Here is a 72,089-nt window from a genome sequence, read left to right as displayed (position 1 = left end):
TTTGTGGGGTCTAAAACTTTTTTAACCCAGGATAACTTAAGTGATTTTATAAATGATTCAATATGTGGCATTTTTACCCCACCATCCTCGTAATTTGAGATAAGTATATTTCTTTTAATTTTGTCCCCTTTACCATCCCACACAAATCTGTATAGCATAGCTTGTAACTGCTTTAATATATCTGGGGATGGATCTGGTAAAACAGTAAAACATTGAATTAGAATTGGTAGGGCGAGAGTTTTCACAACTACAATTTTCCCATATATAGTAATATTTCTGAATGACCAATCACTTAAAAGATTTTTTACTTTTTGAATTTTTTCTAAATAATTATCAACACATATATCAACTTTTGACAAACAATATTGAATGCCTAGGAGTTTGAAATTTCCTGAATGGTTCCATATTATTGTTTTATTTGTGTTTAGCTCCTCACCACAGCCCCTTTTTGCCCCAATCCATATAACTTGGGTTTTTTCAAAATTAGCCTTCAAACCAGAGCATGAGTAAAACAAGTCTATCTTATTTAGAGCACTGTTGAGAGATTCTTCACTATCATCCAGGATCAAAGTCGAATCATCAGCATACTGACTGAGTAAAAATTCAGAATTTTTAATCTTTATACCATTGATGTTGTTGTCATATTTTATAGATGCACTAAGCAGTTCCAAACATAAAATAAAAAGATAGGGAGACAGCGGATCCCCTTGTCGTACCCCCCTCTCTATTACAAAAAAATCAGATAGATAGCCATTATTTTGAATGCAACTTTTTGAGTTGTAGTAAAGAGTTGTGAACCATTTCACTATTGTGTCACCAAAACCTAGAAATTTCAAGGTTTCGCATATAAAGTTCCACTCAAGAGAGTCGAAAGCTTTTTCAAAGTCCAACAAAACAAGCAAGCCAGGAATATCTTCCTCATCTACTTTTTTCAAGAGGTCATATATAAGTCTTGTACACTCACCAATATATCTGCCTTTCATAAAGCCAGTTTGAGTTTCACTAATCAGGTGATCTAGGACTTTTTTAATTCTATTTGCAATACATGTTGATACTATTTTATAGTCTACATTAAGTAGTGAAATAGGTCGCCAATTTTTTAGAAAATGTTTTGGTTTACCATCTTTGGGTAGACAGGTAATAACACCTTGTGTTTGTGAAATTGATAATTTACCTCCTTGAAATGCTTCTTTGAAAGAACGCAGTAGGAAAGGATTAATGTCGTGCCAAAAAAATTTATAAAACTCAGTTGTAAAACCATCCAGACCGGGAGATTTTCCATTTTTCATATTTTTTAATGCATTATGAATTTCTGAGCTTTTTAGTTCCCCCTCTAAATTAATATTTTGTTCATCAGAGAGAATTTTGATAAATGGGTTTTCCAGAGAAAAGAAATTAGCTCTGTGTGTATTATTTATAATTGTTTTCTTAGATGAATATAGATTTTCATAATATAACTTTTGTTCCGCACGAATTTTTGCTTGATCAGTGATAGTTTCACCATTATCTAGAGTTAATTTTTGAATTACTTTTTCAATATAATTTCTTTTCTCTAGATTACAGAAATATTTTGTACTTCTCTCTCCTTCAATTTGCCATTTTGCTTTTGCTCTCATTATTGCCCCTTTTATTCTAGATTCTCTTAAAGACCTTAACTGAAGTTCAATACGTGTAATTTCTTCCCTTTTATCATTGATATTTTCATTATTGTTCAAATTGTTCAATTGACTTTCTAGTTCTTCTTCTTCCCTACTGCGTTCTTTCTTTTTAAAAGATGAATAAGATATTGTTTTTCCTCGTATCATCAGTTTTAATGTTTCCCAAAACAGTTGGTCTGAAATGGAAAATTCTATTTCTTCCCTATTTTCAGAATCAACTATTTTATATTGATCAATACAATCAGCAATACAAGTTTTAGTATTAGCAATAAATTCTTTGTCGTATAATAAAGCATTGTTAAATTTCCACGTCCCTTTGCCTTTTTCATTTGTATTAAATTGAATGGACAGAGATACAGGTGAGTGATCAGACCTATATGCAACACCAATATCACACGAGGTTATCAGTGGTTGAAAATCAGATGAGACAAGGAAGTAGTCCAGTCTTGCCTGCTTCTTGTTAGGTCCTCTCCAGGAAAACCTCTTTTTCTCTGGGTATAATTCCCTATAAACATCAACCAAATCTATTTCTGACATCATTTCATTAACCTTTTTTTGGGCTTTAGGATTATTTTTGTGCAAATAGTTTAAAGTATCCATATCATAATTTTGTGGTAAATTCCAATCACCCCCCACTATTACTGAAGTATTACCAAAATTTTCAATATCTCTTTGGAGTATTTCATAAAAAACTGGTTTGTCCTCGTTGGGTCCATATACTACTGCTATTGTCATTCTATGATTGAAAATTTTTATATCTAGAATTGCATAGTTCCCGTCTTGATCCACTTTCTGTCCAAAGATTTCAAAAGAAAAAGTGCTTCTAAATAAGATAGCCACGCCCCTACTGCTCGTGGTATGCGACCCAAATATTATTTTATACCCCCATTCTGCTTGCCAATACTTTTCAAGTTCTTTTTTACAGTGAGTATCTACCAAGAAAACCATATCATAGTTTTCTCTACATTTACTAAATATATCTCTTCTTTTAATTTTATCAGAAGACAGGCCTCTACAATTTATGCAACCAATTTTCAAACTACCCATATTTTATATCACTTACAATTGTAACGGATGAATGATCTAAAATTATACAGTCAATAAACATATTCAGAGCAATACAAAAAAATGAAGTACAAATAAATAGAGAGAAATGAAAGTGACATAAAAATGCTTTTTTCCAACCATTTAAACAATAACTACCAAAAAGCTCCCGTTTCATGGTATTGCAGCAAATACAATTTAAATCAAATAAATTAAGTAACTAAGATACAGTGGGTTTCCTTCTTCCCCAGCCATTTATGTAAACAAAATATAGTGTTGTCTAAATCTTTTTTATTATTATTATTTTTTTTTTTTTTGGCTCTTTTCTTCATGCCTCTAAAAGAACAGTTTTTTAACCTTAAATATGGTGTAAAATCTATTTCCCAGTTAATTTTAATAGTGTTTGATTAAGGTTCGGAAGTTTGAATGAAGTATTTGTTATTTTTGACAGGGGTGCCCCCTTTTTTTGTGGAAAGCAGATAACTATTTGTTTGTAACTTGTCTCTCAGGTAGACATGTTTTTTTTAAAGATACTAGGGTTTTATAAATATTCTTTAGTGACATGTTACTTATATGTAGGGCTCTTTGAAATAGAGAAAAAGTGCAACATGTGGTGATATGTATCTTGACATGTGGATTTTATGATCTACCGCCGGTGACCACGCTTAAAACTTATAAAACTATTTTCACCAATAGGACAAGTTCAAACATGTTACGTAACTGGATTACCTTTTGCCTAATTACTCTCAAAAGGCACATATTGTGTATTTATTTAGTTTAGAGTAGGCAATATTACTGTAATGAATCTATTAGTGTTTATGTCTGATTAGCTTGCACGAGTCAAAACATCCGGTTTTGTTTGCGCATGTCTACCTGGGATACCTAATATGCAAATTAGCCATGTGCAGATTGACCGGGACACTCAATTAACAACATAGAAAAAAAACCCGAATTTAGAGAGAGTTTCAAAATACACAATGGCAAAAAAACATCAAAAAACAAAGTTATAACATACAATAATACTAAAAAGATATACTATGAGTGTTCAAATGAGTTTTTGTTACAATTCTTGGTTTAATTCAGTTAAAAGTTGTCATTGGTTTTTTTTTCACGAGTAGGTAAGCTAAAAAGTCTATGATGATCTCTTTTTTTTCAGCATAACAAACGGATAATCTTTAATGTACACTAGATGGACGTTCCTCTGTTCAGATGAGGACAGTGCACGTCTTTCATTCAGAAGGTTAAATCTAAGTTTTGCAACAGACGGCGGCACATCGGGAACGACACTGTAACCACTTCCACGTTTTAATTTCATTCCTGCAGCCAGAACATCATCTCGATCTATTAGGCTATTAAACCGTACAATGATCTTTCTCTTCTCCTTGTCGCTCTCTTTTCCTGGTAGCCTATGCATGGCCTGGAATAGCATTTTTTCTATGCGCTCCTTTGGTATCTCTAGAGTTTTTTCAAAGAAGGCCCGGACATAAACATCAGTCGCTTTAGGCATCTCGGTCAAGGGGGATCCCCTCACGCCACTTATAACCAGGTTCCATTTTCGGCCCCAATACTCCAGCTTTAGACGTTCCTTTTCTTCTGTTGATATTTTTTCCTCAATATCAGGGAGGAGTGTGTTATGGACATCTTTTATACTATCCTCCATGAGTTTAGCGTGAGATTCAAGGTTTTCTACATTGTCCCTTAGTACCTTGACCTCCGTTCTCAGAGTTTCAACATCCCCCTCTAATTTAAGGTGCAAACTTGCAAAACATTCGGACACAGACTTTGATTCGTACATTTGTTTTAGTGTCTCATACCTTTCTTGTTCCCTGGGGTCCATTGTATCAGCTGTTTCAGTATAATACCGTCAAAATGTATTTCAGGTATTGGTTTCTATTCCGACCAGTGGCCTCTGTTTACACGAGTACTGGAATTCGGTCCACTCGAATGATCTTATAACTGTAATGTTTGTGGCAATTAAAGAGTTTTTATCAGATAAATGTCATTAAAACAGACAGAGTTGTTTCTGGATCATCTATTGTTTTTATTTTAAGACCTAGCTCATAACTCACATAACTTATTAACTGTGTTTTCAATAAAAACGGCGGAGAGTAGAAAAACACCACTTCATGCAATCGCCATGTTACCGGAAGTTCGGGTAGACAGATACTATATATCCTCGAATTTGCACTTAGTACCATCAAAACCAAGGAAGCCACATGGAGAGTAGTATCTGGGTAGACAGATACTACTCTCCATGTGGCTTCCTTGGTTTTGATGGTACTAAGTGCAAATTCGAGGATATATAGTATGAAATTCATAACAGTGTAGCTATGGCCATTCATTGACTGGGGAAAATTAGGTGAACGTTCGTCTGTAATGCCCACTGCTCACGACGTACTTATCATATAAATTTAAACTGTGAGGTCACCAAAGGTTCTAAACGCCTAAATAAAATAATTAAAAATACTAATCAGGAATAACCTTTGTAATTTGAAAATAAATAAAAATGGCCTTCAACACGGAGTCTTGGTTCACACTGAACAAGCAAGCTATAAAGGTTGAATACTTAAAATTCTTAACTTGATTTTTTGTTATGGTTTGACCATCAATTTTCCTAATATGATATCGCACGTTCTTTCAGATTTTTTTTTTTACTTAATTTGCTTTAAAAGTTACAATGCATGATGTCGTCTGTTTATGTAGTTCATATGTGTTTTTCGTTTCTCGTTGGTTTTCCCGTTTGAATGGTTTTATACTAGTAGTTTTGGGGCCCTCTATAACTTGCTGTTCGGTGTCACAGGCGCTTGGGTGTATGATACAGATTTTTTTTTGGGATTTTTTTTTTGCTGATTAAAATATTCAATTTTCTATATTTATAATACATATCTATCACTTCTGTGCATGTTTCACCTAGTTTCGAGTGTTTTAAACGACCCAGAGAAAATACCCAATTTTACTATCCATACTAGTTTTAGTATGGATAGTAAAATTGGGTATTTTCTCTGGGTCGTTTAAAACACTCGAAACTAGGTGAAACATGCACAGAAGTGATAGATATGTATTATAAATATAGAAAATTGAATATTTTAATCAGCAAAAAAAAAATCTAAAAAAAAAAATCTGTATCATACACCCAAGCGCCTGTGACACCGAACAGCACCCAAGCGCCTGTGTTCGGTGTGAGCCAAGGCTCCGTGTTGCAGGTCGTACCTTGACCTATAATGGTTTACTTTTATGAATTATTACTTGGGAGGAGAGTTGTCTCATTGGCACTCATACCACAGCTTCCTATATCTATCTATATCTATACATTTTTTTTTCAACAAAAGAATACATCACAAGAATATAAGTTTTGTAAGAAACGTGAGAAATTGTGTTGGACTTGAAGATAAGGCAAAGTGACAAATATCTGAAAGAATGAATCGTTTTATGGTATTAAACAAAGAAATCAAATGATTTTTTAATTATCCAGAACTCTTCACAAACAAAACCCACATGTATACGCATTGAATAAATAGTAGGCCATTCTTAAATGATCACACCGTAGAAGTAGTTGTGCTCTTAATCAATGAGATATTTTGTTAATTAACCCCATCAACTTAATAGTTTTTTTTACAATGGATAAACCTATTTTTTTTATTATTATTAAATAATATCATCTCTGAACATTATTATTCTTATAAATGACACGGTTGTATGTGATGATTATAATAAATATTTAAAACAAATTCCTTTCAAGCTTTGTAAAAAGAAAGTTTCATTTTATGTATCGGAATGTGTAACAAGTGAATATTTCAATCCCCACTGGAAGGCCTCTGACAGACTGGGTGAACATAAAATCATAGCCGTTGACAAACAAGTTACAACCTACAAACGTTTTACTGTCGACCACACTGTTATGCAATTAGTTCTAAAATGGTTCTAACAGTTTTACTCACATTCTAGGAATTAAAATTTCAATCATACAGATCTAGCTCTTCAATTTACAGAGGCCTTTTATACTCTCGAGAATAATATGACTATTACGTGTTTTTGTGAAACATGCGGTTTATTTACCGAAATTAAGTAAAACTATTTAACCTTTGGAAAACGGCAATGACAACTCATTTTATCGTACCATACAACAAGTTAAAGAAATAGATCACAGGAACATTGACAACATACTAGTACTTGCATACGGTGATATGACGTACATTTAATTTTGTCAACCAACATTATATATCTTAGAATAGTACATACCATTTTGATATGATAATCACGCAGATTTCACAAGTGTTTTCAAAATATTCAATGTAAATGTTAAAACAAAGCAATTCTTTTATGTTATCTTTTTTTCTTTCACAGAAGGCCGTTCATGTCCCATACGAGACCCCAGAGAATGCAACAGCTGAGAGGCCCTATAGTATTTATATTGCACAAGATTAATGGATATAAACAGAGGCCACTTTCCTTAATATCAAATGGTGTTTGTATCATTTAGAAATTCTAAAAGTTGAACATGTTTATCCTCCAAGTAATTCTTGATATAAATTAGGCACTGCCATTGCCTTAAACTTAATGTTAGTTTTTTTTGTGTTTTCTGGGAGCATTTATATGAGTGGCCGTTCGTGTCATTTGCGCGATATTCTAACGCGTTATTTTGTTAAACTAACGCGTTATTTTGATAAAATAACGCGTTATTTCTTCATTTTAACGCGTTATTATACAAAACTATCGCGATATTTCATTTTTGCTTTTACTTTAAAATATTATCAAACTAACGCGTTAGTTTTCACTATTAACGCGATATTTATGAAAACTATCGCGATAATACGGAAATAAGCATCATCCAATGAGAGATTTTGTTACTTCTATGTTTTGGAATTAATGCAAAATGTTATAAACAAGAGTTCCCTCAACCAACATACATAGCTAAACTCAAGACTTTACACCGTTTTTCTTTATTTCTGATTGCCTAAGGTATTAATTCTTTTAAAATAACGGTGTTTCGGAATTTTTTAGATTGGCTCACTCTATAAGTGGCCTACCTTGGGTTCCTTTTTTAAAGTCTCCCAACTAATGCCGGGTTTCGGCAAAATATTCTTTAAGATTTCTGCTGCGTTTATACGCAATGATAGGCACTTTTTTTTTTAAATTGTCTGCATACTTCATCTGACTGTAAAATATTCCAGGACTTTCTTATTAATGCTCTACCCAGCCCTTTAAGGGCATACTATACAGTTACAGTGGAGGTAATGACGTTTCTAACATAAATTGTTATTTTCGAGACGTGAAACGGTGACTTATCGGGAAAAGATGCAGTTTTCGGCTGATTTTTATAATTCAAACTGATTTAACTTGAAAACGAGTTCATGGACCCCTCTTTTTTAAAATGGCATTTGGTTTGATTACGCAAGAAGATTATGTGTACCAATTTTCATGAAAACGTAAATAGTGCATTTTTTTAAAATTTGAATAATATACAGCAAAAAATGACAATTTTTTCCTACATTCATGAACATTTGATAAATTTGAGTTATTTGTAAAAACAAAATGTACAAATTTATGCAATATTTATATAACACATAAATTACAAATAATTTAACAAAAAACAGATCGTGTTTTTCTTTTAAAACAAAAAAGTTATGTATTTCTATCGAAAGGAAAAATACGTCCAAAAATCCGTATTTTGGGGAAATATCTGAAAGTTGAACTCAATTAACTCAAAGAGTAGCACATGAAGGTATATTTTTTATTACATATTTGATTTAATCAGGTAAAAAATAGCCTACATGCAAATTTTCATCAAAACTTAAATACGGGATCAAAACTGTATCGTATGCCCTTAACTGCTGGGTTATATTTAGTTATGAGAGTCAACGGTATATTTTTCTTAATGGTCTTTCTAGTTAATGTATTGCAACGTTTAACTTTGTTGCAAGTATCTGAAATCAGATCTCTAGTAATTGGTTTATTATATCCTCTATCTACTAATTTTAGTTCAAGGTTAATTAGGTGCTTGTTCAAATCGATTTCATTATTATTGTTTCTAATGTGCCGTATAGTTTCTCCCACAGTGATACTTTTAAAGGTACTCTGTGGATGAAAGCTATTGGGTTGCAAATTGATAAGTTTCTGTCTTTTTAATGTGAGATTTGACATCCAAGATTCCATTTATATGAAATCTATTACCTTTATAAACCTCTAAATCTAGGTAGGTCATTAACTCTTCAGATACTTCACAAGTAAATTTTAACAGATTGTCGATCTTATTAGCAATGCTAAAAAATTCCTCTATTTGTAACATATTACCAGTGAAGACCATAAAGCCGTCATCTCTATATTGACAGTGTAATTTAATGTGTGTTCTGTACTGGAATTTATCTAATATCATCTTTAGTATAGAGGCCAGATGTAAATCTGTGCACGTAGGCGATAAAATCCCTCCCATGGGGGCGCCTATTATCTGTTTATAGATGTGTCCATTAAATTCAAATTCATTGTTTTCTAATACTATTTTAATTAGCTCAGCTAAATCTGCTAAATTGGGGATTTGAAAATTATATGATAGCTTGTCAATTTTTTCTAAATTGTTGACTAATGTTTCTTGCAAATCTTTTATTTGCATGTTTGTATACATCGAAGTAACATCATAGGCAATCAGAAAATCTTTTCTTTCTCTAATTTTACAATGAAATCTTTAGAGTCTTGCATGAAGAATGGATCTTTCCTCAATAAAGGTTTAAAAATTAGATCTAAGAATTTTTCAATTCTACAGGTTGGGGAATTGCTTTTGTTGACAATGGGTCTATATGCAACCTCAATATCTGAATGGTTAAAACCTTGTTAAATGATATTTTTAACTACCTCTGGGTTAATTTTGTGGATTGTAGGTAGAAAATACATGTGCCCATATGTTTTCATATTTCTTTTTGAGAAAACAATTTCCTAATTATCTCTTCTATCTTTTTACTAATAGATGAAGTATTAATTAGGTTGTTCAAGTTCTACGTAGTATGTCTTGAGTTTAGCTATGTATGTTGGTTGAGGGAACTCTTGTTTATAAAGTCTTGAGTTTAGCTATGTATGTTGGTTGAGGGAACTCTTGTTTATAAAGTCTTGAGTTTAGCTATGTATGTTGGTTGAGGGAACTCTTGTTTATAATTTTTTATTGTTAATGTTATCTCCGTTGTCTCTTCAGATTCCATCTAGAACCGCGCTTGTGATTGGTTAACATCATTGTACAAAAATCAAAAATTAACGCGTTAATTCCAATAAAATATCGCGATAGATTACATTTGTACAATATACAAAAGTATCGCGATAGTTTTGTATAATAACGCGTTAAAATGAAGAAATAACGCGTTAGTTTAGCAAAATAACGCGTTAGTTTTTACTAACGCGTTAGAATATCGCGCAAATGACACGAACGGCCACTCATACATTTATACGCCGATTAGATTAGTAATCACACGATTTCAGCAAACTGTGTTCATCATTCAAAAACTTCTCGATAAAAATTAGACACTGCTGTTGCCTTAAACTTGGATACAGCTTTTGTTTATACTACAAGCATTTGTATTTTGACTTAATTGATAATATTTTTTTATTGATGTCAGGTTATATAAAGCCGGTGGTCAAAGCAATGGTAGACTATGATAATCAGCATATGACTTAAGGCAAATTATAGATATAGTTTGATAAATATTAACTTTTTTTCTAAAAAAAAAAAAAAAAAAAAATGTTAAAAAATGATTCACTACATCTGTGCCATATTTTGAACTGGTAAATACATTTCCTAACGGGTATTCAACAGTTTGTTTAAAAGTACTGTTATTGTATATTTCATGATTTTGTTTTTATTAATACTAACTAGCAAATTCGAAAATGTTATTTATCCGTACAAAATGTCAAAACACCCCGGCCATCTCCTTATTGAATAGAAATTTTACTTCGTTTTAAAATTGATTTGTATAGTTTAAAATTTCGCAATGAGAAGAAAGACTGTTTTTCACCACCACTGTGACAACGGTATGCTTAAATAATTTTTTTTGATAAATTAAAATATCAATATATACGTTTAACTATGAATCATTCTATAAAAACTTTCAATTTAGGAGTATCCTTCTACACACTGCATGTATATACACATTCTAATCAATAAAAAAGGAAACTGTTGTTCAGTATTAATCTCATATCCGAAAGAATTCGGAAATCGTTCAAAAGTGGTATGATGTTTGTCCTGTTTCACTCCCCTTTTCTAACATTAAAGGTACGTATCTTTATCATCATCATCATTTGATTTATCAACATTTACATTATACATGTAAGGATATAACCGTAAAGTAGGACAACATTTAGTAACAAGTAATAGCTTTCTAAAAAGCTTTTTAGTTTTAAAGATGATGATGTTGAAAATAGTTGTTTTGATTTGTAGTCTCATTCTTTAGGAATATTCCTCTGTATATAAATTGTATTAGGATTATAAAAAAGGTTGAACATTGAAAAGGTTAATATAGAATTTAAAGGTTACAATTTCGTTTTGCGTGTGGTGTTTATAGCCCATGGAAATACTTAAATTTCGAAGTCACTTGTGTTTGTGCCATTACTAATTTTGGTTAACCTTTTGATCAATAAAGTTTTCAGCAGATGTCATCTATTTACTCTCGTTTGTATTGGTTTGTGTTTAAGAAAAGTGTGATCTATATCTATATTAATTTTTCCGAATGATTAAACTCACAAACGTTATAGGACCCACTGAATCTGTATTATACAGGAACAAATTGTCCCTTTATCATTCTCGATGAGCAGGTTCAAATAGTGTATAAGTGCATGATAAATCATTTTAAGTCTATTCTTTATGATGTCCGCTACTGTGTCCCAAAACAACAATATTTCTAATATATTGTTGTAAATTGATAGTATTTAAATAAAGGATTTACATTACAGAAATAAAATCAAGGGTATGTGTGCTTAAACATGTATACTAGAACATACCAATAGGTCCGTTTATGAATTAAAGTACCTTAGGGCTGATGATACCATCAGGGAATTAAAAACTCCACCAGAAGTGGCATCTGACCCAGTGATTGTAAATAAACTCATCATAGATACCAGGATTAAATTTTGTATTTACACCAGACGCGCGTTTCATCTACAAACGACTCATCAGTGACACTCGAATCCAAAAACAGTTAAAAAGGCCAAATAAAGTACAAAAAGTTTAAAAGCATTGAGGACCAAAATTTCTAAAAGTTTTGCCAAATACAGCTGAAGTTTTTTAAACAGTTAATTTATAAATATGACCATATCAATGTAATTCACGTCAGCACAAAAGTGTTGACTACTGGGCTGGTGATACCCTCGGGGAATCAAGCATGTTATATTTGCCGCTAAAAATTAAAATAGTTATCTTTCAGTCGTAACCTAAATTATCGAGCGTTAGTCAAATCACTGTCTTGTAAATAAATTTTATAATATGTACCTATGAAACTATAGAATACTATATAACAGTTTGTGTTTTTGTTAGATGTATTTCTATTTGTATCCATTTGATAAGTTCAGCCTTTTTCAATAGATTTTTATAGTTCGTTCTTATGTTGTACTGTTTCACAACTGTTCCATGTTAGGGAATGGTTGGGATCCCGCTTACATGTTTAACCCCGCCACATTATGTATGTATGTGCCTTTCCTAAGTCAGGAGCCTGTAATTCAGTGGTTGTTAGTTTATTTGTTACATATTTGTTTTTTGTTCATTTTTTTTCCATATATTTATTATACGTTAAAAATGATAAAAGCATCACATCACATCACCCGAGTACAGTCTTGATGTTTTAAAGATAACATGATTTATATGTCTTGTAGTATTTTTATCATATCGATATTAAGCTGTGTATCCCTCTTTTGTTTTAAATTTGAATATTGTTAATGAAGTGATGCAAAATATGACATAATTGATTCAAAAGCTTTTTTTTGTTATCAAATGGTCATGCCAATATTAGGTGATAAATTAAATATCACGGTTTGAAGTAAAAGAAAAATAAATATAAAACTTCAAGTTGAATGAACGAGTGTGTGGGTTTGCTAAGATTTTCCAAATGTAAAGTCACAAGATGAAATTCACTAATTTGTTAAATAGCAGTGATACGTATATACAGTAAAACCACATTGCATAAAAAGGTTCGCCAGTGAAGTATACATATATTATTACTTTTACTAGGTTAAAATTGATAATGGGGCCAGTCTTGAAATTCACTGGATTGTTGTTTTCAAACATAGCTCCAAAGAACAATGTCGCATATTTTAAAGTAAAAGTAAGTTTTACCCGCTTAAAAACACGAATGCACACATTTTACTGTGAAAAAGACATCATATCATCATGATTTGTCCCTTTGAAAAATGCTATCTTAAATTTGGAAATGTTTGATCTATACAAACTCTGAATAAATAGGAGGAAACAAGGTTTGTCTAAACGGAAAATTTGACTTTGACGTATTTAAAACAAAATGTTACAATGTAATATAAAAACAACAAGTAGACCAAGTTTTGATTTTTATTTGTTATATTTACATTTCCATGTATACAATGATCCTGTCACATGACAAGTGCATCGTCTGTGGTCTATTACACCATCATGACCATTATCCACACATTTCCCGTACGAATCTTTACACTCTGTCAAGAAAAAGAAAATAATCGTAGGAATATCAAAACAATGAATGAATGTTTACCAAAACGTCACTTTATTAATAGAGTTCACTGCCATTCAAATATGTTCTTATATTCATCTCTTAGTAAAATTATATGTTCTAAAAAAAATCTTTTTTGTGAGAAAAATAATCAATTGAAAGTGTAGAAAAATTGCAAAATATATATACGTGTATTTCTTGACTGACTATTTATTATAAATAATGATTATATACGATTTATCCTTTGAAGTGATCCGTCCATCTAAAAGAGGGATTTGTACATACATGCAAAATAATTCAACCGCAATGCGATCTTACGTAGACGAAACGCGCGTCTGGTGTACTAAATTATAATCCTGGTACCTTTGATAACTATTTACGTTTATCAAATATTTTGTATGTTGATTCTAACTTTTACACTCATCGCACAATAAATAAAACCAAAAACATACAAAAACAAGTATGACTGGAAAGAGTAATCTTCTTTGAGAATCGACTCGCAAACTGTGTTACCTTAATCATAATCTAGAACTATATAAAAAAAAATATAGGAATATTAAAGTATTTCAGAAATTTTCATAATTCAGTACAATTTAATTATAAGCAAAAAATAACTAAAGACTATTAAGCAGAAGTGTTTCTCTCAACATAAATAACATTTAACGTACTATTAAGAGAATTTTACATACACGTATGACAATTAAGGAATAGGGTCAACTTCCTCTGAATTAACTTCACGCTTGAGTCATATAACAAAATTTTAAACGCCTGAAGATTGCGTTTAATTACAGTTTTGTAGATTGGATAGAAAAGCGTAATAATCGCAAAAAAGAATAAGAAAGACATTCATATTCAAAAACAAATTCAATTGGGAGAAAATTGTAACTTGACTTGACAAGTACACATTTATCATTTTTTTAAAAGTACCAAAGCAGGATACATTATTACTATATTTTATCAAAAGAGTCAACAACAAAATAAAGACCTCTCAGCAAGTTTACAACGTTAAGATCTTGATTCTGCGAATGGAAAGAAAATGTTCATTCTTTTAAAAGTTAGTTTTATTGCGTCTTAAAATTATGAAAACGTACGAGTTTTGACTGGTACAGATCTTCTGAATATTTGATAACCATTATTTTGATACATGTAACCATAATTTTGACATTGTAAAGTCCAACACTCGTTTTTCCACTGTTGATTGGCTAAATAACATACTCCATTAACATAGCAGCCAGAACAACCATCTTTAGCCGGAACATCCGAAGCGTATAATGCATGAGTGCTTTGTCCAGAAACTTTAATCAAAATATATTTAAACATATTAAAAAAATGTAGGTTCCAATTTTATTGAGTTTTACAATCAAATAATACTATAGGATATTATCCCATACATTATACATGTATCTATCTATTTTGAAACTTATACCTTTATGAGAACTTGTTTTCTCTATTGGCTCCAAGAAGTTAAAAATAGCACAATGTACGTAAATATCTCAAAATATAAGACCTGCAATACAATCTGATAATACACATACGGTTGGATATATTCAGAGTAATACTTTTTATCGCTATTTTGTGCATTTTTCTTTTGATCCTTTTTTGTGATAATTTTCATATCATGCTTCTCGCTTGAGATGGAAAAAATATCGCTAGAAACTAAGGAGGCCACGTGGCGTTGCTAACGAAATTGACATGAAATTAACAACGTCGTCATAGGTAAAATAGCGATAAACAGATTATCATTGGTCATCTCAACTCGGTTGCTTTTCTCACTTTCGCTGTACCAGCTCAAGCGAGAAAATCAATCTCGTTGAGATGACCAACGATAATCTATAATTATCAACGCATGTACTTTGACCTATAATGGTATGTTACAAATTGTGCCTTGGATAGAGAAGTCTCGTTGGCACTCATACCACATATTCTTATGTCTATGTACAAATGTAAATATTTTAGAAAGGTCCATATTGTTTGAACTTTTTTTGTCATATCAAATTGAATTTCTTTTCTATATGGCATTTTTTTTAAAAAGCACATGTGTTCTTCGGCAAGCGGAATAAACTTTTACAAAGACAGTAAAACAAAGGAGATCTACTTAATATGAAGTTTCATTGTAATAACCACACACGTGTACTATATGTGAAATAGTAAACAATCATGCAGTCTTTGAGTTAAATACATTGTGTATATGAAGTTTGTTAGAAACAAATCAGAAAATCATACAAAAAGACTTTCGAAACACTGTGATTAATAAAAATATGAATTATATGATTGCCATTGCGACCACTTAGTCTATCTACCAGAGATTGTGGCACGAAACTGTAACATGTATAAGATAAATTAAGCTATATCTTATTTACTCATCTTAAAAAAAACACAGTTAATACTCACATGATCCGCCTGTCTCGATGACTACCATTGCCAGAAGAAAGAGAATAGCAAACAAGCTCATCTATAACATAATAAAGCGGTTTTAAAAGGAGTCCATATTCAAGAAAATACTTCGTCAAGACAAACATATTTTGTTAAACAGTAATGATGCTTACAACAGATAACATGTATATATGTACACTTTGCATCAAGTAAATGTGTCCAGCTTCTATTGGCATTAAATAAAGGCATGGCCATTATTTTCAAAAAAAAAGTATCACAATTACAAAATTAAAAGCACATGTATATACTAGTAATAACTATTGTTCCCCTGAAAATAATCATGCATCACATTCACAAGTGTTATTCGCTATTTTTAGTTTTAAAAGAGCAGTCTTGTGAATTAAACTCCGATATTGTTCCCCTGAAAATAATGCATCACATTCACAAGTGTTATTCACTATTTTTAGTTTTAAAAGAGCAGTCTTGTGAATTAAACTCCTATAAAGAACAATTGAATGATCATTCATAAAAGACAGTTATATCTGTGAGACCAAATGCGAAAATGGCACATTCGATTTCGCCGTGCTCTTCTTAACCTTGCAAAGCTGTAGGAATTATACAGGAACGTCCTGAGAAGAATGTTAAATTTAATAAGCTGTAACTATTACCAGTATGCGATATGCGATATGGAATTATTAACATTAAATTTTAAGCATTCTGAAAAGCCATCGTGCGGGCAAAGGTTCTCCTTTCATAACTTCTATCTTCGGAATATATATAGCTTTTACAAACAAATAAACAAACAAAAACAAAAGATACCAACGGGACAATAAAAAATCAGAAGTTGAAGAAATATTTAAAATACCTTGTTGAAAAACGCTAAAAAACAACAGTCTTTAAATGAAGCAGTTATCCTTTGTGTAGTAAATTTAACACAAATGGACATAAAACAAAGATGTCAAACAATTTTACTAAATTTCCGAGAACTTAAATTGCATATCAAGACGTTCTATTAAAAATGCTTTTGACTACCAAGTGTTTTTTTTTTTTTAAATTTTAATTTAATTTTAAATTAAGGGAAACAATAATATGAATCAAATTTTGAAAAACGGCAATGCATGCATGCATGCATTTTTATACAACACATTATATCGTACATCAGTCAGGGTAACAGACCGCATGACCCTTGACGAAAAGTTAACATGCGGTTAGATCGCACACTTCTATTTTTTTTCACAAACATTAATACATACCATCTCAATATGATAAAGTAGCAGATTTCAGAAGTGTTTTCAGAACAATTAATGCTAGTATAGAAAAGCGAATCTTTTATGTTAAATTTGTTACCTTCAGAGAAGGCCATTGATGTTCTACACAAGTTCCCGGAGAATGCAACAGCTGAGTGACCCTAAACTATTAAAATGACATGAGATTCATGAAAATAAACATTAACAGAGGTTATTTTTCTTTCAGGGCTTTAATACCAAATGGTGTCTGTATCTCCACAGGGAGGTTTCATTTGAGGAATTCTAACAGTTTAATTGTTGATCCTTGTTATATAAATCACACGATTTCTGAAAACAGCATTATCTCCTAGTACTTCTCGATATAACTACTAGGCACTGCTGTTACCTTTAACATGGTTACAGCTTTAATGAATTCTTTGCGAAATGATAATTGTGAAAAGTATATGACTTACGGCAGTTACAAAATATACAGTGTTTTTATGTTCAAAACATACTTTGGATTCATTTATTTTCGTGGGTATCAATTTTCGTGGATTGAATTGCATTTTCGTGAATATTTGATTTCGTGGTTTTGCCCATCTCTGCATACAAAGCATATAGAAAATCTACAATTAGTTGAACTTTTAAATTCGTGGTTAACCTGTACCCACGTAATCAACGAAAATTGGTATTCAACGAATATTAATGAATCTACAGTAACAACATATTAGAAGTTTTGATTAACTATAAATATCTGTTTGTATCCGTGTCAGCAATATTTTCTTTTAAATCAAATGTTATATAAGCTAGTAAGCTTTCCTATCGGATTTGTTTGTTTGGAAAATAATCCCCAAGGGTGACTGGGGTATAGAAATATGGTCACTTGGTCTTCTCCCGACCGGCAGTAAACTGAAGTGGGGCGTCCGTTTGGCTGTGCGGGATGTATTAAGTTCGCAGTCACGTCCGTCAGAAGGTGACGTTAAATCCGATGCCTTTTGTAAAGAGAGTGTCACGCTCTTTGCACGTTAAGAACCCTTGCAACAACTCTTTGAGGGGTCCGTAGGTGGCCTGTTGCAAGGCAAAATTTCTGTCCCTATCCAATATACCCTCATTTTCCAGTGGCAGTCTTAATTTCCCCGACCATCATCCTAGATGGCCTCTATTACAGCAACCTACCTATTGTATTTATTGTTCTCGTCCTGAATATGCATGAAATATTTGCCACTGGACGTTAAGCAACCAACAATCAACCAACAATCATGTTTGGAAAATATTGTTTTTTTGTATATTTTATGGATTTGTTTCAATATCAAACACAAACAAGCAAATTTGAAAGTTTTATTAATATTCGAACTGATAAAATATCCGTACACCCGGTCATCTTTGTTTTACGAAAAAAAGTTACCAATTCATAATAAGAAGAAAGAACGAAGAAATGTCGTGGTTTCATTACAACGAAATTGCTTTAAATTTATATTTTTTATTACATAAATTAGGCCGCTATTTTTCTCGTATGAATTGTTTTACATTAATTTTGTAATCTTCTTCACCTGTAATTTTGTTTTAGGAAGTGATCGAGAAAACTTTTTTCATGAATTCTAAATTATAAAATGGCCGGATATGTAACACCAAAACAAGCAGAAGCTTACTGTAAGAAATATAACAAAGACAGTAATGATGTTCTTACAATAGAAGAGGTGAAGCAATGCCTCCATTTCGTGGCCATTAATAGCTGACTGTGCGATATGGGATTTGCTCATTGTTGAAGGCCGTACGGTGACATTTGGTCTCTTGTGGAGAGCTGACTAGTTGGCAATCATACCACATCTCCTTTTTTATATTCATAATTCATAAAACATATTTTTTGAATCAAATCAAATATGAATATATTCGTTTATAAAGTGTAAGTCAATCCGTGTGAACCATTCAATTTAAAATATACCCTGCCCTCCACGTCACTAAAATATCGAATCTCATCAACAGCAAACGAAAAGAAATCGTTGTTCTGTTTTATTTACTATTCGAAAGAATGCGGACATCGGTCAAGAGCGGTTTAAAGATGGAAAAATATGCAGATTATCAATGCAAACAATTGGACAAGATTTTGTAAGGGTCATGTCCTCGGGGAAAGTAAGTTTATAAAGTGTTCAGGTATGTCGTGTTCCACTCCAATTTTCTCATATTATTAAAGGTACATATTTTTATCATCATGTAATAACAAAAATATTATGTATACATGTAAAGGTGTAAGCGAGTATGACAATATAGTAAAACATTCCATAGATTTCTGATCCGTGACACCGCCTTCATGTACATATAAACATCTTTACCTGTAATTTAGAAATAGGAAGTGATTGAGAAATATTGTTTCGTGAAGTAGAAATTATAAAATGGCCGGATCTGTAACACCAAAACAAGCAGAAGCTTATTGGAAGAAATATAACAAAGATGGCAATGATGTTCTTACAATAGAGGAGGTGAAGCAATGCCTCCAGGATGTATACGAAACGGTGGATGATTTCGACATAAATGTTAGTATTTAACGAAAATTACACCAGACAGGGCTTTTCGTGTTGTTTTTAAAAGTATAAAACAAATGAAAATTGATCAATAGTTATCAAAGGTACCAGAAAAATTTAAAGCAAAAATGAACTAATTTATAGGTACTGCATTGTCAATTTCGTATTTCTTGAACATTCTTTATCAAATATCTTATTTTTAAAACCATTGTAGATCAAATACTATTTATCATGTCTAGTTAACCTGATTACAACTTATTTGTAATATCAATATTTATTTGTATATACTGACATATTTGATTCATTTCTAAAGGAATGTCAAAATGATTTTATTTGTAGGATTAACGATAGGAGATATGTGGGACTGTTTAGAATATATACAATCATGTACATGTATTAAAATGAATTTTTGATTTTTGGAGTTTTAATGCCACTTTTAATCACCGCTTTTGGGCTATGTCGTGATGGCCAGTATTTTATTGGTGGAGGAAGCCGGAGTGACCTGAGAAAATTACCGACCTTCGATAGGAAAACTGACAACTGTAGTCAATTAAGATTGGAGTTGAGCGTACCCACACGAGCGGGGTTCGAACTCGCAACCTCAGTGTTGACTGGCTAGTGATTACAGTAGTAACTACTTAAACTGGTCCGCCGTTCCATCTATAGCTTCGCACCAGTGTAGCGATAAGAGAACACAACAGAGGTCCAGTTTAAGTAACTATTTAGACCACTCGACCATCGAGACCCTGTATCAAAATAAAAGGATGGATACAAATAGAAATGCATCTAACAAAAACACGACGGGTATTTATTCATTAACACAACAGCTAGACACTAAGTACATTTGTACATACATGTATATCAGAGTACTAGCAGTTACTAACAGCTTGTTCAAAGCCAATGACAACTTCATTGTAATAACTGATGATAATATTTCACATTGTCAATGTACATTTCAGGAAAAGTTTATTTTCTTCGGACAAAAGGAAGCAAAGAATTTAACAAAAGAGGAATTTATGACAGGCATGCTTAGAACTCAAAAATGGTAAATTTAAAGTATAGAATAAGATAAAACTTTTATACATGTACCATGTGTACGTAGAGACTAAATAGTTAATGAACACCAGGATGATAGGACTCACCGTTATTTATATTTGTTCGCCTAACGTCTAGTTGCAAATATTTCTGACAGATACTGACGAAATTACACAGTTTAATTGTAAGACCGGGAAGATTGTTTAATATCACTAGAAAATGATAGTCTGTTATATAAAAAGATGAATTTTGCATATGCAGAAAAAAACGAGAGAAAGCATTTAGCGATCATTGGTCTTTCGAAAATAGTGTTGGACATGTGGTCAATTAAACGAAACCAGTATGAGCATAAAAACTAACTTGCTTCAAAAACTAAATGATCGAATTTAACTAAAGACAAACGTCTTATATTATTTATGATTTTTTTTTTACCAGAAGACCCATTTGATTGTGAAAATATAAAATACTGACTGATATACTTTGCATGATCTACAAACATTATTCAATTGCAGTGATGAATTAAAGAAAGCATTTGAAGAAATGGACAAAGACGGAAGCGGAAGTTTGACTAAAGAGGAACTTGAAGCAGGTCTATCAAGTCATGGATTCGAAGGCGAACAAGCTAAATGTATTGTAGAAGAACTGGATTATGATAGTGATGGCAAATATAACTTGAAAGAATTCCTAGAATCAGTTTCATTTAGTGAAATGTTTGCAAAGGCGTACAAGTTTTAGACCTTAATAATGTTTGAATGCCGATCCTTTGAGCTTTGCTTTCAAGTTGCAAGTTAAGATTTGACAAAGGATCTGTATTTTATTCTTTTTACACTTTTGTTATACTAAATCGACAATGTTGTGTTCTTGGCATGTTTAAATTGCAATTAAGATCTTAATAAATTATTCTTTTTTTTTTTATTTTACGTCTGAGCTGAGATTAACAGGTTAACACTGGTCGGAAAAGATACCTTTGTTACAACTAGATTTTAGATATTGGACCAAACTACCTAGTAATATAACCATGAAACGTGTGTAAAAAAAGGAAGACTTGGTTTTATTGCCAATTAGACAACTATCCATCACAGACTAAATGATGTAACAATATGCAAATGGTCATGTACAACAAAACAATGAGCAACATCCATACAGCACAGCTAACTACTAAAGAATAAACAAACAATGAGCAACATCCATACAGCACAGCTAACTACTAAAGAATAAACAAACAATGAACAACATCCATACAGCACAGCTAACTACTAAAGAATAAACAAACAATGAGCAACATCCATACAGCACAGCTAACTACTAAAGAATAAACAATCAATGAGCAACATCCATACAGCACAGCTAACTACTAAAGAATACACAAACAATGAGCAACATCCATACAGCACAGCTAACTACTAAAGAATAAACAAACAAAATCATGATATACACCAACAAACGACAAACACTGGATCATAAGCGACTGACTTGGAACAGGATCATACAGGAGCGCTCATTGACTTTAACAGGCAATATATTTCGCATGGTGACATCCCGTTTGTCGGACAACTATTATTCCTACATGTAATTATTCCGACAGCTCATTTCTCTGGCATCCCATTATTCCTACAATGCATCTGTCAAAATAGTATGGATAAATTTTCTAAAAAAAAAAAAACGAACTTCGTTCTCGATAATATTTGTGGATATCCGTTTAGACTCTGATTATTCTTCTCATGCGGTTTATTTGTCTCGGTGCCTTGGAGATGATACACATGCTCATTTTTTATCATTGCCCCTTTTTTTTCGTTTTACGGGTAGGCTATGATTCGTTTTTTATGTTCCGGTCTTTGTGTGTACAGTTGTCTTTCTGTGCCTTTTTAGTTCCCGGTTTTGTGTTGTGTCTTGATTTGTCTTCTATTCGGTGTTCACCCTTTCGTACCAGTTCTGACATTGGACTCGAACTTTTAAACGGAGTTTTATACTGTATGTATTGATGTGTATGTTTTTTCAACATTGGGTAGAGGTATAGGAGGAGGGTTGAAATATCACTAAGCAAGCAAGCCCCCCCCCCCCCCTCATTTATGCGCCTGTCCCAAGTTAGGAGCATCTGGCCATTGTTAGTCTTGATTAGGTGCCATTCGAACCCGTCTCCGGGCGCGAGATTTTCTCTTTGTTGAAGATCCATTTGTGGCCTTCGGCTGTTTTACGGTCTTTGGTCGGGTAATTGTCTCTTTGCAACATTCCCTTTTTCCAATCTCAATTTTAACTTTATATACAAATTGTGATTACGTACATATATTTCGAATTAAGCACACTAACATATAAATACATGAGGATTAAGTATGATTGCCAAACAGACAGCAATCCATCAGAGAACAAATAATGTAGATGTAAGTAACTATAAGTCACCATACGGCCTTCAACAATGAACAAAACCCATTCCACACCGAAATAACTTTATGCAAAACAATTCAAACAAGAAACCCAACGACCTAATTAAAATAGCCTACAATTTGCGAAAAACAAGTATGATAGACAGAGACCAACGACAATCACTATATTACAGGATCATGACATGATTGAACAGAATGTGGCATGCCTAACATGTCACCGAACGCCAACTTTCCTTCTAACCTACGACAGATGGGTAACAGCATAACATAAGAACAAACAATACAAATTCGTTGAAAAAATGCTTGGAATGATCAGTTCGATAAAAAATAAAAACTCAAAGGAAGAAACACACTTTGGGTAGCAACCCACGGACACAAAACTTCAAAAGACTAGAGTTCAACATACTGGCTTCAACACAATAGACTTGTTTAAACAGCATGCCAAGCTCTTAACTTTTGAAAATGTGCTTAGAGAAATCCTGTATTTCATGCTTAGTAATTGATATTAAACTATAAAAAATAAATGGGACCGATAGAGAAAACATTCAAAGATCACGTTGCCAGTGTACGGAAGCCGATAAGGGCCATTCAAAAAAAATAATTTATGTCGTAATTACGACATAGCATGTCGTAATTTTGACATAACATGTCGTTATAACGACATCGCTATGTCGTAATTTCGACATAATATGTCGTTATAACGACATCGCTTTGTCGTAATTTCGACATAACTTGTCGTAATAACGACATAGCTATGTCGTAATAACGACAACACTATATATATTAAAGAATATGTATTATGATTGCCAAGACACTAAATGACACAGAAATTAACAACTATAGGTCATATCATAATGCCCCCAATAACTAGAAAAGCCCCCGCATAATCAGCTATAAAAGAATGACGAAAGATACCAGAGGGGGAGCCCCCGAAATGCTGTGTGGCAGACAGTGTTATTAATTAATTATTAGCTCCCTTGGTAAAACTCCAAATTTTATATTTAATGTATTTCATTGTTAAATAATTTACATGAAGCTGAATAAGTATATATCTGTTAATTGCATAGCTTTTGCTATTTGAATTCATTGATTAAAGATATTTATGTTTTTACAGCTCTTGATCATATACTAAGTAATATCTAGTACATTTGATGATTATATTAGCAAAGCTATGTGAAAATAAAACGGATGTCCAACGCTACATTTATTAAAAACTGTTTTAAATCTTATGTATAGTGATCCTATTTCTTATTCTCTGATCTTCTTGATACTTGGCAGGAACAACAACAGGTGTCGGTTCTTTGTGGCGTTAAAGGCGTTATTTTTGCCAAATTTTATTTGACTCGGTGGCTTTATATTAAGCAGGAATAAGAAAAATGTCCAACGACGTTTTTCGTTATCTCAACGACTGAAAGTGAATTTTGTAAGTAGCAGAAAATGAATAAAAATAGTAAGACAATAATAATATCTAACAAAAGTACAAATATTTGCCTCATTGTTCGTGAGTTCAAATATTGCTGATTCAATAAAATCTTCTCTACACAGTTGTTTTTCAAACGGTAGCCATTTTGTCCAAGTTGATATTTCATTTTTCGAAGCAGTTAACGCGTATTTTTTATAATTAATCAAAACAAACGTTAGATACACGAAGAGTAAAAAATGACAAGATTCTTTTCTTATTAACTACATGTTTGGGTCTTAAAGGAATAAAATGCTTCCACACATTACAAAACAGTAGCCAATTTGTCCAAACGTCGAAAGTTCGAAAGACGCTAATTTCCGTCGTTACATGTGCTAAAGTTTCAATTAAATGTTCATGATAATTAAAACAAATCGTGTTGTGAAATTTAAAAAAAACAGGTTGATGATTGCTGCCGAAAAAAAAAGAATAGCGCATGTTGCTATAGACTCCACCCGGGGACATAGGTTCGACACAGGTTAAATTTTGCAATTTTTATTAATCGTTTATAGCTTTTAACGATTTATTTAAAAGAATGGGGAAATGGGGAAAAACATATGAACTTCGTCCAACTTTTGCAAAGACAAATTTTAGACACCAAGACAATCCTCTAAATGTAAAATTCGAATTGAAATTTATATTGTGGAAGTACTCCATAGATCATTTAAATTCGTCATTTCAGTAAGGTGCAATCACCAATATTAAAAGACTTATACCAGTTCACGGAGTGTTTAACTTCGCGATTTGTCCTGCTATTCATGTTATAACTGTCGTGATGAAATTAATTCCTGTACTAGCGAAGCCGGAACTTTTCGTCAATATAAACTTGTGCATGAAATGGAGGTACTAGTAATTGAAAGACAAATCCCAAACAGCGACGAAAACCGTTTCATCGAATTTTAAAAACACGGGATTATTTAAGCCGTTTTCGCGGACGATCCAGGAGTAGATTACTATATTTTAAAATGTATATCAGAAATTAAACACTATAGATGACTTGCGGAAATAATTCTCAAGCCAAGGTTCAAGTAATTGAAGGCGTGTATTTCGACAACTTATGTACCAGGGAAAATACAATTCTATTCAAATTTAACCAAGGGTAAAAATGTTCGATTTACTTGCAGAGTGTCAGATATATTTGTATTGGGGTTGAGTTAAGATTTAGAAATGACAGATGATATGCACCTTGAAAGTTAAACATCATATGATAAAAGTTTCGTACATCTAAAAAAAATATCTTTTTTACGGAAAACTGTACCACATCTGCCTATATCTACTTCTGTCCCATCTTTCTTTCCCACATTACTTGCGACAGTAATGCATTTTTAGTTAAAATAACTTAAAGGGTAAACATTATTAAATAAATTTCCACAACTTGAGGTAATTTATGATAAAATGACATCACAAAACGAACAGAACCAGAATCAGAAATTTTAAAAATTTTGTAATATAATAAATAAATCAACCAACATATAAAAAAACGAATAAAACTTGCAAAAATTAATCAAAAACCCTCTTCGACGCCGCTTTTTATGTGTAACGTCGTGACAGTAAATACATGTAGCAATCGATACGTCCATTCACCCTCATTACCACAAACCACGGAGTTGTGCGCTTCTTTAAAGAAAGGTGTTAAGCTTTGCTTGCCTTGATAGGATTTTAGGTCAGTCGGCTTAGTCCCCAGTCAGTTTCTTATTACTTTCAATCAGGATCTATAAAATATATAAGTTTCTCACAGAAGGTAACCAAAGAAGGTGACCAAAGATTTTGCGACGATACAAATATTAAACTTTACAATAAGAATAAATATCTTAAACAAATGAATTCAAATAGCAAAAGCTATGCAATTAACAAATATATACTTATTAAGCATCATGTAAATTAATCAACAATGAAATACTTTAAATATGAAATTTGGAGTTTTACCAAGGGAGCTAATAATTAATTAATGTTAACACTGTCTGCCACACAGCATTTCGGGGCCTCTCCCTCTGGTATCTTTCGTCCCTCTTTTATAGCTGACTATGCGGCGGCTTTTCTAATTATTGGGGGCATTATGATAACATATAGTTGTTAATTTCTGTGTCATTTAGTCTCTTGGCAATGATAATACATATTCTTTAATATATATTAGACGTCGCGTACGGTGTTGGTGTTAGTTTTGGTAACGTTATTTTGACGTTATTTTTCATACATTGTATAAATAACGTCGTACTTTTTTTTATTTCGTGCAGCTCAATCATACAGCATATTTATATGAGCGGTTTGCTTGACTTGCTACGTATAGAACCGAAATGCAAAAGGGGCACATATTTTTTTTAAGTACAGTTAAATTAAAACGAAAAAATAATATTCATTTACATTAGTATCCCCTTGGAGCAAAGATATTTTCTCTTTCTTTTGATTGAAACAGGATATTTAAAAAAAAGTTTAAACCACTGTCTTTTCTGCTGCTTTTTCTTTTAGTTTAAACATATTTATTTATAGTGGATTGGGAAACAAGTTATTACAACTTATATAAATCCGTTTCCACTTTGAGGGTGCGAGTGCTTCCTTGTAGCCTTAGCCTGCTCTTTTCGAAATCTAAAAGGGTGACTTTTATGTGCAAGCGATATTGCTCTCTTAATAAAACACGGGTCGGTCAGTCATTTATCGCCCCCTTTCGACGGACTATCATTGTTTCACAAGATCATCATACTCGCAAATGGTGTCAAGGGCTTATTCTTTTATCCGCTTTTGATAATTTCCGAATAAATTTTGTATTAGTTGAATCGTTTGTTTCATCGCCTGTATTAAATGTTAAAAGAATCAACAGTTGAAAGCAAATTCAAAATTAACCACAATAAAATTAATTTAATAAATTTGCCAATTTCATAAACAAAAAGAAATTTAATCTCATCTATGAACAAGAAAACAAATGGGCGCAGATAATTTTAGCGCAAAACTACAAGGGGACATTTTAGCGAAGACATTAGCGCCCATTTTAGCGCAGGATTAATCCGTTTAGCTGTATTTTCGATAGCCCATTTTAGCGAAAACTTTCCTAGTTGAATAATACTAATACCACGAACATTAATTTATGCTGGTTTAATATTAAAGTTGTATGTATATATATATGTTCACTTTGGTTCATCATGGAAATAAAAGTAATTCCATAGTGGTCACTCAGCTATTTACGTTTTTCTTGATACTATCATCAAATTGCAAACAACAACATATATAAAGATACAATGTATAGGCGAATGTGCACCACAATCTAGACAAGATAAAGAGAAAAATCAGTTCCTACTGCAACTTTATCAACAGTATTGTACTGATTGTGCATGGGTTTTCCCTTCCAGATCTCGCGCATGGGTCTTTGTTTTTTAATAAAAAAGAGTGCAAACAAAATAAATATTGAAACAAATATATAAAGAAAAATGCAAGGATGAACTTAAGGATGTTTCATTAATCCTTGTATGTGCCCATCGAAATTGATAAAGAAGCATGACAGCATTTTTCAGAAACATTAAACCTGTTAAGAAAGTTTTGAATAAGCATTCCATATGTGTCGCTGGACGTCAGATAAACAATAAATCAATACACAAAAAAATGCGCCAATTTGGGTTACGCAATGTTTTAACCAATCTCATTATTATAATTAAATCATACTATTGGTAGAGAAATTCACAATTTGTTATATCAAATTGACAATTTGTTATTTCTAATTGATAATTTGTTATATCAAATTGATAATCTGTTATATCAAATTGATAATTTGTTATATTAAATTCATAATCTGTTATATCAAATTCATAATTCGTTATATCAAATTGGAAAAAGTTAATTAAAGGCTTCCACAATTTTCGACGTTAGGCACTACATGTCAAGTTTTACAGAACGTAACGTCAAAACAAGTAAAAAAGCATGGTGTGACATTATGACTAGACAAAAGTAGTCGCTGACTGTGTCGTTAATACTTCCGACATTTGATCGAAAATGGGTTCAAAAAAATCCCTGAACAGTAGATTTTAATGTTATATAGTATTTTTTGTGCTATTATAATTTCAAATTTCCCCCCTCCAAAACTGTATAATATGACTTATCATACTTGTAACAAAAATGTAAAAAACGGCGTTTTGTGACATTTTGACTAGACAAAAACAAAAAGATCGCGTTTATTTTTTTTTTCAATATTTTCTCTTAAAACTTCGACACAATTTGTTTTCATACACTTAAAAAAAAGTTTTCACGTTTAAATAAAATTTCATATCGTAGAAAAGACTGCAACTGCCTATTACTTTTCATAAGACACTTTACAAATACGCCAAAACGTCAGAAAACGGCGAGTGTGACATTTCAACGGATTTAATAAAATGAACAATTTAGGACATAATTTAAACAATACTTACTAATTGAAGACATAGAAAGTTGTATATTTATTGTATAATTTTGACACAGGAAGGGTGTATATTTAAATTGTGGTTTGGATCTGCAGCATACGTTCGAATTATGAAGAGCTCCAAAAAATATGCGAGATTTGGGTTTTGTGACAGAAATACAAATTTCAAAAAATCATTAATTCTGCCACGATCTTTTGAAATGTTGTAACACAACTTTTTATTTTTATTCCTTATTATATACGGAATAAAAAGATATATCATTTTCGGAATAATCTATTTGAATTACCTTTAAAAATCACTCTTAACTTCACCCCTATCCATATTTTGTTTCTATTTTCGGCTTGACCACAAAACAAAGTGAACTTTTCGTCCTGGTCAGACGCGTCCAGTTAACGATGGCGTCATAAATAAAACATACACCATTAACACCAAAGACTACTCTTGCTAGGAGTACAACTTTTTTTTAATAAGTTTAAAAAATGACAAGAATAACTTCAAAGCAACGCTGATCATATGTCGCGGTGTTACTTGTCTACACTCTCAAAATCAGTGTTATTAGGGATCACTCGAGTAACAAAATGAATAAAAGTATTGATTTTAAGGCATATTCCATTTCTACTTTTAATTACGCACATTTTGATATATACATTTATATAGTTATCAATTCCGAAATTTCTAACAAATGCAATAACGACGAACTGGAAAACAAAACCCGTATTATCACCAACATCGTACGCGACGTCATATTATATATATAGTGATGTCGTTATTACGACATAGCTATGTCGTTAAAACGACATAGTGATGTCGTTATTACGACATGTTATGTCGAAATAACGACATAGCGATGTCGTTATAACGACATGTTATGTCGAAATTACGACATAGCGATGTCGTAATAACGACATGTTATGTCGAAATTACGACATGCTATGTCGTAATTACGACATAATTTTTTTTTTTGAATGGCCCTTATCGGCTTCCGTACCAGTGCCCTTTAAGACACAAAAACAATTATGTACCAAAAATTTGACGTCTTCCGATATCATTGCCTAAACTTTTTCCCCTGAGAACTTTTATTACCAATATCATTACCACTTAAAAAAAAACGAACACAACACGTTATAAATTTCATGTGTCTCAAACTTCGTCTATAAAAAAAATGTGTTCCCAAGTCATATAACAATCAAGCTTACTACAAGCAATCTGAAAATTACAACAAAGACTAGCAATTCGATGATTTATTTCTTTATTCAATGATTCTCAGTGCTATATTGTAAAGCAGTTTGTCATAAATTTCACACTTCCACTTTTATTTCCCATAACAGGCCAATGACCAATGTGTTCCTGTAACCTTACAATAACACCGATGTGAAACCTGTTGTCCGTGGTCAAAGCATCTACCATATCTATCTGGGCATTCTACAACACAAAACAAACAATTATTATTGTGAAAAATGGAAAAATCGAAAATTATATAATGAGTTTCCGTTACAATTAAAAAAGTACAATCAAAGAAAGAAAAAATGCATATACAAATGACTGTTACCAAAACATCTTTCGAAGAGGAGGGTGGCTGGCTGTTTAATGCCCAGTGGTAAATAAAATGCAAGCTCATTGCGATATGATTATTAAACATGCGTTGTACTAGACCAACTTTTAACGATCTATTTAATTATGTAACAGTCCACAGGGAAAATGTCACCCTACTAAAACAAATAATTCTGACTCACAGTCGACCAGTCTGTCAGTGCTTTTTTACACTTAATGTCGCGCGATTTGCGGAGCGTTCATTGAGGGTAGGTAATTACAATTTTCAGTCATATGATTGACTCGGTCGATATATAGAAATTAACCACTTTCCTTTTTTAAATGTTATAATCATTTAATGTTCTTTTTGTTTTCCGTTTTAATAAATTTGAGTTTACTTCAAGAAAATGATTTGCCATTTTTATTTGCTCTATGTTTTTAATATTGCCTACTAACTATTTTTCTCGGCACCAATATTTAGATATAAGCCTCAACATTATCCCAAGAAATATTTTGATTAAACTATATGTATCAAAGTCATATGAAACTTGAAATTGATCAAAAATTAAGCATGTTTTCTATAACTAAATGGCTTTTTGTTATAACACTAATGTACATATACTTTTTTTCTGAAGATTTTTTTTAAGTTGTCCAAATTGAGAAGAAAGTTACTTTTTTAATTGTTGGATTCCCAGACAATAAATAATTCGCCGATATGTTTTTCTGTATGCAGTAACCTCAACGGTTTCATGTGATCGCAATACGCAAGTGAGAATAAACTATATCTTATTGTACATGCTATACACATGCTAACTTCATTATTTATCCTTTTTTATGCCCCATTTATGGGCATTATGTTTTTCGTTTGTCCGTCCGTTTGTCCATCTGTCCGGATTCAGGTTAAAGTTTTTGGTCTTTCATGTTAAAGTGTTTGGTCAATGTAGGTTTTAATGAAGTTAAAGTGCAACCAACTTGAAGGTTAGTACACATGTGTCTGAAGATTCTTTCTAATTTACATGCCAAATAAGAGATTTGACTCCAATTCCACCGAATGATAGTGCGAATTAATTATTTCATAAAAAAAAGTTTTTATAAAATTCTCATTCCCCGGCCCTCTCTCATATCCTCTGTCTTTCTTTTCGAGGCACATCTTATCACTCTCTTACTTAAACTGACATTCTCTCTCTCACTCACTTTTGTCACACACTCTATCTTCACTCATACTCCTCTATGCTCTCGCTCTTCTCTCTCTAACACACTCACTTGGTACTGTCTCTCCATAACACATCCACACACTTAATCAGTCCTCATACTATCTACTATCTCATCCTCTCACACACTCTCTCCTCACTCATACTATGTACCATCTCATCCTCTCCTTACTCATACTATGTACCATCTCATCCTCTCCTTACTCATACTATGTACTCTCTCATCCTCTCTCCTCACTCATATTATCTACTCTCATCCTCTCTCCTCACTCACACTATGTACTCTCTCATATTATCTACTCTTTCACCCTTTCACACCGACTCCTCATCCACTCTGTCCTCTCTCACACACTCTTTCCTCTCATCCACTCCACCCTCTCCTCTCATCCACTCTGTCCTCTCACACACTCTTTCTGTCCGCTTTCCAACTGTTTCCTCTCATCCACTCTCTCCTGTCTACTCACACACCCTATCCGCTCACACACTCTGTCCCCTCACACACTCTGTCCGCTCAAACACTCTATCCCTACCACACACTCTCTCTCTCTCTCTACACTCCCTTCCATCCTCACTTTACCCCTACCCCTAATCTAAACTTACTATACCCTTCACCCTCTAAAGCCTTAACCAACTTCTCCATCACTCCCTTCATCTTGTCCATCCTTCGCAAAACTACCCGTAAATGGCCCTAACCATGCTTACCCTTAACAATGCTTTACCCCTCACTATACTTACACGTAAATGCCTAAACCATAACCCTAAATACCCCCTTCCACCAAATTACTACCCTACACGACCCTTAGCCCTTACTCCTATACATGACCACTACTCCTCTCCCAGTGAATGCTCTGTATACGACTGTTTCCCATCCACATGAGAAAAATCATTATGACAGAGATTCAAAATGGCTATGACAGTATAGAGTTCTACTCCGTCAGGGCTGTGGATACCACAGTCCATCGGGGAGGACGCCACTGTCTACCATTGTCTGGGATAGGTTGGTACTCGTCCCTTCAGTTAAACTTCATTAGGTGCGAGTACAACACTATATATAAGAAAATCTATGGTTTTTATTGCAATGAAAATGTCATACTTCACCGGTCTTTTAACATTTAACAATTTGCAATATATACCTGTATGAAGAACCAACTTTTTTGTTTTCATTTGCATATCACTTTTTTTAACACTCTTGACCCTTTTTATGTAAAGGTAGCTTTAAATTTTCTTACATTTTGTATGCACAAAAAAAATCAAATGAGAAGAAATGAAGGGTGCTAACTGTGGCAATCCTTAAGTCGTTGTTAATATATATAACGTAACAAATATACGGCTAATTAACAGATTACACAATGCATGTCAAAATCAGTTCACTTGTAATCATAGTAATCACTGAACTGTAGAAATATCAACATTAATATCTTAAATTTTAATTTATATTATAAGGATTTTTCTAATGAATTAAAAGTGGTTATATATTATTTTTTTTTATCTGACTCTCAAAAACTCTATTGAATAATATCAGCCCCTGTTGTTTCCTATTATCTTTGGTTGGCCTATTTGGTTCATCATATTTGTGATGCTGCAGTTATCTCTTGGTTAACATTTTTTTAATTATAGTTGAATTCAACTGCTCTTGGTTGTATTCGTTTTTCTTGCAATATCTTGTTTATAGCCTTTTAATTCAGCATTATTCGTTGGATATCAGATTTCGTTGATTTCGTGGTTTCATGTGAACCACAAATTAGATGTTCAACACATTATCTATAATTAAATATCCACGAAAATAAATAAATTTACAGTTGTCAGATTTGTGATTTTATCTGTTAGGTCGTTGATTTCCGCTTAATTTATTTCGCACATTGGTTATTTTCAACAGAATATTTTAATCAATAATAAAAATTAATATGAATACTTTATTATGAATTAATCAATAATTGAAATTATTGGTTCTAATTAACACTATTAAGATTAAAAGTTTTACTTTTTTCACAACCAGACAGAAACTTTGCGAACGTTAATGCTTGAGAATGGCAATTTTAAAGGGAAATTAGGTACGAGATAAAACGAAAAATTAAAACGCGTTTTTTTTGTTGTTCCATCATTAATGAAAGTCAAATAGTAAAATAATCATTTACTTTTTGCAGCCAGTTTGTGTCAGTTTATCAATCTAAGATAAAAAAAAAAAAAAAAAAAAAAAAAAAAAAAAAAAAAAAAAACACACAATTTGAAACATCGCTGTAAATTGTTCACTTCCAAGTGAATAATTTCGACCTGATTGACACAATCATGTTACCAGCAATTTAACTCCTAAGGCTATGGATGGGTTACGCATACATTTGACGTTTTCAGCTATCAAAGGAAAAGAATGTCAACATTGATAGTGAAACAAAGAGAAATCATTTGGTAAACTGATTCGATCCACAAAAACTCATTCATAATATACAGATAAAACGATGATTAAAGTATTTTTATTTTATAATATAAAATCAAACAGACCTAGAAAATTCCAATTGTACGTTTTACCTATCTATATTTATATTTATATCTCGTTACATGACTGTGGGCAGTCAGTGGATGTCACCTCGATCGTTAGATTGCGTATGGACTGAAATACACACAAAATGTGATACATATTATCGACCCCATGCATCATAAATTGTTTATCTGAAACTTTTTAGAACTTGGCTATATACGTTTTAGTATGTTATAAATCAAATAAAATTATTGTGTTTTAATTTGGATATCCATTTTAGTATTTTATAAATCAAATATAAGAATTTGAGTCAAATCGGTGAACAAGAATTTGACATGTTACGCCCCTTTAACTGTAAAGGTTGTGCGAACTTTCTTAATAAAATGGGCAAAACAACATAATAATGGAATTCTTTGCAAACGAGCTTTTGTACAACAGCTCTAAGATCCTCTAATAGCCGACATTACGAATGTGGATATTTCAAATACGTGTATTTTAATTTTTAATTGAACCTGTAGCCATGTGAATCATGAAATTTTCAAACTGCAATAGTATCAAAACAGGAAATATTATGTCATTGAATAACAGAGATGGGCATTTTGTACCAAGGAAAACTTGTGCGAGCAAAGCATTATTATTTATTGTTTCATTGCATTTATAGAAAGAGGGGATTTTGTGGGAAATAAATCAAAGATTTTTGTAACAAATCCACAGACTTTATGAAAGAGATTTTTGTTATAAAATTTTGAACAAATATTACTCACTTGATGTGCCAGCATTTTTTGTTTATAAAAAGTCCAAAACAACCTTAAGGTTCATCATAACCTTTTGGCTAAAATGGCCGTATTTACACCCCAAATTTTACTCTGAGTACAGACTAACCTATACACCTGCAACAGTTTTAAGGGATGGCAGGAACTAGATATATAAATTTTAAATGCATTTTATGTTTCAGAAAATTATAAACTTTTCTAGATTTTGCTATCCATTTTTTTTCGTTCCTGCAGAAGGTGCAAAAATTAACTAAGTAGTGAAAACGATTGAGAAGCTCCCCTCATATAATCAATGTTGTGAGTAGTATTGATTTAAATGGACAATAGATGGACAATAGACACCTGTAAACAATAGGTGATTTAACAGGTTTAAACTGTGTAACTGAGTGGACCGTATCAAATAAAACTCGGGTGTTTGTTTATTTTGCTATCTTCTGCAGACTGGAAAAAAATGAACATCAAAATTCAGGTAAGTTTTTAATTTTCTGAAACGTAGACTTCATATAACTTTTATATATCTAGTTCCTGCCATGCCTTAAAACTTTCCTGGATGTACCAGTTTGTCTGCACTCATAGTAATTTTGGAGGTGTAAACACGGCCATATTTTTCAATTCCTTATGATGAACCTTAAATTCTAAATGACCTCGTGCTGAGTCACTAAAGTCGAGCGCACCCGAAAAGGTGTACTTGAATTGGTCCTATATTTCTCAAGCACCGAATTGCCAAATATGAGAGTACAAGGGGAAGGACTAGGTTGATGATTTTCTATAAAAAAAAAATCCTTATGTTTATCATTGAAACACAACAAGGGTACACAATCCTTAGTTAAATACCTTTGTAACGAGTCATACCAACAGAGAAGAACTGGTGTGTTTTACTACAAATGTTTCAATTTTAAGTGTATTTTTCGAAAGTATTTTCCAAATATAAAAATACAGACCAACGTGATTTAAATCCACAATGCAATAAGCTATTTTCTATGTTCTATTCATATATACTTTAAAACAAAAGGAGGGTTTCTGTAATAATATCAATTGGATTTATAATCCAAAATGTTAAATCTGAACTTTCTAAAAATCGAGAGGGAACTTACATCCATAGATATAAACAGTTTACCAAAGTTTTATGGGAAATCGTGAAAGCAGGTTGTAGCTGATGTACACTGACATGATGACGACAGACAGACAGACAACAAACGGTATACCTGTCGAAAACACAGCCGTTTAAAAATAAATAAAGCTTAAGTCTTGAATCATTGATTAAGTTTGTCTGTCTATATTTTTTTTGGTGAAGCATAAATTATTCTTTTTTCTACTTCCCTCGCCACCTGGTTTCCGCCCACTCTCAATTCACTCCAATCTAACTCCCACTCATGTCAAGGCTTCGATTCCAGAATCGTGTCCACCTAGTGGCATCTTTGAGGGAAGGTGTTTCGGGGATTTGAAACCCACATTTTTTAGACGATCAATGCATTTAAATTGGACATGTGCCGGGTTGACCCCCTCCTTTCCCACTATCTCCTGGGTTGAGAACGATTGTCTCATATTATATACAGATTTGTCTAATCGATGGTGAAGGGGTATTTCATAATTTTGATAAATTAAATATGTTTTAGAGAACTGGAGAGAAACATATTGGGAGTGATATTTGAAAACGTTCCATCATTATATTTAAAGCATTTTTAATATAGAATTAATTATCAAATATAAACACCATGATGGGGAGCTTAGTCTGTTCTCGAATTGAGGGGTGTAATGTGCGAATCGTCTGCATCGGTCAAAGGAAAATTTCGGAAATGTTTACAGAACTGGAGAAAAAGAAAACCTATTGCTACTGATATTTAAAACCTTCCCATCATTATTTAAAGCATATTCTTTATATAAATATCCCTTTGATAGAATTATTGATTAAATATGAATACACTGATGGTTTAGAGAACTGGAGATAAAACCTATTGGGACTTGAAGGAGAGCTAAGACGATTCTCGAATTGAGGGGTGTAATGTGTGCGAAGCGTCTGCATCGGTCAAAGAAAAATTTCGAAAATGTTTGCAGAACTGGAGAGAAAACCTAGTGCTACTGATATTTAAAGCATAATTTTAATATAAACATCCCTTTGGTAGAATTAATGATTAAATATAAATACAATGATTGAGAGGTTAGTCGATTCTCAAATTGAGGGTGTAATGTGTACGAATCGACTGCATAAGGTAACGGGAAATTGCGAAAATTTGACCTAGATGGTCAAACGAATATTCTTTTCTACATATTGTTGTTAACAACAAGTTAGATTTTTCGAACCAAAAAAGAACAGAACAAAACATTTGTGAACAAAGCGATATTCGAAGGTATTGATAGGGTGTACGAAATAGAGAATAATGGGCAAAACACTTTCAACAAGGAATGGAGATAAAAAGGCAATAAAAAAAATAAAGAATAGGTTTTGGTGTGATAAAATATAAAGGATAACTAAAGAATTGGATGAAAAGAATAGTGTTCAGAATACAGCTACATGTATCAAGAAATTACTTAACAATGGTTAGAAGCAGCAATTTATTTTTAAAAATAAAGATAAATGAGCGGGGAAAAATGAAAGAAATCAGAAAAGAAGGACCCTTTTCAAGCCCTAAAAACAATGCGTTAAACATACGTGTTTTCACTACTGGTGTTCTCCATCCTTGTACGAAACCATTGGAATAAACAGAACATTTCTTTGTCCAACAACCTTGTTTCCATTCTTGATTGGGGAAATAGCAAACTCCTTTTACACTGCAACCTGGACAACCTTTTACTGGTAAAAATAATATCATCAAAGATTAAAATATCTAAAATCAACAATATTTTTGTAAAAGGAGTACGGATAATAAGGCCCTTATTTGGCCTAAATATTACTCCATTGAACGTGTGCAAACCAGACTAAGGTACAAGGCATTCAGAAAATAAAAACAAATTTTGCACTGATCTATAATAACATAATTTTCATATTTTGTAAAATTTCTTGATTTTCATTGTTTTTTCATAAAGTTTTAAGTATATTCTATATACTAGAAAAGTATTTGTACACCCAAAGAAACAACTTTATATTTGGTGAGATTATTTCAATATTTATAATAAAGCTTCTCTTAAATTTTTGTGATGTTTTTTGGCTGCGCAGAATGTTTCCACAATGGAAATTAGATGGAAAACTGCATAAAATCTGTAGTTTTATAAGGCAGCGTGCACATCATCTGGGTATAGTACTTATATTTTTAAATTAACATAATTTTAACTATAATAATTACTTATTCCAGGTATTCCAGACTGAACAATCACTACAACTACCAGTAAAACCAAACCATGTGCCAACATCTTCATCTGCAATACAGGCATGGTTATTAACACAGTTCTAAGATTTTTATAATTTAAAAGATATTTTTAACGGGAATTTAAGGCCAAAAAGGCAATAATACTATTTCATTGTCTTGTTATTTGTCCCTGAAGATAAATATTATAATAGTAATAAAATGGCTGACGCTGGACGCTTCAAAAATTATTCAATATTAAACACAATACATTCATACAGCTAAAAGTCCCATGCTTGTTTCATATGTAAAAAGACAACACTTCAAATTAAAAACGGCGGATCGGAGCGAATTCCATATTACAACCATAACTCTTTCTAAAAGTCAACATAAACTTTACTTTAGATTGTATTAAACTATAGATGCTTGTTGTCGCAGAACATTTGATCATTATATTAGTGAACACAACAGAATTTTTGTTTGAACAAGTTGAAATTGGCTGTAACAGTTACTGCAACTTCATATTTCGAGATTTTTTAAATGATATATTATTTCATACGAAAAAACTTTTTAAATTTAATTCGACCATAGAATTTTTTTTTAATAGTTACTATAGTAGTAATATTATTATAGAAACATGTATCTACATACCTGGTACAAATTGAATACGCAACAGTGATGTGTATGCAGCTATCAGGCTTTAAATACAACGACAAAATAAACAGATGTTGACTATCCTTATCTAAACACATTTTTCATATTTATAAAACGCCTGCAAAAAAGGTCTTTACCAACTCATTAGACCTTTGTTTTTAACCTTGCAGCATTTATGTTTGAATGTCATCACACTAGTTGGCAATATTCTGAAGTTATTGTCAGTTTATTTTCAACATAACATTAAGGTCATCTTGATTAAACGCTTGAAAAATCGTTCAATATCAAACCACAATACATTCATACATTTACATACAGCCAAAAGTCGCATGCTTGTTTCGTTATCGTTGTAAGATTGAATAATCAGCCATTATGTGTTTCTTTTGATTTACCTTCTTAAAAACTTTGTTTTCCTTTATGTCTTGGCAAGAAAATGAAAAATTAAATATCTTCTTTGTCCATCAACCTCAAAAGAAATAGAAAGCTTAGGGTCCCATTTTAAACAGGCATTCGAACTGAGGACAGGGGACTCTTGATTTATTTATAAAATATATTTATATATCACATAGATAGATTGTTTTGCTTTTTAGCTTTTTTTCGTTTTCATGGTTTTGTTTTTTAAATGTATTTTGTGTATGTTTATATTATTTGTCACACACTTATTGTTCAGAGTTTATATGACAATAAATATTTGAATTGAATTGAATTGAATTTATAGATCCCTGATTTTTCAAATTGACACATACTAACATTATTAATTGATTTAGTTTGATCATGTTGTTTAATTTTTAGTTTAATATTTTTGTCTTTGTGAATATTACTGTTTATTCTAATTTTTGTGATATGCATTTGACGTGGTTCTGTACTTATACATCCCATCATTGTGCTATGGTTAATTTTTGTATTTGTGTGTATCTCTTATTTGTTAATGTGCCTTTTTATGACTTTGTTACATATTTGCGTGTTTGTCTAAAATTTAATATTATAACACAATGTTGGCTGTTGTACTCCTTTTTAACCAGATTTTTGTGACAAAAATGTCGGTTATTGATTTGGGGATGTACGGCGGGCGGTCGGTCGGGCGGTCGGGCGGACGGCAAACAAAAATTTTAATATGTTGTTACTGACAACAAAATGAAGGTCAAGTTCAAGAATGACGATTTTGACTTTTACCGTTCAGGAGTTATGGTTCTTGAAAGATTGAAAAATGGCGTTTCCAGTCGTGTCCGTGCATTTACGCATGAACTGTTCAACCAAAGCTTCCCAAATTTTAATATGTTGTTACTGATGAAAAAATAGAGGCCAAGTTCAAGAATGACGATTTTGACTTTTACCGTTCAGGAGTTATGGTTCTTGAAAGATTGAAAAATGGCGTTTCCAGTCGTGTCCGTGCATTTACGCATGAACTGTTCAATCAATGAAAGCTTCCCAAATTTTAATATGTTGTTCCTGATGACAAAATGGGGGTCAAGTTCTAGAATGACGATTTTGACTTTTACCGTTCAGGAGTTATGGTTCTTGAAAGATTGATATGGCGATTCCAGTCATGTCCGTGCATTTACTCATGAACTGTTCAACCAAAGCTTTTCAAATTTTAACATATTGTTACTTATGACAAAATGGAGGTCAAGTTTAATAATGTCGTTTTTTGACTTTTACCGTTCAGGTCTTATGGTTCTTGAAAGATAAAAAATGGCGTTTCCATTCATGTTGTTGCATTTACTCATGAACCATTCAACCTTAGCTCTTTCAAATTTTAATATGTTGATACTGATGACAAAATGCAGGTCAAATTTGATATTGACGATTTTCACTTTCACCGTTCATCAGTTATGGGTCTTGTGATATTGCCAGGACACAAATAAATGTTAATAAATCCGGTTTGCTGTCGTTGTGACAGCCTCTTGTTTTTACATGAGTATATGAGTATGTTTGTTTTATTCACACATCGATGTCATACAAGTGAGATATTTAGCTAGCTTTAAAACCAGGTTTTATCTACTATTTTCTACATAAGAAAATGCCCGTAACAAGCCAGTAATGTGTCAGTTGTTTTTATTCGTTTGATGTGTTCGAGATTTTGATTTTGCGATTTAATAAGGGTCTTTCTGTTTGAAATTTTCCTCGGAGGTCGGTATTTTTGTTATTTTACTTTTTTATTTATACTGTTGTTTGTCGTTTTTGTCGTTTTTTTGCCATTGCATCATTATAATTGTTAGTTGTTTTTCGACTTATGAGATTCATAAATCCTTTGATATCTTTCATCTCTCTTTTTTTAAACCGTAGTTATATGTTTTGAAAATATATGTTGGTAAAGTACGAAGCAAGGATTCTAGTCAGATTCCCAAAAGATATGCACAATGAACTAGCCAAAGGTTTATATAAATTACTTTATAATGAATGTTAATGAGTTAAGACATTATGGGAACGTTGTAAAATTTTGACGTTTGGGCCAATTAAAAAAGATATCGATCTTTCATTTGCGCAGATTAGATTCTTTTATAAGCGCTTATTTTACCATTTTAGCACAAGCGTCGATTCTAATAGTTGCTCCTTTTTGCATTTAAAAAAGGATGAGCAAATTCATGTACCTGTACTATACATTGAAGGCATAATGGTAAAATCTTGATGTACACGGTGTTCAATGATATTTAAGTTGAATTTTGTCCCCTGGTGTAGTTGTTAGCGCATCGGACTACTAATACAAATGTTCCTGGTTCGATCCCCGTTTCGAGGAGAAAATTTGAGGAACTGAATATAAAAAAGAAGATGTGGTATGATTGCCAATGAGACAACTGTCACCACCATTTGCGAGTATGGTTTTGAGGAACGATGATAGTCCGTTGGAAAAGGACGATAAATGACTGACCCGTGTTAAGAGAGAGCCATATCTCATGCACGTAAAAGACACCCTTGTAGATTTCGAAAAAGAGTAGGCTAATGCCGCTACAAGGCAGGCTGCACTCTCACCCGCAAAGGGTAAAGGGATTAATATACGTTGCAATAACTTGTTTTCCAATCCACTATAAATAAATATGTTTAAAGCTAAAATAATTTTTTGTTTTTATTGTTCGGCAACTTCGTTGTAACATGATGAACATATTGCATACTAAAACGAGCTGACAATTCAATTCTTGGATCATTGCTGACCATACATATTGGCAGGTCAGTGTCCTGAAACACAATAGCATAGTCCTGTATAGTCATAGTCGCCACGGATTATGATGGTATGCCTATTGTCAAAACATCTATCTGTATGAATATCCAGCAACAGTAACAAATTAAGGTAAATAAGAATCACGGTGGGTATGGTTGTCCTGCGAGAGAACGTTCTGTGCTGGTGATTTGGTCCTGTCAGGTGCTGGTGGGTCCTGATTCTGTGCCGGTGGGTTTATTTACATTGTATCAGAACGGCAATAAAACCACTGTTTTGTTGCTTAATTTTTCTCTGATGCGTTATAAGTACCATGCAAAGTATATTACAACAATATTATATTGCAAAAGTCGTGCAAGTTAGTTAAACGGAATTGTCCTGACGCTGTGCTGGCGATAAGAAAAACGGTCCTGGTTCTGTGCTCCTATGTCCTGGTTCTGTGCCTTTATATTTTAGTTAAAAGTGGCATATATTCAAGATCATTGATGCTGTACTGTTATTGACTAATTAACTGTTGTCTGCTTTCTTGAAATTGACATTGTTGTGAATCTGTTTACTGTTATTATGAGAGAAAAAATACCCCTATTTTTTTTATTTTTTTTTTTCAAATTAACTGTAATCTTATTTATTGGCCTGTTAATGGAACCCTTCTTGTCCCCTTTTAAGATAAGAAACTGATATGTTTACGATTTACGGGATTACGATCATTTTGCAAGATCACCAAAATACGTTGTAATCATATCGCATCTTCTTTTTTATAAAACAATACAAATCTACACACACAAAAAACTGGCTTAACTTCAACTGGTTATCAACCCGAATCGCTATAAGATCATATATTAGCTCACCTGTGTCGAGGGGTCGTGTGATGTTCATGTATTGTCTTGACGTCCGCAATTACAAAAAGATCTTTCTGAAATTACTTGACCAAATGTTACCAAATGATTTTTCAAGAGTGAATCTAGGAAAAACAATATTCATCAACAAACATGACCACTGTCTGTTAAAATGTATTCGAGTTTTTAGTTACAGCCGATTCCATTGAGTATGTAGGCAAAGGTAATATCTTTGGTTAGCTTGCTTGTTAGCTAAACCGTGAAGTCATTGTGAGGTAAGGTATACTACCCTCCTTTCGAAGTAGCCTGGTCCTACAGACAGAAAGATGTGTCATTTGTCGGACTAGTCTTTTCTACTCTTAAAGTAGGGTAGTTTACATAACCTTTAACAATGACTTTTCTGTTCAGCAAGCAAGATAACCAAAGATATTTCCTTTGTCTACACACTCATTGAAATCGGCTTTAATATTGCAAAAGTTCAAGCAATTAGGGCAAAACTTACCGAGTAAAAAAAAATCAAAAGGCTAATGTCTATCTACCTTGCACATTTCAGAAAATTCAGATCAGATAACGAAACTGGGTCCAGCAAAATTTATAAGCAATTTAAGATTTTGACCCCACAGTTTCCATTCACCACAAATATTCTCGTTACAACGAATCATTTTAAATACAAAAATACCAGTTGCAGCCTTTTGTTTATCTATTAATATATGTATACGGATAAAGCTATGAAAGGCAGCAGGGTCATCAGAGTGAGCAGTCCTTGTCATCTGAAATAAATGCTAAGCATAGATCTAGAAAGCGACGGATAATCATGACATTAAAAAACTCTCATCTTTTCGACTTTTTTCAAACAAATTGACACATAAAATGAATTATATAGTATTGTGGAATTTTTAATTTGACGTGTTCAATTCATTGGTTACATCTTTTACTAGGATAACAATCCTGTCAAGTATGAGCTGGGTAAAACGGCCCGGGTAAAATATTTCAGAAAAGAAGATAGAAATGTGAAAGTTTCCGTGCGTCAGGTGCAACAGCATACGAACAGCTAAATGCCTCGTCAGGGTGGAAGCTAAAAAGTCCACGAAAATTTGATTTAAAACCTTTATTCGTTCCAACAAAGTTATTGAGATTTTGTTGAGGATTTAACCATCTACGACAACAAGAATTTTTTTTTAGAAGTTACAGCTCTTCTATAAATATATGCAAAGCAAACTATTGATCAAATTGCGTGCTATGATTGTTTGGATGTTTGTAAACGACAGGTAAGTAGTCTGTTTACTATATACTAGAATTTGTTTGGACAATAAACATTAACTTCAATTCCTGTCAGTTTGTATTTGTCCAATCAAATCCCAGTATGTATTGAAACTCAGCCTACCTATTGTTTGAAAACATCCAAGCAAACATAGCAAGCTAGTCAATCAAAGTTTTTTTGTGCATGCTTTTATAGAAGAGCTGTACTATATAATGCAAAGAAGCGTTTAAGTCTTTCGCCAAAAAATACTATCAATTTCTTTTTGTCCTATGTAAACTTCCGTACCATTTCATTCCATTCATGATCATTAAATTGAACTGTAAAATATTTATTCGTACCTTCTTAATTCCTTTATAAGTCTTATGTAAATACAATTATGAAAATAACTGTTGTGAGCACAAGATTCACTGCACACTTTTAAAGTTCTGCTTCATCAAACATTAAAATGTGAACTTAAGTTTTGAGACTTTTTTAATCGACACGATTGGAATTTTTGTATATGAGAACATGGTTTATCTATTAGTTGAAAATGCGGCTTTGAACTAGCTTTCAGTACCTGCGAGCATTCGTTGTTCAATAATGTGTGTCTTTGTGTTATTATTATTATGTGATAAATTGTTGTATTGGTACACCACTGTAACAATGAAGGAGGAAATGAGGAGGGTTGGTTGGGTGGAAGTGGGGAGGGGTATGCGGACCGCTAACAAACATGTCTATGCGGCATGGGCTTTGATCATTGTTGAAGCATCAATGTAAGGGGCATTTAATATCTTAATAAAACTATTCTTATTTTAGATACTATATATTGTTATCTTAAATTGGACGAAAGATGTTGCCCTTTTATGTAATTATGTAATACAAGTTACGATCATTTGAAAACACATATTAAACAGCTAAATGGATGCACAAGAGCTGAAATAGGAGTCATAGATCCTATTGACAACAATTATCTGCCCAATTTTATTGATTTTGTAACATTTGTTTCAAATATTACCAACTTCTTATCCAAAATCACCAGCACCGTATCAGGACCCACCAGCACAATGACAGGACCCACCAGCACAGTATCAGGACATGAATAAATTGAGAAAATGCTAAATTTTAATAAAATGCAATGTTTTTTCACAAAATAGTTTTGTCGTGTGGATTGCGGTATAGAAAGCGGACTCTATGAGCATTTTTGTTTTATTTTTTCAGTTCTAGATTTTCTGAAAATTAGCATTTTTGTGTTACGCTTACTGAAACAGTTTAAAGGGTCAACTTTTTAATGGTTTATATATGAACCCATAAGAAACAAAATTGAAAAATCTCAACTGTTTTCTTCCATTTTTTATGAGTGAAAACGTCAAAAATCATCATTTTCGTCCTTGTTTACATTTTTTCATTGATCACCAGCACCCGTCAGTACCGAATCACCAGCACAGAACGTTCTCTCGCAGGACAACCACACTGTGTCTAAACCACACCGGCAAAATTTGTTCGGACTCGATGGTATCTAACATCCGGCACAATGACGGAACATTAATAGACAGAAGAAAGCTAGGTTTCTCCTTATTTTCTTATTTGTTTTATGATATCGAAGAATATATATACATATACAACTATTTTCTATTGTGATATGCAATATTTTCTACAACCGTTCTATATTAACGGAGAAATAAGTCAAAATGCATGTCAAAATGACGAATTGAGTGAACCTTGCCTCGAAATTGTTTAATTTCTCGTTAAATTGTTCAGATTGTACGGAAAGAAAGGTACGGGAAGATAGATATTGACACGGAGATTGCAAATTTAGTTATTATGAGCATCTCCATAATTGTATCTCTGTGTATGGAACGAAAGAAATGGGTCATGTCAAAATGGAACTGGCCGGTTTCGTCTATGTATACAACCCGGTTTCGTCATAGATTTCAAATTTATAACCCGTTTGGTCAAATAAAAAAAAATTATAATCGCATTACATTATAATTGATTATTTAACTTCAGCGTTCAAAAGGAGTTTTGTGGGTCGTTGGAAAACAAGTTCGTTCACCGGACAACGGCTTATTATGTTTATTATAATAAATGCCGAATATCAAGTTCTTTTTTATCGATTTCTATACCTTTTTTTCAAATATATATAAAAGTTATATAGCAAAAATGATAAGGCAGACAAATATACAAATAAATCGACTTGGCCGATATCCTAATAAAACTTATTCACCTTTAATAACGAGTTATTTTTTCAAATTTATGCGTTTTACACGCCCGTCCCAATTTTGACAGGACGTATTATTGTATACACCCGTCTGTCCGTCCGTCCGTCCGTCCTTCCTTCCGTCTGTCCTTCCTTCCGTCCGTCTGTCCGTCTATCTATCCGTCTGTCCAGCATAAACATGTCGCACCGTAACTTCAGGACAGCTTATCTTAATAAAAAAAACAACAGATTATTTAAAAATGTCTATCAACATTAAAAGTTCATACAAATTCCAAGCGACAACAACCCGACCATAGAGCAGAAAACAGCCGAAGGCCACAATGGGTCTTCAATGAAGCGAGAAACTCCCGCATCCGGTGGCGTCCTTTAGCTGCCCCTTAATAAATATGTATACTAGTTCAGTGATAGTGGACTTCATAGTAAACTGCGAATAACATGTATATTTATTGTATTTAAGGGATAATTTTAACTATCATACAAGTTTTGGCACACATCGCGCATTTACTATACAGGCTCTGTCATCGGACGAGTTAAGGTTTTTTCATCATTTTTTATTATTTGTACTTTTGTTGTACTGTTTGTGTCAGCGACAACACTTTGACTCAGTCCATTCCGGAATCACACGTTTGTAATTCCATGGTTGTCTTTGGTTGCTTTATACCATATGCGTTTTGAACATAAAATCGGCAGGTAGTTTTCTTGCCAAGTTTGAATTGTTTTACATTTATAATTTAGGGCCCTGTTATAGCTTGCTTTCATGCAGTTTGTGTGTTTTTCTCATCGTTAAGGCATACGCTGACCTAAACTTGATTAATTCAACATAATTTTTGTGTCTTAAAGAAAGTTGTCTCATTGTCAATGTTTATGGGATAAGTGGTTACCGTCACTTCTTCTTAATAGAGCTTTCTTACAAATTGACGAAAGGTACGTATGATTGACGAATCATACGTAAGACTCGTATTAGGGATCCTTTATTTTGACATATTTAAATAATAGTCGTGGAACTTCGGACAATTATCGTGCATGCAACGACACTTATTAAATTGGATTTTTCTTTAGATATATTTAGGATTTCGGGACGTCCGATAGGTTAGAATATGATTATTGATACCACCAGGTCGGAGGAGATAACACTACAAATATTCTAAATATAGAGTAGTCAGACAAAAAAAATGCCCCTAGAAGACTTAAAACCGGCCCCTTCCCCACTCCTAAGAAAAAGTCAAAGAAAATACATCGTCTTCCTCCCTAACAGAAACACAAATACTTCCTTGATTCAAAATTTGCAACGCTCAAAATTATAAAATGAAAATGAAGAAAAAAAGCCGGATAGTATTTATACTATGCCATATGCTGGTGCTCGTTTCATAACTTTTGAATCATCGCCTCTCCCCTGGTAATATTCATTGCCCCCCCCCCCCCCCCCCCTAAATGTGTATATATGATACACCTGAGCAATAGAACGGTTATTTCAGCGTATAACTGCGTTTTGCCTTTAGTCCTCAAATATTAGCCACTGGACGATAAGTGACAACATCGCGTTTATCTTCCAAACATGTGTACTGTTCAATCGTCATTATAAAATCCACAACATATATGTTGCAAAATGTAGATTTATTTTCTTGATATACAAAGCCTATTTTTCTAGATTTATTCAACATTACTTTTTAAAAACATTGTAGCATCATTTTTTAAGCAAATCTCGATATTCCACTTTGACAATTTGCTGAAAGTGTACTGTAACAAATAAAAAATAAATGTGAATCTTGTCGAGCCTCCTTAAACGTACTTCAATAACGTCATTGATTAAATGTTTATCGTGAAACTCGTGCTTAAAAAATTCCCGCGGAAATGTGTGTACTCGTGGTTTACGTAAGTAACGTATCGGACGTAAGTGTATTTTACACTATTTTTCTCTGTTTGGTTATATTAAATTGTTTATTATTTACGATATTATTTTTTTTAAAATAAACTTGATTTAGAAAAGAATGTTGTTTTACTGGATAAAACAAAGACTCTTTTAACTTTTATTGTAGAAATGAAATACGTGCTCCCTTTACGTTCGTTCGTACCTTTCGTCAATTATTAGAGCTTTCTTACAAATTGACGAAAGGTACGTATGCTTGACGAATCATACGTAAGACTCGTTTAAGGGATCCTTTATTTTGACATATTTAAATAATAGTCGTGGAACTTCGGACAATTTTCTTACATGCAACGACAGTTCAGTCAGGAGTCTACTTCGTCAAAATTATCTCCCCATTACGCCAGTTCATTTTCACAATCGTAGAAATGGAAGCCATTGTAGGGATGACGCGCTACCAATATTGCTCTTGGAAACCGATAAATTTATCCACATTGCACCATTACGATCCTTATATGTTAGTTGTATTTTAAAAGACAAATGTATCAACTAGCTAATGAGCATCAGTTAATAATCTTGTCTGCATTGATTCAACTTAAAACTGTTGTCCGATCGGTTGCCAGGTGGAATTTTCGAAAATTAATAAACATTAAAAAAAATTCTAATTAAATATTTCGTGGAAGGGCAGACTAGATATTTTTAGTGTATGAAGACTATTAACCCTAGTAATCACACACAAAAAATTAGAATTTTTTGAAGATATGCATTTTCATCATCCAACTTGAAAGAGTGTCGTCAAGTACTTTCAGTGAAAAAATAGCTATTCGAACACACCTTCTCTGTTTTTGTGACTCATTAGATAGGTATTTCACTTGACCCATATATTTCATCTTTTAGTACTGTGATTCTTTTGTGTTATAAAGTCAACCTGTAGCTTTAATATATAAAAATGATAGAATCTGAAGCGAGACGATGTATGAAATATTCTTACTTTGTACGATATCAAGACAAAATACTCAACTCAAACACGTCCTAACATAAAAAGGTGCATTCGATTTTCTCTTTTTGTTACCCATTTTTGGATTTTTATCTTCAGTCACATAATGGAAGGGCAGACACGAAAATTACTGAACTAATAGATTGATATGTTTTCCGTCCGTGGTATTTTTTTCATAAAAATCGGAGGTTATGCATTTTCTTCATCCAACTTGAAAGATACCCATGTCGTCGACTTGATATCTAATTGTTCTGCTTAACTATGTACTAGATAAATTGAAAACTTATGCAAATGGTGTTTTTAAAATAAAACACCTCGTAATTGAGAAGAAAACTGGAATTTTGTTTGTTTCTATTAACTTTTAAAAATTTGGTCACTATAGTAAACAATACAGTAAACATTTATCGCCTTCTCTAACAAAGAGCTTCGATTCTTTTGTTCTATTTCAACCTGGTTTCCGACTGAGTTATTAAATTGGACTTTTCCGATATATTTATAGGATGTCGGGACGTACGATATGTTAAAATATGATACCACCAGGTCGGATGAGATAACACTACAAAATATCCTAAATATATCTAGTAGTCAGACAAAAAAAATGCCCCTAAAAAACTAAAAACCGACCCCTCCCCTACGTATACTCTTCAATATTACAATGTTCTGAATCATCGCCCCCTTCCCCCCCCCCCCCCCCCCCCTTAATGTGTATATATGATATATCGGGGCAATGTAACGAATATTTTAGCGTATAATTGCGTTTTGCCTATAGTCATCAACATTCATCAAATATTAGCCACTGGACGATAAGTGATAACTTCGCGTCTATCTTCCAAACATGTGTATTATTAAATCGTCATTATAAAATCCACAATGTATATGGTGTAAAATCGTAGACTTATTTTCTTGATATACAAAATCTGTTTTTCTAGATTTATTCAACATTACTTTTTAAAAACATGTATCATCATTTTTGTTTAGCAAATCTCGATATTCCACTTTGACATTTTGCTGAAAGTGTACTATAAAAAATAAAATAAATGTGAATCTTTAAATTTAGACTACACTGTGTCTAAACCACACCGGCAAAATTTGTTCGGACTCGATGGTATCTAACATCCGGCACAATGACGGAACATTAATAGACAGAAGAAAGCTAGGTTTCTCCTTATTTTCTTATTTGTTTTATGATATCGAAGAATATATATACATATACAACTATTTTCTATTGTGATATGCAATATTTTCTACAACCGTTCTATATTAACGGAGAAATAAGTCAAAATGCATGTCAAAATGACGAATTGAGTGAACCTTGCCTCGAAATTGTTTAATTTCTCGTTAAATTGTTCAGATTGTACGGAAAGAAAGGTACGGGAAGATAGATATTGACACGGAGATTGCAAATTTAGTTATTATGAGCATCTCCATAATTGTATCTCTGTGTATGGAACGAAAGAAATGGGTCATGTCAAAATGGAACTGGCCGGTTTCGTCTATGTATACAACCCGGTTTCGTCATAGATTTCAAAATTTATAACCCGGTTTGGTCAAATAAAAAAAAATTATAATCGCATTACATTATAATTGATTATTTAACTTCAGCGTTCAAAAGGAGTTTTGTGGGTCGTTGGAAAACAAGTTCGTTCACCGGACAACGGCTTATTATGTTTATTATAATAAATGCCGAATATCAAGTTCTTTTTTATCGATTTCTATACCTTTTTTTCAAATATATATAAAAGTTATATAGCAAAAATGATAAGGCAGACAAATATACAAATAAATCGACTTGGCCGATATCCTAATAAAACTTATTCACCTTTAATAACGAGTTATTTTTTTCAAATTTATGCGTTTTACACGCCCGTCCCAATTTTGACAGGACGTATTATTGTATACACCCGTCTGTCCGTCCGTCCGTCCGTCCTTCCTTCCGTCTGTCCTTCCTTCCGTCCGTCTGTCCGTCTATCTATCCGTCTGTCCAGCATAAACATGTCGCACCGTAACTTCAGGACAGCTTATCTTAATAAAAAAAACAACAGATTATTTAAAAATGTCTATCAACATTAAAAGTTCATACAAATTCCAAGCGACAACAACCCGACCATAGAGCAGAAAACAGCCGAAGGCCACAATGGGTCTTCAATGAAGCGAGAAACTCCCGCATCCGGTGGCGTCCTTTAGCTGGCCCCTTAATAAATATGTATACTAGTTCAGTGATAGTGGACTTCATAGTAAACTGCGAATACATGTATATTTATTGTATTTAAGGGATAATTTTAACTATCATACAAGTTTTGGCACACATCGCGCATTTACTATACAGGCTCTGTCATCGGACGAGTTAAGGTTTTTTCATCATTTTTTATTATTTGTACTTTTGTTGTACTGTTTGTGTCAGCGACAACACTTTGACTCAGTCCATTCCGGAATCACACGTTTGTAATTCCATGGTTGTCTTTGGTTGCTTTATACCATATGCGTTTTGAACATAAAATCGGCAGGTAGTTTTCTTGCCAAGTTTGAATTGTTTTACATTTATAATTTAGGGCCCTGTTATAGCTTGCTTTCATGCAGTTTGTGTGTTTTTCTCATCGTTTAAGGCATACGCTGACCTAAACTTGATTAATTCAACATAATTTTTGTGTCTTAAAGAAAGTTGTCTCATTGTCAATGTTTATGGGATAAGTGGTTACCGTCACTTCTTCTTAATAAGACCTAGATATAAATGACGGTCATGTTTCGCAAACCAATTTTTATTCACATTGAAAATACAAAACTGCCAGATATTGTTTTCGAAAGTTATCTTGAAGTTTCAATTGAATTTGAACTGTACAAAAAATGAATTTGAACTGTAAAAATAATGTGAAAAACATGCCTATGAAAATAAATGTGCCTACCAGAAACGGGGAGAAAGTTACAAATCTCACTGCTATGTTATGGATGCTTAAGTGTGAAAACTGATTACTCTCTTTAGTGCGCAAGTAACACAGTATATATAGTACCAGAAAATCTGGCAGGACTGCATGCATGATTAATTTGTGCAGAACAGTATAGACTATAGTCGGTTTGGGACTTTTCGTCAATGATTGAATGCATAAATGTATTAATAATTGATAGTAAATATTGTAAACTAAGTGTATATAATATAGTATAGTAAATTAAAATTATGGCACAATCAAAACACATCCTTTTATTTTTCATCTTTACATACTAATATTATAAACAAAGAAAATATAATAATGTTACAAAATAATTAGATACCAGTGTTTGCTATTCAGTATTTATATTCCATTTAAAATTAGTTTGAAGTTAAGTGAAATAAGGGATACGCCTTTCATTAGGAAAATGTGTATTATCATAATTATAAACTTTGTCCAAAAGTGCCCGTTTAAAATAGATTTTAACACGCCAAGTTTTTACTTTACAATATGTATATATTTAAATTCTCGAAAGACAATGTTCAGATCCGTGCCAAAGTTTCTTTTCATAAATTGTTTGTTAAAAAAAAACAAAAAAAAACCGGGTGATATATATAGACGAAACCGGGTGATTGTGTAGTAACAACATTGACGAAACCGGTTTATTTTAATTTGACATGACCCTTTTCTTTCGTTCCATACACAGAAATACAATTATTGAGATGCTCATAATAACTAAATTTGCAATCTCCGTGTCAATATCTATCTTCCCGTACCTTTCTTTCCGTACAATGTGAACAATTTAACGAGAAATTAAACAATTTCGAGGCAAGGTTCACTCAATTCGTCATTTTGACATGCATTTTGACCTATTTCTCCGTTAATATAGAACGGTTGTAGAAAATATTACATATCACAATAGAAAATAGTTGTATATGTATATATATTCTTCGATATCATAAAAAAAATAAGAAAATAAGGAGAAACCTAGCTTTCTTCTGACTATTAATGTTCCGTCATTGTGCCGGATGTTAGATACCATCGAGTCCGAACAAATTTTGCCGGTGTGGTTTAGACACAGTGAACCATATCCACCGTGAAGAATATTAATTGACAACTTCAAGACTTTCGGTAACATTTTCTTTTGGAAAAAGGTTATAAACAGTCTCCGGGACAAGTTTGCAATTCCGCTGAGTGCAAAAGTTGTCACCTTAATTTTTGGAGTTAAGTCAAAACAAAGTTGATAACTTGGTTGGCATTGGTTCCCTGATATTTGTCCTAAAATTTTTTGGATCTAGCACCACTGTTGAAAAAGTTATGCCCCTTTTTTCAACAATTTCCTCAGAGGAAAAGTACTTTTCCTCAAGGGAAATCAAATTTCCCTGAAGGAAAAAGATTTTTCCTCAAGGGAAATTGTTTTTTCCTCAAGGGAAAAAGATTTCCCTTAGGGAATTTGCTGCATAATTATTTCCTTTGAGGAAATTCTATTTCCTTTGAGGAAATTCTATTTCCTTAGAGGAAATTCTTTTTCCTTTGAGGAAATTTGCAGCTTCAAATTTTCCTTGGAGGAAATACTTTTTCCTGTGAGGAAATTTGTAGCTTCAAATTTTCCTTGGAGGAAATACTTTTTCCTGTGAGGAAATTTTTGACAAACACTTTTCCTTGGGGGAAAATTCAAGACAACAAATTTCCTCTAAGGAAATCATTGATCTTCAAATTTCCTCTAGGGAAATTTCTGAACATCAAATTTCCTTTAAGGAAATGTTTTTCCTCTATGGAAATTTCATAACAGTACAAACAGTATTAATATATTTTCTCCTAGACTGAATTATTGATACAAAAGATAATTAAAACTTTAATACTGTAATACAAATTTTCATGGTGAGTATTAAACATACAAAAACAAAAGGCTGACTGTTTAGCATGTTTAAGACAATACAATAATAAGCAAAATGCTATGAATATCATACCATTTGTGATGTTATTAATATTGTGCTCATATTTGCATATTAAATAAAATAAACACTTTTCATGTCAAATTAACTTGTCTTCTGTTTCAGCTGCTGTGTATTCGACCCCCTACATAACAGTTCAGTGCATAAATAATTCAATCCACAAGACATCTTCCTTCAATTGGTTGAATAAATTTTGGCAACGTATGTTCTTCAAACATCTTCTTTGTATATTTGATATGATGGAGCCATGTACATGAATTGATAAAGCAGGTGTTTATTTCGACAACAAACATGACAAAGATACTAATTTTTTTCTTAATTTCTCCATAATCCATCAGTTAATATGAATGTAGGTTGTTACATTTTACACAATTGTGTTCTTTGATAGTACTCCATTTTGTTTATAGCAATTTTGTAGGATTTTTTCTATTTCTTTTTCCAGAAAAACACACAGTTGAGTTCATTTCACATTAATAATCCAATTAGCACATTATGTAGAAAAGTATTAACAATTAAGTTTCCTCTTCAGTATAGACCTGCAGGACCTGTTGATGATCATAAAAACCAAGATATCTGACCTATAAATACACAAAATAAAAAAAAAATGTTATAAATGGAGAAAAAAACAGCAATATAAATAAGCTTATTTTATCATGTTTTAATGAACATTTTGAGAAACTTTCATTTGATATTCTTACTTGTCATGCTTATGAGTTCTCTTATTTCAGTGCTTTGTGTCCAAGATTTAATATTCGTTGTTTAGTGCCTTGCAGTGATATTTAAAGTTGAGCCACTTGCAATAGTTGTTATAGAATGTTCATATGTTGTGTTAATATTTGAACCACTGTCCTATATTATGGTCAGGTTGAGTGCTCACAGACATGAGGCCTAAATTAATATATTGTTTGTTTCCCTAATCCCTATTCTGACAAGCCAGGTGTGGGTAGGTAGGTAGGTAAATAATTTTATTTTTCCCAAAAGCCTGAATATTATCGGATGATCCGGCAAGCCCGAAAATCAGAAATGAATAAAATAATATTTGGCTTAGTTTTGACAATAAAATTTTATGAGTAGGGCCATTTTTGCAGGGTCGGTCAGGATTGGAGAAACAAACAATATTTTATATTAGGCATGATTTTTTTTTATTAATTGTTATTGACTTTGAACATGTTGAACTAAATTGGATTGTTCAAATCTTTATATGTTGAGATCTTTAATGGATGACCTATAAAGGAAGTGTTTTCTCATTATTGAAGGCAGGCCCATGATTGGCCTTTAATTTCTTGCATCCGCTTCATTGAACTCTGGTGGATAAGTCACTCATTTACCATACCACATTTTCTTATTTTTATATGAGTCATCATTCAAAGGCAATTTCTTTTATTACTGTAATTCAGAAATTATCGAAACTTTTTAGTAATGCGAATAATGTGACTGGGTGAGTATCGCAAAAATAAGAAATCATATTTTGATAACAGAAACATATATATATATATATATATATATATATCATGTAACTATATATATCTTTATGCAGATTTTTTTTGTAATCACAATAAGTTGTCCCTTCCCTGAAAAATCTGAATTTACAGTATATAGAAGTGGTCTTACCATTTAGGCCTTGTTGTATTCTGTTTATCTTGTTTTGCGCTCATTTCTATTGTAACTGTTTATATTTTTCATCATTTTTCTATATTTCTTGTCCTATAAAACATAAAAAGGGTAAAAACTATTATAAAACATCAGTTTGTGTTTTTCTTTATATTCAGTTATATTTAAAAAGAATGGAATATTTGTGCTATTTCATTTCACAAACTTTTTGCCAGTCATGACTTTCAAAGACTTTCACCCTGGTCAATAGTTTAAAAAACAAACATTCCCATACTTTTTCTTTGTGTTCGTACTAATTTTTCATTTGACAACAAAGACATGATTCAACTATTCTTCTAAAATTTGTTTCGCTTGACTACGTTAAACTCTGAAATATTGTTAACAGTATAATCTGTATGTGTCTCACTTGTCAAAATTTCAAATTAATATATAAATCAGATAAAAATGCTATGCATGGCTCAGCTTGATACAAACGTACAGGTTGAACCCAGAACAGTTGGGGCAAGTATGGACACAACATTCAAGCTCAATACAACTCTGAATTTTAAATTTGGATTGTGATTCAATAGTTGATGCAGCATAGGTTTCTGACACAGAATGAATGCGGTCCAAGTACTTAAAAATTTTAAATTGACAATTAACCTCTAAAATGGTCCAATATTCAAAATCTCAATACATGGTTAGATGCAGCATATCAACATGATCAAAGAACCCCAATAATTCATTTTTTGGTGAAATCAAATAAAGTTAAATTTTGGACCTTTTAGAACTCAATGTGGACCAATTTGATAATGGGTCAAAATATCAAAAATCTTAATGAATGGTTAGATTCAGCATATCAAAGAGCCCCATATAATCAATTTTTGTTGAAATCAAACAAAGTAAAATTTTGGACCCCGATTTGGATCAACTTGAATTTGGGCCCATAATAAAAAAATCTAAGTAAATATTCAGATTCAGCATATTAATCTGAACACCAAGGATTTAAATATTGTTAAAATCAAAATAAGTTTAATTTTGGACCCTTTGGACCTTAAGGTAGACCAATTTAAACAGGACCAAAAAACTAGGAATCTAAATACACAGTTAGATTTGGCAAATCAAAGAACTCCAATAATTCAATTTTCTATAAAATCAAACAAAGTTTAATATTGGCCCCTATTGGCCCCTAATTCATGTAATTCCTAAACTCTGAACAAAACTCTGGTCACAAACCTTGTGTTTGAATTTCATAGATTTCTATTACTTGTACTAAAGTTATTAAGCGAAAACTAAATGTCCTGGGACAACGACGACTACATGATAAAATTGAGAATGGAAAAAGGGAATGTGTCAAAGAGACAACAACCTGACCATAGATTTGAGGGTTGGAATCCTTTTCTTTTACCGAGCAATGCATTTGAATGGGAGATATAGTTGGAACCCCTCTTTGCTCTTGGTTGGGACCCCCCTTTTAAAATGGCTGGATCCGCCCCTGAGAAGCATTATAGAAAAATCTATAAGCTTTAACTCAAAATAAGGATAATTTTATTTTTAAAGGGCAGGCACAGATCCAGAGGGGGGTTCAAGGGATTGGAACCCCCCTTTTTTTGGATAATCAATGCATTTGAATAGGGACATGTAATTGGACCCCCCCCCCTTTTCCCCTTTTGTCCTGGGTTAGAATCCCACCCCCACCCCTTTTTAAAATGACTGGATCCGCCCCTTAAGGGTCTATAATTAAGTTTGACAACATCAGACGACATACTACTTTATCAAAAAAAAATGCCACATTTCATTTAATTTAATTTCATCCCTTACTTGCTACATGTATTTCATCCATAATATTTAAAGAAATAAATTTGGGAGGAGTATGATTTTAATTCATTTGTAATTTGCAAGTTATTAACTATCCAAACTAGAGACCTAATAGAGTAGATATACTTGACTAATTTAAATCAAACTTGGGGTGACTGGGAACAAAGAAGGGAATAGATGACAGTTTACCTACAATGACCTAGTTTCATAGCAATAGCATACATTAATAAAGACTACATGGTCATTATTATGTTTAAACGTGGTTTAAACTTTGGGTGTTCATTTTTTAATGTTTAACATGTTTAAAGCTAACAATTTCAACTACGTACATGTATCAAGATTTGATCCTACATTATTTAAATATTGAAAAAAATAGCTTTTTAAATTTGGATCTATATATAATTGTGAATGTCACATGGATGTATTTTAATGTAATCATCTGAAAAATCATTAGCCGTCTCATATTTATTTCAGTTCTTCAAAAGGCAAATTTTTATGAGCTTATGCTGAAAATAGAGATTTCTTATTAAGGAGAAATCCCTGCCCCCCTTTTTGTGTGAAAAATTTTGTTGATTATATAGGGAATCACAGAAACATGACTGAGGCAAGCATCCCCCATCTGAACACCCCCCCCCCCCCCCCCCCCCCCCCATGAATATGTTTTTTTAGCTTGTGTAGGTGTAAGTCAGTAAGGAGGCAACCATTTGATTTGTAGGCCGGGTGAAAAATGTGATTAATCTTGCTTTGTAAACTTGTGCTATAAATAAAAATTACCAATCCATTAAAAAATCCGTGAGCCCAATCTCATCCAGTGAAGTAGATTATAGTCTGTTTTCGAAGTTATATGGAAGTATTTTTAAAGTTAGTAGTCCAGATAATTATGACGCATTGCAAGGCATTTTTTCTAAGGAGAAGTGTAGAATGGGGGAATGGAACCAATAAATTGATCGGATCCGAAATGTTCTTCCCAGTAAAGGAGCACCTATTATTTTGTAGGTAATTATTATTAGTGTCGGTGGTCTCACAAGTAAATCAGAGTGAATATTGCATGCACATTAAAATTAGCAGAGAAGAGACAATTATCAACTCGTGTATTATTCATTTTCTCGCAGTTATTTACGGTAAATCAGCTATATAGACATAGGAAGATGTGGTGTATGTATATATATATATATATATCCGAAAACAGGTGTTCGGTTCTAGTACTATAGTGGCTATAGTATATATGACTTTTAAATAACAATTATCAATTATATCTGTATTCTGTGGCGGGTCGAAGGGGATGGAATCCGGGGTTGGACTCCCCTAGCATTTTGTGAGCAATCATTGCATAAATGATAATCTCGGGAATCCTCTCAAGTTCCTATATACAAGGTGATAGGACGTTCCGTTGGAATAGGTTACCTGTGCATCAGGAAAAGTTTTAAGGCATAGCGTGAAAAGGTAACCTATTCCAACGGAACCGAACGTCCTATCACCTTGTATATAGGAACCTTAAAAATATGTGAATAGGTCGGGAAAAACTCTCTTTTGACACTTAGGTATTGCACTGTTGCATTACACACCAATCAAAACGCAAACAATATGGGAAAAGATAACATTTTAACCTACACAATATATGAATAAGGTATACACTTTTGAAATCTAAATTATATGAAAAGGGTGGGGTAACCATAGAAAACAAGCGGCAACGACACCCCTTATTTAATGGAGACATGTAGTTGGAACCCCCTTTATCATGGCTGGATCCGCCCATGATTTTACATGTAAATCAAGCCCCGGGTATTTGTTAGCATAACGGTAACCACGAAAGGGGGGGGGGCTAATTAAAAACACGAGGAATTATAAATATACAATTCAACAGGGGTAGAGTGCATCGAGGAATGTGAATTAAAATTGTCTCTTCACGATGATCGAAAAAAAGTATCTTGCACGTTATTTTCATCATCTTGTCTGAAACACTCTGAATAATGAGCTTCAAGGCGAAAACATGGCATGTGAAATACTAATAACATACACTTCTTTTTTTATACGTTGTATGGACAAACCCATAAATCCCTCAACAAAAATTGCTTGATTCATGTCATATCAAATAAATTACAGCGCGGAAAGGTAACTTTATAATATCAAAACTAAATTTTTGTTATATTTTTCAATAAATTTATAAATCTTAATTAGGCATGCGTTGCGTGAGTTCCATTTCATGAGACCTACACAGATTTCTATAAAACAAATCAAAAATTATAAATACAGTTTTTCAATTCTTTCCGGCATAGATAAAAAAAAATATGTATATAATCTATATACGATTTGGTTGAATTATTTCACTTCATTTTAATGATAAATCCTTTAGTTCTTAAATTTTTAATTAGAATGAATTTATCATTTTGATATCTAACGATAAACTTTTTAAATTGAAGTGACATGGTCAGTAACCTAATTAGTTGCATGGCTGATTACCATCTTACAGGTGACCCAGTAATTTTCCATATGACAGTAGCGTGTACCCTCGGGGTTATATCGGGGTGTGTATAACTTATTTTCTGGGGAACATCCTGTCCACGTGTAGTACTTAGCATATATTGCAACAGATGACATTAAACAAATTTTCTTTGTAGCATCGGAGGCAATTTCATGTTCGACCACACAAAATATTTCACAAAAAAGATATGATAAAATCAAAAGAAAAAGATAAAGAAATATTAACAAATAAAGGTGGAATTGAGTAAACGGGGATTCGTGTTTTTATGAGCTTATTTTCAGTGGACAACAACAAATGGAAGTTTTTAACGACCTTGTGTGACCTATAGTTGTTAATGTTTGTGTCATTTGTGTCATTTTGGTCTTTTGTGGATAGTTGTCTCATTGGCAATCATACCACATCTTTTTGACTGGCTATATACATGATATAATATATATAGCACTTACACGGTCGGTCCAGTGGACATATTTCATACTAGATAACTTATACAGTAATTCTTTTTATATATATGAAAATTATTGTCCGATCTGATACACGTACCTATAATGTACAGAATTTTGAACAGCTTCAAATATAGGGTGTCCGTAGAAACACCGCAAAGGACCTCCTTAGTGCACTAAGAACAAAAATGTGCACTAAGGACCTACTCCTTTCATAATTTTAAATTATATTTTTTCTAATGTTTTCTCGACACGTGCCTCAAAAAGTTGATTGTCACCTTTAGTATAATCAATAGCAATTCATGTTCGCTCAACCTTGGCCCGTGAATAATCTACTAGTATACTGATTAAACATGTATATATGGTATTTCAAATTGTTCTCTATTTTTTTTTCATTTGTTTGTTTTTGCCGTATTTATTCTGTCTGCTATATTTTTTACTTCTAAATTAATAACGTATTTTCAACTCTTTTCAGTTTGGGATTTTTCATCCTTTTAATTTTAAAAAGACAAATAATTGTGAACACTTCACGGAAAAGTGAGGATTGATATTTGGTTGCTTAACGTCCAGTTGCAATACTTCATTCATTTTTCTAATGTTAAGAACTATGCCATTTATCAATATTTCGATTTGAGCGTTACTGATGAGTCTTGTGTAGACGAAACGCGCGTCTGGCGTACTAAATTATAATCCTGGTACTTTTGATAACTATCACAGCAATGTTTTTAAACATGTTTAGGAAAGGAACATATTTCTGATTCGATGTTTATATACAAATGCATTACAAGTATAAATATGTATAGGTTGATGTTTAGTCCCTTCGATGTTTTAGACTGTAAATAAATTATGACCAATTTATTTCTGACATCTTCTTCATTTTTAACTTTTGTGGATAGGTGTTTCATTAACAGCCGTACCACATCTCCTTTCGCTTATTTTTGTTGTATATATTTTTTAATTCACTTTCCTTGTCTTTTAAAATATAAAGTAAGTAAGTAAGTAAGTAAATTGTTTATTATAGTGACATGTGTAAATCAGCATAAATTTGTACAAAATATAATTACATATATAATACACCCGGCCCAATGGACCAATAAGTCACCTTTTACTGTTAGTTCAATATAAATGTTCTAATATCACGTGTCAATTGCCAATTTAAATTTAAATACAGATAATTTTAGATTAAGAATTAACGATTGTAAAAGTTCATATATTATTCAACTAATGTTTGTGAAAAAGTTTAAGAATGTTAACTAGAGTAAACTGTTTGTTTTCTACGGAAAAGTGACGCTGCTAAGTATTTAGCTATTTTCCTTGGATGGTTCACCATTAGAAATGTAAATTTTCCCTGCTCATCAAGTTGCGTAAAGTCAGGCACCATTAATATCTCGCTAAAACAGTTTGTCTGATATCATTATAAAATGTGCAGTTTATAAGAAAATGTAGCTCACTTTCAACATTTTGAGAATTACAAAATCGGCATAGTCTGTTTTCTACTGGTTCCCCAATATATCTACCAGTCTCAATTCTGATCGGTAATAATCCGCATCTAAACTGGGCTAGCACAGATCGCTCGTGTTTCGTAAGATTTAGTTTTACATATATAGTGCTCTAGTTCGAAGTTTGTTTTAAAGTTTAAGTAAGATCGTAGCTTTGGTTTATTTATCAAGGACTCTCTCCATATATCACTGTAATAAGTTCGTACAATTTGTTCAAAAGATTTTTAATCCACCATTGTTCTACTTTCGTAATAATGTAACATATTAAGTTTAGTGAAAATATCTTTAGTGTCACTACACCAATTGTTTGTGCAACGATCATAATCCATATTGAACACCACTTTCGTTAATCGGTCGTCTTCAAACGATAAAAGCCTATTCCAGTATCGAATAAAGTTCACCCAATGCCGAAACTGACTTGGTATCCATCCAGTATCCCCATACAGTGCTAGAATTGGTGCAAATCTGTGAACGCCTAAGTTATATCGAATTGCTCTGTTCTGTACGTTGTCTATTGATTGGAACTTCCTATATATTTATTCCATTATTTTTATTTGATGCCGAAAATAAGAATACGAAGTTATTTGTTAAATGCTATAAATAAGCGAAGTAAAACAACCGTTAATAATTATGTATATGAGCATTATATCTATTTATAAAATATTTTAAATACAAGCAGACATACCATTTGTGACACCAATTTCATTTATTTCCAAATCTTAAAATCATACATTTCCGTTCTTTAGCGTTTCTTAATAATGGCAGAACGGGCTTAAGAGTCATATTAATTTAGTTTTCCCACATCATTAGCGGATTTAGGGGGTTAAAGCGAGCCCCCCCCCCCCCCCCACCCCCGGTTGAAAATCTTAAAATATTTTTTGTATTAACCATTTCTTGTTTTAATGTTATCTTTACTATAATTTGAATATCTAGCACTGAATAGGGTGACACGTTGTCGCTACACTTCTTTAAATATACACAAGTCATAATAACATTGGCCAGAGGGTAACTTGATAATTAGAGGACCAAAGGATTTAATTAAGACAATCCAAGGCTGCTATCTCTATATTTTATATATATCTTTATTAGCCTCCCTTAGAGTGATACAACAATTGCAAAACGGGTAGATACGATCTGTAATCAAATAATTAACCTTATAAAATTAATACTTAAAATTTTATTTAGAGTAACCATATGCCGGATGAACAAAAAGTGTGCCATTTATTGAAAAACATATGGTTTGGTATAACATGAAAACTTCTCTAGTGTTTTAAACATTTCTCACATAACCCCTCCCCCAAACCCCCACTTCAAGCTCTGGATCCGCGCCTGCCCATAGTGCTTATTACATTATAAAATAAAATGGTATTCATCTTCAATTGTTGAAATAAAGATGAATTGTTAAAAAAAAAAAAAAGCATTGACACCAGTTTAAAGTTATCGTTCATAGAAGACAGTTATGATTTATTCTATAATTCTCTTTTTAAAACGTAATATAATTTTACCTCTTGGAGTTTTTCTATATGTTACTTCTGTAATCGGATTTTGAAGAACCCCATGGACACCACATACTCTCAAATGTCTTTCAAGGAATAATGATAGTATGTAAACTCTTGTGTTGTTAGTAAGGAAATGAAATATCAAAAGCATTTGTTTCTCAATTTTTATCTCAAAATAGGGTTCTTTAAATAAAAAAAAAGCTTGCATAGCAATTTCCTTAAAAACTAAATATATATAACAAAGGCAAAGTTTTAAAACACAAAATTTATTTTTTATTTTTCTTTCATAAACTTGAATTTATACCACGCTAAACCGTTAGGTTAACAACCATTGATTAATCAATAAGTAACGATCAAAAGACAATTGTTTATTGGATTAGGTTGATTGAACATGATGATTCGGGAATCTGCAATAAACCGTTGGTCACGTGGCGAGTGGCAGGCGTTGATTAAAAAGTCATTTAACTTCAAAATTACAAAATCTATTGATACCTAACTTTATAGATTTGAGGTATTTAATCATATCCTCTTATATTCATGTTCGCTGTGATCTTAAAACATCGTTTTAGTGTCCTTAATGCAAAAACTTTCTTCTTAGTGCACTAAGAAGTCTTTTGCGGTATTTCTACACACCGAAATATATGGCCTTATTATTGAGGGCCCTCATGGGGTTTTTGATTATGTGATTACTTGGCCGTTTTTTTAATGATTATTTGATTATTAAGCCAAATATTTCATGATTATTTGATTACCTAGGACTGTATTTTTAGTTTATGATTATTTGATTACTAAAGATAAGCAAATATTTAATGATTATGTGATTATATTGGCAAAAAAATGGTGATTATGTGATTACTAGGACCCCCCCATGAGGGGCCTCATTATTGGTAATATACCATATTAGTGTCACTAATGGCTTAACGTGTTACCAAATTAAAAAGAAGAAATAGGCTCAAAACCGCATTTTTAACTTTAGATTTTTTTTCAATCCCAAAATAGAGAAGAGGTCCGGTATACAGACTTATTAAAAAGTCCAGATGAGAAGTTTAACTTGCTTTTCTATTCCCGGCACTTTTAACTTAACGCATGCAAAAAAAAATTCAGTACCTGGTTACAGTTGCGCATTGACAAATTATAATCTTTCGATTAAATGATCTTAAATCTATATGGTCTTTATTTTAAAAGTTATAAAATCTAAATGTAAAGTGATCTAAAATGTTCAATATAAATGAGTATTTTCGCTGTGAAATGAATCTAAGGTCGTCTAAAAGTGTATACATGTGTATTTGACCCGACTACTGACTACATAGTAAACTATTCATTATGTACCTATAAGGGGGGTCTGAGCGGGACTCGGGATTGTCGAGGCGTATTTTTTGTAAACGTGACACATGAAAGTCAAATTATGAGGGAGGGTAGGAGGGGTACTGATCCCGAAATCCCGAGCTTAAAAACACAAAATCCCGAAATCCCGGGCTTAAAAAACACGAAATCCAGAGGTCCCGAAATTCGAAAAAAGAATTATCGTATCCCGAAAGGGTCAATCCCGAAATCCAGAGCTTAAAAAAGTTTAGCGGAACATGGGAAATTACAAAAATAGCAGAATTGTTCACTTACATAGTGTACGCGGGATGGCATCATGCGAGAATCTAAAAAAATAAGTAGTAACTAAGCGGGATCCGTGAACAGAACCCCAAATGAGACCCCCATTAGTTGTGGCTTGTTTTGGTCTTTTTAGTTAGTTTCTTTCCCCTACATTACTTGACCGTTTTTGTAAAACAACAGCACTCGAGGTCTGACAGTATTTTACCAAGAAATGCACAAACTATTCAAAAAGAAGGCCTAGAAAATTTAAATATTGGTATGCACACAAACTCGTTTCTAATATTTATAATAGAACCGAAAAGAAAATGGAAATGGAAATGGGGAATGTATCAAAGAGATAACAACATGACCAAAGAGCAGATAACAGCCATAGGTCACCGATGGGTCTTCATTGCAACGAGAAAATCCCGCAACCTGAGACTGGGTCACTGGGGTGGATCTAGTCATATAAAGGAGGGGTTCCTAACCCAGGACAATTTTTTTTTTGGGGGGGGGGGGGTGTGTCCATCTACATGTCCCCATTCAAATGCATTGATCGTCCAATAAAGAAGGGGGTTCCAACATGTCCAACCTTCAGCCCCCCCCCCCCCCCCCCTTTGGATCCGTGCCTGTGAGGCATGCTTTAGCTTGCCATTAAACAAAAATGTATACTAGTTGAGTGATAATGGACGTCATACTAAACTCTTCAATATAAAAAAAAGAAACTAAAATAAAAATCATACAAAGGTCACAAAGGCCATAACTTCTGGCTCCTGAATTAGGAAAAGTGCAAAATGCAGTGAGGATAAAAGCCTTTACTGTAAATTCCTGAAATTACAATTATATAAATCATCTCACATCTTTGTGCATTTCTTGAAATTGGTCATATTAATAAATGCATGCAATATTTTCAGAAAATTTCAATATATAGGCTTTTAAAAGTCAATCTTGTGCATGATTATCAATGATTATACTCGCACAATTAACACATGTGGTTCTCAAAACTCAGAGGTGTCTATGTTATTTATGACAACATTTTAATCAAGTATAAATTTACAAAATATGTTTAGAACTATATGATTTTTAGGTTTTTAAGCATAGCCTCACTGGACACAATTACGAACGATTTTTGAACTTTAATTATTTTTTTTCTTTGTAGAATACTTTTCTTGAATTGTTTGTACCATAGAATTAAAGATGTATGAATGCTTTTTATTTTGAATCATAACACACATAATTTTCTATTTACGTTGGGATACTTTGGTAAGATTTTCATGACCTGGTTTTATGGGTCTAGCAAGCCCAATATGGACGCAATTACGAACGGCACTATATTTATATATCTGGCAGAAAAAATCAATGACAACGATCTAAATTTATGAAACATACATTAATCTTATCTAAAACACTTTTCCTAAGAAAACAAGAAGTGTAATATGGTATTTTACTTCAAATTCTTCAGCAGTAGTTGGAGACGAAATTAGTGACAAAAAAATTTCTTTGAAAAGGAAATAATTCGGATTTTTTGTTTTTATGCAAGTTCTTTCGTCTAAGAAGCACTGAATTCTCTTTTTAGTTAGTGAACCTATGATTTTAATTTATATTTAACCTTTACTTTCGGAGTTCTCGGGACTTTTCAATAAAAATACTATTTTCTTCTGACAATGCTCAGGGTCACCCGAGTCTGAGAAAACGTTCATTTTTGGATTTTTTTCGGCAAGATAAAGTGTATCACACATATGAACAGATTCAGGAGATATTTTTCTATCTATATAATGACAAAAGAAGGCAATTTGCACTAGCTTGTGTGCTTTATTCATGTAATTTCCAAGAGAGGGAGTCATTATTTTGACATTTACGAAACTTAATTTTTCGTCGTCTGCAACATTAACCAAGTGAGCATGAACTTTTTTTTTGTGAAAACACAAGTAATGTAGTGGGTTTTTAATTAATAGAAACATTTATTAATTATCATGCATTAATATAATATAAGGGGGCAAACATTAAAAATCGTTCGTAATTGTGTCCAGTCGTAATTGCGTCCGGTAAGGCTAGATATAGTAGGTCAGGATCTGCGAACTCTCACTGACTGACTGAGCACATGAATTCAACACTAGTTTTTTGGTGATGTTGGTGTTGCTTAGTGTTTTGTTTTGTTTTTCTTTTCTGCATCTTATGTTTTGCCTTGGCATTGTCAGTTTCTCTTTCATTGCTTTTGGTTTTTTTTGTTATGTTAAATAACAAGTCACAAGAGAGAAAAAACAAAAAAAATATGTGAAAAAATGGCTTAGTTCAGTATATATTAAGGACAGAGATAACAAATAGCTAAATAAGAAAAAAGAAAAGAGAAAATTCCTTTTCTATGTACAGTCAATTGTCTGATAATCTAGAAGATAGCCTGATTTGGTCTAATTCTCCTGAATTCTAGCAGGTACTTTATTCCAACTTTTTTAATTCAAACAAACCATGTCTTAGATAGTCTTGGAATTAGAATACATTAATCATAAAATTTTCATAATACTTTGGTGAATTATCTATTGATATAATCATGATAATTAAGCTCCTTTTTAATTTTTAGGGATTTTAAATTTTTAATTTAAAGTTAGGGATTTTATTCATAAAAGCGGGGATTTTTCCAGTACGTATACTATTAATAATGCTTTGAGCAATTTTCATGAAACTTGGTGAATTATTTTTGTATAACATAAACATGATAATTTTCCTTTTAATTTAAAAAAAAATCTGATTTATGTCATTGTACTATCATGACTTGGGATTAGGATAGTCTCAAGAATGCTTTCACAAATTTTTATGAAACTTTGGTGAATTGTTTTTATATCTTGACAAACTCCCTTTTTATTAGCTCACCTGGCCCGAAGGGCCAAGTGAGCTTTTCTCATCACTTTGCGTCCGGCGTCTGTCGTCGTCCGTCGTCGTCGTCGTCCGTCGTCGTCCTGCGTTAACTTTTACAAAAATCTTCTCCTCTGAAACTACTAGGCCAAATTAAACCAAACTTGGCCACAATCATCATTGGGGTATCTAGTTTAAAAATTGTGTCCGGTGACCCGGTCAACCAACCAAGATGGCCGCCATGGCTAAAAATAGAACATAGGGGTAAAATGCAGTTTTTGGCTTATAACTCAAAAACCAAAGCATTTAGAGCAATTCTGACATGGGGTAAAATTGTTTATCAGGTCAAGATCTATCTGCCCTGAAAATTTCAGATGAATCGAACAACCTGTTGTTGGGTTGCTAACTTGCTACCCCTAAATTGGTAATTTTAAGGAAATTTTGCTGTTTTTGGTTATTATCTTGAAAAATATTATAGATAGAGATAAACTGTAAACAGCAATAATGTTCAGCAAAATAAGATTTACAAATAAGTCAACATTACCGAAATGGTCAAATGACCCCTTTAGGAGTTATTGCCCTTTATAGTCAATTTTTAACCATTTTTCGTAAATCTTAGTTATCTTTTACAAAAATCTTCTCCTCTGAAACTACTGCGCCATATTAAACCAAACTTGGCCACAATCATCATTGAGGTATCTAGTTTAAAAATTGTGTCCGGTGACCCGGTCAACCTACCAAGATGGCCGCCATGGCTAAAAATAGAACATAGGGGTAAAATGCAGTTTTTGGCTTATAACTCAAAAACCAAAGCATTTAGAGCAATTCTGACAGGGGTAAAATTGTTTATCAGGTCAAGATCTATCTGCCCTGAAAATTTCAGATGAATCGAACAACCTGTTGTTGGGTTGCTACCCCTAAATTGGTAATTTTAAGGAAATTTTGCTGTTTTTGGTTATTATCTTGAAAAATATTATAGATAGAGATAAACTGTAAACAGCAATAATGTTCAGCAAAATAAGATTTACAAATAAGTCAACATTACCGAAATGGTCAAATGACCCCTTTAGGAGTTATTGCCCTTTATAGTCAATTTTTAACCATTTTTCGTAAATCTTAGTTATCTTTTACAAAAATCTTCTCCTCTGAAACTACTGCGCCATATTAAACCAAACTTGGCAACAATCATCATTGGGGTATCTAGTTTAAAAATTGTGTCCGTTGACCTGGTCAACCTACCAATATGGCTGCCATGGCTAAAAATAGAACATGGGATAAAATGCAGTTTTTGGCTTATAACTCAAAAACAAAAGCATTAAGAGCAAAACTGACATGGGTTAAATTGTTTATCAGGTCAAGATCTATCTGCCCTGAAAATTTCAGACGAATCGATAGTCAATTTTTAACAATTTTCATAAAATTTGTAAATTTTTACTAACACTTTTAACTGAAACTACTGGGCCAATCATTATAGATGGGGATATATGTACGCAGCAAGAATGTTCGGTAAAGTTAGATCTACAAACATATCACCATCACCAAAACACAATTTTGTCACGAATCCATATATTCACATATACAAATGTACCAAGGTGAGCGACACAGGCTCTTTAGAGCCTCTAGTTGTTATGACCCAAAGTGGAGGGGGCATAATGTTTAACACTTGTCAGATCGTTTGTCCGTCTGTCCCAAAATTGTTTTTTGTTCTCTTACAGTACTTTAGTTTGCCTCAACCAAATTCAATTAAACTTTTACAAAAGTTTGTTATCACAATTCTCATATCAAGTTTTAATTTTGGTGATGTCAGTGTTACTGTACTAGAGTATCAGAGTTAAGCCCCTTTAGAAATGGGGAAAATATGCTGAATTTTTGGTTTCCTGTTCTCTAAAATTTAGTTTGTCTCAACCAAATGTTATGAAATCAATACACAATGCTTATCATCACAAAATACAGATTAAGTTTGAATTTTGGTAGTGTCTCTTTTACTAAATTCTATAGTTATGTTCTTTAAAAATGGAAAAAAATGTTTCGGTCTTCCAACTTAAGTTTCCCTCAACCAAATTTTATTAAACTTTAAAAAAATACTTTTTATCACAATTTTAATCGGATCAATTTCAAATTTTGGTAGTAAAACTTTTACCGTTCTTCAGTTATGTTCCTTTAAAACTTTGAATAATATGCAAGCTGGAGTATCATTCCCTATTTATCATGTATATTTTTTATAAGATGCAGAGTTAAGGAACTTTAGTTGTTGCAAAGTTATTTTAAAATTGTCCATTTTCAAAAACTTTGAAAGGTTTTAGAAATTTATTGATTTGTTTAAAAAATCACAGCCTTAAACTTATAGTCACTTGAGATATATATCTATAAATGGAGCCAAATTATATACATGTTTTATGTCAATAAATACCACTGTTTGTGCATGTTTTTTTTTTTTTTGGAGGGCAGGGGTCTTATTTGCACAGTGCTCATAGTTTTTTAGTCGATCATTAAAATTCATTTAAAGCTTAAAGACCAGCTATAAGGGCAAGAAGCTTATCAAGCACTCATGGTTTAGATTTTTATTAAACACACATTAATATACATAATGTATATTAAACAGAAAAAAATATTGATGCAAGATGTCATTCAACTTTTACTCTTTTATGCATAGGACAAGAACTATAGAAGATACAGAGAAATTATATACAGCAGAAATGATAGGCAATGTAAAATTTGCAGAAGCCAACTAAACCTAAATGGTAAGGCACCTTTTAATTTTAAAAAAGTTATTGAACTTGAAAGATGATTACTAGTATCATGATTACTATAAAAATTAAAAGATGTGGTATATTAAATATGAAAACTATCATGGCTTTGAGAAAGCAATTGTAGGCCTGTTACGACCTTCAATAATGAGAAAATCCATACCCTATACTATAGTCAAAGTAGGCAGCTATAAAAGACCTAAAGATGAAACATTGAAACAATCCAAACTGTAAAACTAATCATGGTAATTGCCTAGTTTATAACAAAATAAATTACAAAAAATAAATATGACAAGTATGAAACAACAACAACAACAACCACTAAATTTTAGTGTCAGACTAAACTGACAAAAGCTACAGGCTCTGAACTTTGGACAGGCACAATAGGAATATGGCAAGGTTATATAAAAATAAGATGTGGTATGATTGCCAATAAGACAACTCTCCACCAGACAACCAATGATGTAAATTTCCTGCAAACAGGGACTTGACTTCTGTAAATCAACTAATTTTTCGTGAATACTTTATTTGGCATTTTATACTTTCTAGTCTACATCGCAGTTATTTATTTTTCTCGAGTTCAAGTTTACTTAATGTATTTTAATAAGGAAAGATACACATGAAAAACATTTATTGCTGTTTCTCTCTCCATTTATAACATTTTATTTGTTTATTTTGTGTATTTATAGGTGATCAGACATCTTGGTTTTCATGATCAATAGGTCATTACTGAAGAGGAAACTTATAGTTGAAATTTATTTACATAGTGCATAATTGGATTAATTTGAAATGGAATGTGTGCTTTCCTGCAAAAAAGAAATAGGAAATTTCAACATTATCACATGATAATGACCATAAACAAAATGGAGTTCTATCATAGATACACAAAAACACTATTGCATAAAAGCAACAACATTTCTTAATCAAAAGAAAGGAGAATGCTGAACAAATACTATTTTGTTGTTGAAAAAAGGAACACCAGTTTTATCCACTCATTTACATCGCTCCCTCATATCAAATATACAGAAGAAGATCATTGAAGAACAATTTGCAAAAATGATTTCTCTTAGAATTGAAGGGAATTGTTTAGTGAATGGAATAATGTATTCACTGAATTCTTACGTAGTGGATTGAATAACTGTACACAAGCTGAAACAGAAGAAATTCTAATTTAAAATAACACGAAAAGTGTTTATTTTATTATTTAATCTGCAAATATATAAACAAATTCTTTAGAACACCACAAATGGTATGACATTCAAATTGGTTGCTTATTAATGTATCGCATTGAAACAATTACAAAGAAAATAGAAGCATTTGCTCCAAAAAAAATTATAAATCAAAGTTAAATTTATAAAAAAAAGTATAAACAATACCTAGATCTAAACAGTCAGACTGTATTATTTTCAATGTCATTAAAATGTTGAGTCAAACATTTATTAAAGTTTTAAATATCATTTGCATCAATTATACAGTCTTGTTATTATTATATTCATACTGTTTGTATACATGGTGTAGTGAAGAAATGTTCAACAAGTAAAAATAAGGGAAAACATTTCCTTAAGGGAAATTTGATCTTCAGAAATTTCCTTAGAGGAAATTTGAAGAGCAATGTCTGCGCGTACCCGCATGTGGGTACGAATAGTCAAATTGCCTTTCTAGGCTGCACGTACCCACATCCGGTTTTATAATAAAATGCCGTCGGATCGGGAATGAAACGTGAAATATA

At 32.5% G+C, this 72,089-nt stretch overlaps 1 protein-coding gene and 4 long non-coding RNA genes across 7 annotated transcripts; 2 read left to right on the top strand and 3 right to left on the bottom strand.

Moving 5' to 3' along the window:
* Positions 1-13,219: 13,219 nt before the first annotated feature.
* LOC139522387 (uncharacterized) lies at positions 13,220-17,040 on the bottom strand. Its single transcript, XR_011664409.1, has 4 exons — positions 16,996-17,040; positions 15,761-15,821; positions 14,461-14,664; positions 13,220-13,355 (listed from the first exon to the last, which is right to left on the bottom strand). It is a non-coding gene; the product is annotated as an uncharacterized lncRNA (long non-coding RNA).
* Positions 17,041-19,155: 2,115 nt separating this feature from the next.
* LOC139523533 (calcium-binding protein 1-like) lies at positions 19,156-21,434 on the top strand. The gene is made up of 3 exons (XM_071317629.1): positions 19,156-19,499; positions 20,447-20,532; positions 21,035-21,434. Exons 1-3 carry the CDS (start codon positions 19,359-19,361, stop codon positions 21,255-21,257), a joined length of 450 nt encoding a protein of 149 aa, XP_071173730.1. The 5' UTR covers positions 19,156-19,358; the 3' UTR covers positions 21,258-21,434.
* Positions 21,435-29,970: 8,536 nt separating this feature from the next.
* On the bottom strand, positions 29,971-38,907 carry LOC139522386 (uncharacterized). The gene is made up of 4 exons (XR_011664408.1): positions 38,664-38,907; positions 38,013-38,085; positions 37,382-37,522; positions 29,971-30,166 (listed from the first exon to the last, which is right to left on the bottom strand). It is a non-coding gene; the product is annotated as an uncharacterized lncRNA (long non-coding RNA).
* A 14,831-nt stretch (positions 38,908-53,738) lies between these two features.
* LOC139523554 (uncharacterized) lies at positions 53,739-58,141 on the bottom strand. 2 transcript variants are annotated; one of them, XR_011664642.1, is made up of 3 exons: positions 58,034-58,141; positions 55,463-55,555; positions 53,739-54,429 (listed from the first exon to the last, which is right to left on the bottom strand). It is a non-coding gene; the product is annotated as an uncharacterized lncRNA (long non-coding RNA). The 2 variants fall into 2 exon arrangements; XR_011664641.1 differs by lacking the exon at positions 58,034-58,141 and having other exon boundaries at positions 55,463-57,083.
* Positions 58,142-64,939: 6,798 nt separating this feature from the next.
* On the top strand, positions 64,940-71,830 carry LOC139523532 (uncharacterized). Of its 2 annotated transcripts, none has more exons than XR_011664639.1 (3): positions 64,940-64,972; positions 70,267-70,354; positions 71,050-71,830. It is a non-coding gene; the product is annotated as an uncharacterized lncRNA (long non-coding RNA). The 2 variants fall into 2 exon arrangements; XR_011664638.1 differs by having other exon boundaries at positions 64,940-65,040.
* Positions 71,831-72,089: the final 259 nt, after the last annotated feature.

The sequence above is a fragment of the Mytilus edulis genome, chromosome 5 (assembly GCF_963676685.1).
Source record: "Mytilus edulis chromosome 5, xbMytEdul2.2, whole genome shotgun sequence".
In the NCBI taxonomy this organism is placed as follows: domain Eukaryota; kingdom Metazoa; phylum Mollusca; class Bivalvia; order Mytilida; family Mytilidae; genus Mytilus; species Mytilus edulis.
The sequence above is the reverse complement of the archived record's forward strand: the minus strand, read 5'-3'. Positions and strand labels throughout refer to the sequence as shown.

Bases quoted from the DNA above. Each gene is read 5' to 3' on its own strand.
- LOC139523533 (XM_071317629.1), top strand. From the start codon at position 19,359: ATGGCCGGATCTGTAACACCAAAACAAGCAGAAGCTTATTGGAAGAAA. The intron at 19,500-20,446 runs GTTAGTATTTAA...TGTACATTTCAG, and splicing joins TGGATGATTTCGACATAAAT to GAAAAGTTTATTTTCTTCGG. The intron at 20,533-21,034 runs GTAAATTTAAAG...ATTCAATTGCAG, and splicing joins ATGCTTAGAACTCAAAAATG to TGATGAATTAAAGAAAGCAT.